At 44.6% G+C, this 72,089-nt stretch overlaps 1 protein-coding gene and 1 pseudogene across 1 annotated transcript; both read left to right on the top strand.

The window, feature by feature from the left end:
* The first annotated feature begins 30,256 nt into the window (after positions 1-30,256).
* Positions 30,257-33,744, top strand: LOC111824223 (zinc finger protein OZF-like). The gene is made up of 2 exons (XM_023747838.1): positions 30,257-30,377; positions 32,114-33,744. The coding sequence occupies exons 1-2, from the start codon at positions 30,257-30,259 to the stop codon at positions 33,679-33,681; spliced, it is 1,689 nt and encodes a 562-aa protein (XP_023603606.1). The 3' UTR covers positions 33,682-33,744.
* A 2,539-nt stretch (positions 33,745-36,283) lies between these two features.
* LOC102423463 lies at positions 36,284-37,914 on the top strand (annotated as a pseudogene).
* The last annotated feature ends 34,175 nt before the right edge of the window (positions 37,915-72,089 follow it).

Genomic DNA, 72,089 nt, shown 5'->3' on the forward strand with positions numbered 1-72,089 from the left:
AAGGTATTGCCTATGTCTACAGTGTGGGTCTATGTGAGCCTGGACCTAAGTCCGGCACCTGAGTGCCCAGAAGAGGCTGGGGGTGTTCTCTACCTGCATGTTTCTGTGCTCGTGTTATCTGTATATTTCTCTGAGTCTGTGCACCCCAACCACTAACAAGTCATAGTGAATCTCCGGAGAGGTGATGTAGAGGACTACCTGGTATTCTTCCCCACCACCAGTTGAGCCCTTATTTTCCTGCTCATCCAGGCATCTGGTGTCCCTCTGGAGGTCCCATCTCAGGTATGAATTAAGCACAGGGCCAGTTCATAGAACCTCAGGCTGTAGCAAGGTGGGGAATTGGGGCAGACTGTGATGACAGACAGGAGGTATGGAGCGTGGATTGGAAATGTTTGTGGAAGACTTTGCCTTCTTGCAGCAGCTGGGTGATCCAGGATCCTTGGAAAGGAATGTGAAGATGGGTGCATGTGGGGGAAAGCTGAGGGGAAGACTTCTAGGCTCCTAAGTCCCCACTAATAATGAGGAACTGGACATCCCTGGAGAGGGTGTCCCTTGCCCATGTGAAAGCTAAGCTGAAAACTAATAGAGGACGGTGTCTGGGTCTACTCATAGCATCACTCCTGCACCTCTAGGTTCTAGTTATCTACAGGGAGTGCATGGCCACATGGGACCTGGAGGGAGAACTGGCTCTCCTCACTCCAGTGCCTAAAGTTATGTTGGAATCCCTGAGAAACAGCTACTACTAAGATAAGTTAATTTTTATCACTCAAAGTCTAACCTAAGTTATGGAAATGAAGGGATGACTTTATTCAGAAACCATCATATTTTAGTGGTTAAATGAAAGCAAGGAGGGGATCATGACTATGACACGAATTATGTGGGGTTTTTCTGAGATCAGCGATAGTGATTCTGTTAGCCTCCCAGGTAAAAGAAGACACATTGACTGCATTCAAATGATTCTCTGATAACTGTTCTAGAGAGATTGCTCTGGATTTAATGCTATGTTCTTGAAATTCAATACCTTAATTATTACATTTTTCTTTTTTAATCCTCAGCTGAGGATATGTTTATTGATTTTAGATAAATAATAAAGAGAAACAGGGAGAGAAATAAATAAACATTAATGGAAGAGGAACATGGATCAATTGCCTTTCATGCCCCAACCAAGGATCAAATCCACAATCTATTGTGTGTGTGGTGGGGGGGGAGGTGCATTATGAGATGATTCTCCAACCCACTGTACTACCTCATCAAGACAGCACCTCAGTTCTTAATGTTTCCTTTAAAACAGTGTATTAGTTTGTGTCAGCATTAAGGGGAGTGTTGCTTTGCTTATCAGTGTTGGTTATATGTGTGACTTGCTGCCCCTTTGAGTGTTCCTGATTGTATCTGTGTTTTTTATTTTCTTTGTGTCTGTCTACTGTGTCCACATATGTCCCTTCAGGTGTGTGCCTGTGTGTGTCCATTGTGTTTGTGAGTGTGCATCGTGATGCTGTCTTGTTCCCATGTGTTCTTATCTGTGTGTATTTGTGTATTCCCCTCAAAGTGATGTCCGAGTCTGTAGTCTGGATCTGTGTGAGCCTGGCCACAAGCCCTGAACCTGCGAGCCCATCTTTGCCTGGGGGTGTTCTGTACCCGGGCATTTGTGTGCTTATGATGTCTGCATGTTCCCCGTGAGATTGTATGTGTGCACCCCAGCAACAGACAAATGCATAGGCAATCTCCACAGGGGTGATTTAGAGGACAATATGTTCTTCTCTGCTCCCCAGGCTGAGCCCCTTCTCTTCCAAGCCACTGTTATACCCCTTTGGGTCCCATCTCAGGTTCATGGATGGATGAAGTGAAGGGTCATAGAACTGCAGGACTGCAGGCTGAGAGAAGTTGGAGAATTGGGAAAGACTGGTGGCAGAATTGAAGAATAGAGTGTGGAGGCACTGTTTTTGGTGGACTCTAAGCCTTTGAGGAGGATCTGGAAGATACTGAATCCCTGAAAAGGAACCACTGGATGGGTGCATATGGGGGAAAGCTGAGGGTGAAGAATCCTAGGACCCTAATTCCCCCTTAGGAATGAGGAACTGGATAACCCTGGAGAAGGCTGGCATACCCGGGTGGTCCTCCTGGTCCCTGAAGAGAAGGTCAATCCCTTGCCCATTTGTAAGCTATGCTGACACCTAATAAGGAATGTGCCTGGGGTTGCTTGGAGCATCACTTTATGACCTCTGGACTCTCATCATTTACTGGGTGAGCTTGGACACTCAGGAACGTTGAGACAAGGACGGAAAATTAGGCCCAGTGCTCCCTCCAATGGAGATGAAGAGAACAATGGAGGGACCACATTTAGCACAGGTTCAGGCACAAATGAATGGGAACCTAGGACCAACATTGATGTTAATGTCAGCATTTTTACATTCAGCCCCACCTGATGGAGCCCTCACCTGAGATATGCAAATGATAAAGACTCGGAGACAGAGTAGTGACTGATATTAATTTCAAAGAACATGGATGCTGGAATGCTTGCAGTCCTGTACCTTCCAATAAACATTCTTAACATGTGGATCTTCACCACGAACATAGTGGGGGAACCGAGGCAGCCGGGGATTTATTAAAGGTCACACTCAGAAGTGGGCTCTGAGTTCATGGCCAATGACTTCTGACCAAATTCCTCTTATTGAAGTTCACTCCTTTGAATCTAGACAGTGGTGGTTGTGGGCAGCTCTGGGACAAAATGCACCTGGATGAGGGGAAAGTGAACCATCTGAACTAATTTCCACTGTCACTTCCTACCAATCTTCACTGCTCTTCTTCGACCATACACAGCCCCAATAGAGGCTGGCCCCATGTAGTCTTATGAATGTGGCCATCAAGTATGTCAGACTTCCCTCCTGACCACCTGAATTTGCTGCAGCCCTGTTAAGTGCTTTGACCAATGAAATGTGCTGAGTGTGAAGCCTGTCACTGCTAACAGAAAAGTCTGGAAGCAATGAGACTTGCCACCATCTCTGTACATCTCTGATATATCCAGGAGGTATGTATATGGTGGCTTCTCTTTATACAAGTCCCAGGAGAATCAGGGAGATTGTGTGGCATGAACAAGAAAGATACCTTCTTTAATATAAAAACCAATAAATCTTTGGGTCTGTTTGTAATTTATAATAACATCTAGCGAATCCTAATAGTTACACAGCCTAACAGTAGAAGCCAGAACTCTGTTGTTAGAGACACATGGGTTTGTCTTCCAGCCCTGCCTTTTATTAAATCTATAATCATGCAATTTATGTTGAAATAGTTCATGTAAAGCATTGAATCCAGGGCTTGGCACGTGTAGTGAACATTCAGTAACTCTTAGCTCCATAGTTTCACAATGTGTAATGACTGAAAACATGCAGACAATGTAGGAAATGTCAACTTGTTGGCATGAACCCTTTAAAATTTTGTTTTTAAACAACTAGGAGAGGATTATGTACATTTTCTCCTATCTTGATTTTTCTATTATTAATAGGATGTTTTGATAAAAATAAAATATCTGATGGCCACAGTGGGTCTATTGGTTGAGTGTAGTCCCATGCACAGAAAGGTTACCAGTTAGATTCCTTGTGAGGCACAAGCCAAGTTTTCTGGGTGTAAGCCTAGTGGGTGGGGGTCATGCAGGAGGCACCAATCAGTGCTTTTCTCTTTTCCTTTCCTTCATTCTCTCTATAAAAATCAAATAAAAAAACTTAAAAACAATATATCCATTTAGATTTGTGGTCTTTGGGAATATTGAAATAATATTTTTCACCTCAGGGAGCATGCTGAACTTCATGAAATCTAAAATTACATCTCAAAACAAGAGATCAGTTGCAGACAACACTTCCATGCAACCTGTGACCAGCCCCAAAATCCTAAATTTGTCATTTTCCAGCACCACCGGGGGTCCCCAACACCAGTATTTGCAATGATCAGTCAGTGATTGAGATCTTAATTCCACCCATTGGGCCTGAAAAAGTAAGTTACCCAAAGTGCACTGCACCGAATTATGGCTGCATTTAGCCAATGAAAGCCCAGGCCAGGGGTCTTATCCAGTGCTGATGGGTTTGGGTGTTGCTTCCAGGTGCTCACTTTGACCTTTTCGTTCTGTTAACCTATAGGCTCCAGCGCTGGGTCACAACTAGGACCAGGCTTCAGAGGCACTGTCCCCATGGTGCAGTGGTTTGTCTGAAGCTCGTTGAGCAGCAACAGTCAGCATTGAGACCTATGTGCCTCCCAGACACCGTTTTGCTTGAAGACTTCTACTCAGCCTCACTCCATTTACCCTCCATCCTTGGGTGCTGGTACCTGTCAGATCCTGAAACCCAGGTCACTGGTCCAGAACAGTGAGTCACTTGTGGGTGATACATGGTGTGATGTGTGAAAGAGGGTGACAGGCTGCAATGCCACCCTGTAAGATTTTGGTTGGTGGGGCTGAGCTGGAAGAACTCGGGAATCCTGGGCTTGTTTTGTATCTAAAGGCAACAGAGAAGAGGAGGCAAAGTATTTGGTGAGAAGTTTCAGTTTAATTTTCAGGATCCTAGGGCCATCGATGGTGGAGAATAAAAGAGGGACGTTGTCTGAAATAGGGTTTTAAACTCTTCCCAACTGCTGGGAATGAAACTAGAAGGGAGAGGATCCCAGGTGGGGACAGGAAGCAGAAGTCCCTTGAAAGATAGCCAACTAGGCAAGATTGTGCCCTTAGGACTGAGGCCCTGACATAATGCGGTCATCTCCAGGGGCTGGGGAAAGATACTAATAGGCAGAGCCCATGAATCCTGGTGGTGGTTGCCAAGTTCTCAACAGAACTTTAGTTTCCACAGATTGCTGCAAATGAAGAATCGCTTAGGGGTACTGATTTAGGAGCTTAATCAGGGCCTCACACTCTTATGGCCTCTGAGATAGTGGAGTTTAGGACTGTCCTGCCACTCTTCCAGCCCCTGGGCCTGGGAACCTTTAAAAGACACTAAGCTCAGAATCCAAAGTTCAGGTCTACAGTTGTATGATGTGCTCCCTGATTTTGGCAATGTGGGAGTACCTCCCAGAACCTGTAAACCACGGGTCCTCAAACTTTTTATTTTTATTTATTTATTTTTATTCCTTAAAGTATTACAAAGAGTATTACATATGTCTCCTTTTTCCCCCGCCCTTGACAATCCCCTGGCCTCCTCTACCCCCAGTGTCTTATGTACATTGGTTATGAGTATATGCATGCATATAAGTCCTTCAGTTGATCTCTTACCCACCCCCCTTCTGCCTCCCTAACCTCCCCGGCCTTTCCGCTGCAGTTTGACAGTCTGTTTGAGGCAGCTCTGCCTCTGTATCTATTTTTGTTCATAAGTTTATAAAGGTCTTTATTATCCATGAATGAGTGAGATCATGTGGTATTTTTCCTTCATTGACTGGCTATTTCACTTAGCATAATGCTCTCCAGTTCCATCCATGCTGTTGCAAATGGTAAGAGTTCCTTCTTTTTACAGCAGCATAGTATTCCATCGTGTAGATGTACCACGGTTTTCTAATCCATTCATCTACTGATGGGCACTTAGGCTGTTTCCAGATCTTAGCTATGGTGAATTGTGCTGCTATGAACCTATGGGTGCATATATCCTTTCTGATTCGTGTTTCTGGTTTCTTGGGATATATTCCTAGAAGTGGGGTCACAGGGACAAATGGGATTTCCATTTCCAGCTTTTTGAGGAAACTCCATACTGTCTTCCATAGTGGCTGCACCAGTCTGCAATCCCACCAGCAGTGCACAAGTGTTCCTTTTTCTCTACATCCTCTCCAGCACTTGTCGTTTGTTGATTTGATGATGATAGCCAGTCTGACAGGTGTGAGATGGTACCTCATTGTTGTTTTGATTTGCATCTCTCAGATGATTAGTGACATTGAGCATGTTTTCATATGTCTCTTGGCTTTCTGAATGTCCTCTTTTGAAAGGTGTCTATTTAGATCCTTTGCCCATTTTTTGATTGGATTGTTTATCTTCCTTTTGTAAATTTTTATGTGTTCCCTATAAATGTTGGAGATTAGGCCCTTATAAGATATAATGTTGGCAAATATGTTTTCCCTCGCAGTGGGTTTTCTTGTTGTTTTATTGATGGTTTCTTTTGCTGTGCATAAGCTTTTTATTTTTATGTAGTCCCATTTGTTCATTTTCTCTTTAGTTTCAAGTGCCCTAGGAGCTGTATCAGTGAAGAAATTGCTTCGGCATATGTCTGAGTTTTTGTTGCCTTTGGATTCTTTTAGAATTTTTATGGTTTCCCGTGTTACATTTAAGTCCTTTATCCATTTTGAGTTTATTTTGGTGTATGGTATAAGTTGGTGGTCTAGTTTCATTTTCTTGCATATATCTGTCCAATTTTCCCAACACCATTTATTGAAGAGATTATCTTGGCTCCATTGTATGTTCTTGCCTCTTTTGTCAAATATTAATTGAACATATTGGTTCAGGCCAATTTCTGGGCGCTCTATTCTATTCCGTTGATGTATATGTCTGTTCTTGTGCCAGTACCAGGCAGTTTTGAGAACAGTGGCTTTGTAATACATATTGATATCTGGTATTGAGATCCCACCTACTTTGTTCTTTCTCAGGATTGCTGCAGCTATTCGGGGTCTTTTTTTATTCCAGATGAATTTTTGGAGAGATTGTTCTAGGTCTGTGAAGTATGCCTTGGTATTTTAATGGGAAGTGCATTGAATTTATAGATTGCTTTGGGTAGTATGGACATTTTAATAATGTTGATTCTACCAATCCATGAACACGGTATGTTCTTCCATCTCTTTATGTCTTTCTCTATCTCTTTTTTCAACGTCCTGTAGTTTTCTGAGCAGAGGTCTTTTACCTCTTTAGTTAAGCTTATTCCTAGGTAGCTTAATTTTTTTTGGAGGGATGGTAAATGGGATTGTTTTTATAATCTCTCTTTCTGAAAGTTCACTATTGGCGTATAGAAATGCCATAGATTTCTTGGCATTAATTCGGTATCCTGCTACATTGCCAAATTCATGTATTAAGTCTAGTAGTTTTTTTATGGAGTTTCTAGGGTTTTGTATGTATAATATCATGTCGTTTGCAAATAAGGACAGTTTTACTTCCTCTTTTCCAATTTGGATGCCTTTTATTTCTTCTTCTTGTCTTATTGCAATGGCTAATACTTCCAGTACTTTGTTGAACAGGAGTGGTGAGAGTGGGCATCCCTGTCTTGTTCCTGTTCTTAGGGGAAATGGTGTTAGTTTTTGTGCATTGAGTATGATGTTGGCTTTGGGCCTGTCATATATGGCTTTTATTATGTTGAGGTATGATCCTTCTATTCCCACCTTGCTGAGAGTTTTTATCAAAAATGGATTTTGTCAAATGCTTTTTCTGCATCAATTGATATGACTATGTGGTTTTTTCTTTCAATTTGTTTATGTGATGTATCACATTTATTGATTTGCGGATATTGTACCATCCTTGCATCCCTGGGATAAATCCTACTTGGTCATGGTGTATGATCTTCCTGATGTACTGCTGGATCCGATTTGCTAAGATTTTGTTGAGGATTTTGGCATCTATGTTCATGAGGGATATTGTCCTGTAATTCTCTTTCATTGTGTGTCTTTACCTGGTTTTGGTATTAGGGTGGTCCTGGCTTCATAGAATGAGCTTGGAAGTGTTCCTTCCTCTTGAATTTTTTCTAGTAGTCTGAGGAGGGTAGGTTTTAGTTCTTCCTTGAATGTTTGGTAAAACTCCCCTGAGAAGCCGTCTGGTCCTGGGCTTTTGTTTGCTGGAAGCTTTTTGACGACTGCTTCAATTTCCTCCATAGTTATTGGCCTATTGAGATTTTTAGATTCTTCCTGATTGAGTTTTGTAATGTTGTATTTTTCTAGGAATTTGTCCATTTCCTCAAAGTTGTCTAGTTTGTTGGAGTAGAGCTGTCTATAGTATTTTTTAACAATCATTTGTATTTCTGTGGGGTCTGTTGTTATTTCGCCTCTATCATTTCTGATTTTGTTTATTTGGGTCCTCTCTCTTTGCTTCTTGGTGAACTTGGCTAGGGGTTTGTCAATCTTGTTTATCCTTTCAAAGAACCAGCTCTTGGTTTCATTGATTTTCTGTATTGTCTTTTTGGTCTCTATGTCATTTATTTCTGCTCTAATCTTTATTATCTCCTTCCTTCTGCTCACTCTGGGCTTTTCTTGTTGCTCTCTTTCTAATTCTTTGAGTTGTAGAGTCAGATGATTTACTACCATTTTTTCTTGTTTTTTGAGATAGGCTTGTAGAGCTATAACCTTCCCTCTCAGAACTGCTTTCTTTGCGTCCCATAGGTTTTGGATTGTTGTGTTTTCATTGTCATTAGTTTCCAGGATGCTTTTAATTTCTTCTTTGATCTCATTGGTAACCCAATCAATATTTAATAACATGCTATTCAGCTTCCAAGTGTTTGAGTATTTTGGGTTGTTTTTATTGTAGTTCGTTTCTAATATTATGCCATCGTGGTCTGAGAAGATGCTTGGTATGATTTCAATCTTCTTGAATTTGGGGAGACTTTGGTTGTGACCCAATATGTGGTCTATTTTTGAATGTGTCTTATGAGCACTTGAGTAGAATGTATATTTTGTGGCTTTGGGGGAAGTGTTCTGAATATGTCAATTAAGTCCATCTGATCTAGTGAGTCATTTAGGGTTGCTGTTTCTTTGCTGATTGTTTTCTAGAGGATTTATCCAGTGATGTCAGTGGTGTATTAAAGTCCCCTACTATGAATCTTATTATTGTCGATCTATGCCTTGATATCTTCCAGGAGATTTTTTATATATTTGGGTGCTCCTGCATTGGGTGCATATATGTTTACCAGAGTTATACCTTCTTGTTGTATTGATCCCTTTAGTATTATGAAATGGCCTTCCTTATCTCTTGTTATGGCCTTCACTTTGATGTCTATTTTGTCCGATATAAGTATTGCTACCCTAGGTTTCTTTTCCTTTCCGTTTGCCTGAATGATATTTTTCCATCCCTTCACTTTCAGTCTGTGTGAGTCCTTTCTAATGAGGTGGGTCTCTTGTAGACAGAAAATGTATGGGTCATGTTTTTTTATCCATTCAGCCACTCGATGTCTTTTGGTTGGAGCATTTAGTCCATTTACGTTTAAAGTTATCATTGAAAGGTACTTGTTAGTAGCAATTTCTTTTTTGTGTGTTGCTGTTTTCTTTCTGAGCTTTTTATTTCTTCTTTTACACTAGTCCCTTTAGCATTTCTTGCATTGCTGGCTTGGTGGTGATAAACTCCCTTAGCCTTTTTTTGTCTATGAAGTTTCTTATTTCCCCTTTAATTTTGAATGATAGCCTTGCTGGATAGAGTATTCTTGGATTCAGTCCTTAGCTTTGCATCACTTTGTAAATTTCCTTCCACTCTTTTCTGGCCTGATGTGTTTCTGTTGAGAAATCGTTTGATAATCTAATGGGAGATCCCTTGTATGTAACTTTCTGTCTCTCTCTTGCAGCCTGTAAGATTCTCCCTTTTCCTGAACATTTGCCATTGTAATTATGATGTGTCTTGGTGTGGGTCTTTTCAGATTCACCTTTTTTGGGACTCTCTGTGCTTGTGTGACTTTTTTCTTCCCCACCTCAGGGATGTTTTCTGATATTATTCTTTCAAATAAGTTTTCTAATCCTTGTTCCTCTTTCTGTTGTCCTGGCACCCCTATAATTTGTATGTTGTTTAGTTTCATGTTGTCCCAAAGCTCCCTTAGGCTCTCCTCCTGTCTTTTAATTTTTTTCTCCAATTGCAGTACAGTTTGGGTGTGTTTTGCTTCCTTGTCTTCTAATTCACTAATTCAGTCCTCTGCTTGTCCTAGTCTACTGTTGATACTTTCAATGGTGTTTTTTATTGCAGCTATATCGCTCTTCATTTCTTCTTGGGTCTTACATAAGTTATCGATTTTTTTCATCTGTTTCTTCTTGCTTCTTGCATGTTGTTGATTTTTTCCTCCATCTGGCTTATGCATCCTAGGACCGTTAATCTGAATTCTTTTTCTGTCATGTTGCATGCCTCTGTCTCACTTAGCTGCTTTTCTGGCGAGTCCTCCTTTTCTTTCATTGGGGGTTTCTTTGTCTACCCATGTTTGATCTCACACATATATCTAGATGTTGAGTAGTTCAGTGGCTGCTCCCTAGGTGTCAGTGGCTCCTGGGGCTGTGGTTGCTCCTCGGGCAGTTGTGGTAGTAGCTGCTCCTCAGTTGGCAGTAGCTCCTGTGGCAGGTGCTGTTCACCACTGTGGTGGCTCCTCTGGCTGGTGGGGGGAGGCTTCATACACAGCTGCTGTTTCTCAGAGTGTGTGGTTATTGGGAGGCTGCTGTTACTTGAATGGGGGTGGGCTAAACAAGCAGCTGTTACTCCTTCGAATTGTTACTTTTAATCTTCTTATGTGGCCTCAGGGCAAGGTGTTTTCCAAAACGGTGTGTCAACTGTCTTCCCCCCAGGCAAGGCAGATGTCTCCCCCCCCACCCCAGGCAAGGCAGATGTCTATGAGGCTGTGTGAGGGAATGACCGAGCCAAGGAAACTTGAGGTTTCTGCCTTCTGCGCTCTATCCTCCGAGTCTCCAGTGCTGGCCTCTGCTCTCACAGCTCCAGTCCTCTTCGCCCTTCCTCTGCCAGAGCTCAAGGCCTGTGGCTCCACAGGGAATGTTTGTGCCTTGGTCCTTTAAGAGGGTGCCTGAACTTTCAGCTGCCACACCCTGGCAGACAGCACCCCACTGCTTTCCACAGCTTGATGCTACGTGGATACCCTCCTCAGCTTGGTGCTCTCTGCTGGGGAGCCCACCTCTGGGACTAGATCCCAGAATTCTCAGTGGCACCTCTCCCCACTCCTCCACCACCAGCTGAGACAACTCTCTGGGACTTCACTTGCCCTCTGAGGGTCACGTCTCTGCCCCTCCTACCAATCTCTATGCCAGCTCCACCTTCAGTCCTTGGGTTCAGGGTTCTCTCCTGTGAGTTTTCCGTTGATTATTCAGGAAGCCTTCTTGTATTTCAGTTGTAATTCCAGCTTGTTCCTGGGAGCATGGCCATGCAGCATCCTCCTACTCTGCTGCCATTTCTAATCCTCCTGCCCTACTTTTTAGAAGCGGAAACTGGTCAAATGGCTGCCCAGTGGCTGAGCCAGAATTACATGGCCTTCCTCAGGAAACATTTTTTGAAAAGATGAGTGTTAATTAAGTCAATTCTTTTTTTTTTTGTAGTTGGAAATTTGGTCTTTATTTTTTTTAATATATTTTATTGATTTTTTACAGAGAGGAAGGGAGAGGGATAGAGAGCCAGAAACATCGATGAGAGAGAAACATCGGATCAGCTGCCTCCTGCACGCCCCCCACTGGGGATGTGCCCGCAACCAAGTACATGCCCCTGACCGGAATCGAACCTGGGACCCTTTAGTCCACGGGCCGACGCTCTATCCACTGAGCCAAACCGGTTCTGGCTAAGTCAATTCTTAAACTCACAGAAATGCTACCTCTTAGTAATGAAACAAAGCTTGTTCACATCCTATATAATAAAAGCCCAGGGACCAAACAGCAGAACAACCAGAATGACAACCAGTTGACCAGTCATTATAATGCACACTGAATACCAGGGGCAGACGCTTAATGTAGGAGCTGCCCCCTGGTGGTCAGTGTGCTCCCACAGTGGGAGTGCTGCCAGGCTGAGCACACTTCCACAGAAGGCTGATCTCTGCAGGCCACACCCCCCACCAGTACACAAATCCCGTGCTCCTGGCCTCTAGTCTATATATATAAAAGCCTAATATGCTAATTGTCCCTCCAACCATTCGATCATTTGACCAGTCGCTATGATGTGCACTGACCACCAGGGGGTAGATGCTCTGACTGGTAGGTTAGCTTGCTGCTGGGGTCCAGCTGATCAGGACTGGGTGAGATGGGCCAGACATGCCCTGGAGCCCTCCCACGATCCCTCACTGGCCCTGATTGTGCACCAGTGGGGTCCCTCGGCTGGCCTGAGAACCTCTCTTAATATGGGACCCCTAGGGGGATGTTGAAGAGCTGAATCTGTGCACCTGGTCTCTAGTTTTAAAGATTAAAAAATCAAATCATAGAAGCAGAAGGTAACAGATTACTAGGAAATGAAACATAACATTTACCACACTTATTTATATGTTCTGGTCGACTTCTAAGGATTTAGGCACTTAGGAGGCAGGTCGTGTGACCCATCATACCTGGTGTTGTCCTGAAACTTGCTGCCTGCACCGCTGGCTTTGGCCTGGGTCTCTGTGATCACTTCCAGTGACAAAACATCATCTTTTCTCATTGAAAAGCCCACATTTATCAGCATTAATAGGATCAGTTCCATATCCTTCTCTGTGAAATTTCCAGTAAGTTTTTCCAAAATGTTGAATATGAGAGATGGTACCATGTAGAAGAAATACAAATGGGCAATGATGGCGAACAGGTTGTCACACTCTTTGCATTTACTTCCCTTTTTACAGACATCATCAAACTTCCTCACTGCAGCCTCCAGAAAGGCAGGTCTGACCTGCATAAATGAAACAGATAAAATGTTATTGCAAACACCTGACAATCATGGCAGCAAGTTACTCTCAGGGATCCTTCTATTCAAATAGCTGTAGTGTTTATGCTGAAAGAGTCAGTACTTTTAAAATCAATGCATCAATATACACATGGTAGTGGGTGGGGCCACTGGCCAACCTCCTGCAGCCCCTCCTCCTGACCGACCCTACCCCCAATGGGCCCCCACTACCCTGATCGGCCTGTAGCCCCACCCCCACCCAGGCCCACCCCAGATTGGCCCTTCACCCCAATAAGGCGCAGGGCCTGCTAGCCAACAACCCCTGGCCTCTCCCCTAGGCCACTGGTCCTCAATCAGCATCCCCCTACCCAATCGAAAGCGGGGCCAGCTGGCCCACCAATCACAGCCCCTCCTCATGGCTGACCCCACCCCAATAGGCACCCCCATTCCCAATTGGGGCGGGGCCTGCCACCCAATCACCTGTGGCCACTCTCCCCAGGTGGCTCGGCCCTGATTGGCCCCAATTGGGGCTGAGCTGGCTGGACCCCACCCATGCACAAATTTGTCCACTGGGCCTCTAGTTATCCTATCTAATAATAGACAAACATGGTAATTGACCATACCTTCACTATGCTTCCTATTGGCTAATCAGGGAAACTGCTACCAAAGATGGCGGTTAATTTGCATACCTAGGCGCAATGCTGGGAGGCGAAAGGGGAAGGATGGAAGAAGCCACCTGCTGCTGACAGTGATCAGAAACCCAGGCGGCAGGCAAGAGCCGGGTAGCATGGCAAAGGTGTCCCTGAGGGCCGCCTTTGCCCACCCTCCAGCCGGTGATCATAGAAGCCGGGCAGTGATTGGAGAAGTACATATATTTTTTTTACAAAGTACCTATATTTTTAATAATTTCTTGACATGGTAAAAGAATTTTACATTAGATCCAAGGGTGGTGGGGTGAGGAGAAGGAGCAGCAGAACAATCCATCAAACAAAAAGGGAAAGAGAAATGCATGCTGGCAGGAATTTGAAGGGTGGGTGGGGGCATTGCCCAACTAAAATGCAATTGGTTTTTTACTGAGTACTATTCATGGGAAGACAGCATCCTGACTCCTTCTCTACACAGCATATTGGGAGTAAAAATGATGCATCCAGGTGGAAATATGAATAGGGGTTGGAAGACAGACAGGGAAAGAAGAAGTCAGAAATAGACACTGAGAGAGTCACTGGCTGGCTGGCTGCAAATAATGACTCTCCAGTAGTGATAGAATACAAAAGTGGGGGATATCTCGGGAATATTCAAGAGATAGGTGGCAACTCTTCTATGGTTTTGACTTGCCCAGCAGATTTCCACATACACACGTGTACACGCCTATGTTTGCATGCACACACATATACACATAACTGACTGCTCCCACCTGGAAGCATAGAAGAAGAAGCCGCCAGAGGAAGAAGCCACCCACCTTTGGTCCAGGCGCCAGCGCCTGCGGCTGGCCGCAGCCAGGAGATGGACAAGCCAGCCGCCTGAGGTCCAAGGCTGCAGCCACCCAGAGAAGCTGCCAGCCCTGTGGTCCAGGGCGCCAGCGCCTGTGGCCAGGGAAATAGGTTCCCTCTTCTCCTACTACAGTCATTACTTCAATATTCCCCTTCTGAATTTCTCTCCTGTGCTGCAACCCAACTCCACTTTTTATCGGAAGGATAAAGAACAGAGAGAGCAGTGTTAAAAGCTTACATTTTTAAGCCGGTAGGTTGGTACTTAAACATATAAATGGAAAGCTAGAGTCCTTAAGGTAACAAAGGCTACAAAGGACAGGGACAGCGCATGACCTATTATATCCAACAATCCATATGGGGACTGCAAACTTTGCAATGATGACAGTTAGTGAAGATATGAATCAACTAAAATAGTTGACAGGGACAATTCTTCCATCTTTGAAAATATCTACATCAAATCTGTTTAAATAGATTTTCATCTGCATAATATAACACATTCTGATAAGACCACCGCCACCACCAGTGTGGTCAGTGTTTTGCCAATAAATGTTTAATAGCTGAGGGACAGCCCCCCGCCACCGCGAGTGCACAAAATTTTGTGCACTAGGCTACTAGTTGATTATAAATTGCATTCAGATCCAGAGATAGAGAAGCATTGATCAGACTGTCCAAACTCAGAGGTAAGGTAGGAGAGGGTCAGGGTAAGGGGGAGAGATTAACCAAAGGACTTGTATGCATGCATATATTACTAACCAATGGACACAGAAGACAGGGAGTAGAGGTATCTGGGAGGGTAATGGCGGGATGAGGACATATATGTAATACCTTAATCAATAAAGAAATTAAAAATGTTTTAATTTATTTCAGACAGGTTAGAGAGCGGGAGAGATATAGAAATATCAATGATGAGAGATCATTAGCGATAGGCTGCCTCCTACAGGCCCCCTATTGGGGTGGAACCCACAATTTAGCAAGTTCTTTGACCAGGAAACTGAAGATAGTCATTGTGGTTGGTTTGAACAACCAGGATCAGAAAGCATGGTTATGGCTGAACTGTGGGCCCTGTGGACAGAGTTGACCTTCGCTGCAGGAGGCCTCACAGTTTGCCTTGAGCCCCAGGATGCCTTCTAATGGGTACTTTGTACACAGAGGGGAATTATCAGAACTGAATGCAAATAAAAAGACCAGTGGCTTACACTTTTGCTTAAAAGTGTATCTGTAAGGTACTTTAGTATACTCACCACAATGATAGTACCCCAGAGGAAAATGACATACACAGAGGCAGAATTGATGATAAGCATCCACAGAATTTCAGAGGATCTGGCCAAAATTCACAACAACGGGACAGGATATGGAATAAAAGAAATAAAATTTGAGATAATGAGGGTTCTCCGACATTTACAATAAATCTATCTCAAGAAATCATCTTTAGAAAGCCAAAATCAGCTTCCAAGATGCCCCTATTGCATTCCTGTGTTTTAAGAAAGACTGCAAGACCTGGCCAGTTAATCAGTGGTTAGAGTTTTGGCTCCAGGAGGGAATGGTCCCTGGTTCCATTATGGTCAAGGGCAAAGACCTCAGTTGTGGGTTTAATCCTAAGGCCATGTCAGGGCACATAAGGGAGGCAACCCATTGATGTGTCTCTCTCTTGAGGATCTCTCTCTCTCTCTTTCTCTCTCTCTCTCTCTCTCTCTCTCTCTCTCTCTCTCTCTCCCCCTCTCTCTCCACTTCCAATCTATATAGAAGTCAAAGAGAAAAAAACAAACAAACCTTACGTGAGGATAAAATAAGTATTCTATAAATTTAAAATAAATTTAAAAATACATCCATTGACTTTTTAAAAAGAGATGAAGAGATAGAGAGAGAGAGAAAGAGAGAGAAAGAGAGAGATGAGAAACATCAAGTAGCTGCATCCTGTATGCCACCGAAAGGGAATCCAGGAAGGTATATTCCCTGACCTGGAATGGAACCAGTGACCTTTCAGGGCAAGGGATGGTGCCCAACCTACTGAAGTGCAATGACCAGGAAAGAGTTTATACTTGCATTATTATTTATGAACTAGAGGTCTGGTGTATGAAATCCATGCACTCAGGGGTGCCTCAGGCCGGCTTGTGCCCTCTTGCAGTCCGGGAGCCCTCTGGGGATGTCTGATTGCCCTGGATGTGGGAGAAGCCCCCGCCACCACTACTGTACTCGCTAGTTATAAGCCCAGCTTCTGGCTGAGCGGTGCTACCCCTGTGGGAGTGGACTAACCACCAAAGGGCAGCTCTTGCATTGAGCATATGCCCCCTGGTGGTCAGTTCGTGTCATAGTGACTCCTTGGTCGATTTGCATATTAGCCTTCTATTATATAGGATTATTGAATTAATTTCCATACAACAACTCTAAAGCTACTTTACCACACCCTATATTTACCTCCTGTCTTTCATCATCTGTCTTCTACCTGCCCCATCTAAATGCATTTATTCGTTTTCTTCCCTTACAAGATTAGTTCATATTTTTCATAATATTGTAAGCACTATAAGGAGCGTATTCCTTAACAAATATTGGTCTCCTTCATGATACACAGTTATTTTACATTCAACACTAATATTTATGTTAAATGTTAATTATTTTTTATTGCTGAGTAGTATTGTGTTCTGTATATGAACACTTTAAATATTTATCTGTTTATGGTTTTTGTTATTTCCAGATTTGGGGTATTATAAATAAATTTTCTGGAAATGTTGCATTCAGTTATTTATATAAATGTATGCTTCACTTATCTAAATGTTACAGTGTAGGTGCGTGGTATGCTTTTGAAGACATGTTAAACTGTGATCTAAAATGGTCATTCCCTTTGTTTTCCCAGACACACACAGTAATGAAAATTCTAGTTTTTCTTTATCCTTGTAAACACATGCAATGTTTAATATTTTTAAATTGTAGGCCCCAAAATCAGTATAGTGTTAACTTGTTTTGTTTTAAATCCATTTCCATAAGAAATTTTCATGGTGAGCATTTCTTTATACATTTATTTCTGCTGTCTTTATCTCTTTTGTTGAAAATTTTGGTCAGAAACTTTTGTGATTTTTAAAATGAAATTAGGATTTAATCGATAGGAGGACAGTTCAGCATCTAAGACATCTGTATTCACTCCACTCATTCCTTAAAGACCCAATTGGTTTATTTGCCATTGGGAACTATATGTTTTGAATATTGAAAGCAAAACAGTTTTTCTCAAACTTTATCTTATGCACAATTTAATGTCCACTTGCAAGATACACTTTTAAGTTTAATCTATGTTGCTAACATTCTCCACCATTCATTTTAAGTTAAAGCATTCAATAGTACATCAGTGAAGTTAAGTTTTGTGCTATTTGTCAATTTTCTTGGTGTAAAATACTCTCATCATGATCAGTTTCAAACTGGCAAAATGATGGCACTGAACATGGGCCTGATAAGATATTTCAGTAGCAAATCATTACATATTATTTCCAACATGCTGATGCAGTAGGTACAAATATACTCATGAACATTCATGATAATATAGTAAAATAATAGAAAGTGGCAAGTTTTAAACATTTTAAACTTTGATGTAAGTATAAGTGATTTAAAGCATACATTCAAAATATTTTTATGGATTTCAGAGAGGAAGGGAGAGGGGGAGAAAGAGAGAGAAACATCATGATAAGAAAGAATCGCTATTAGATTGCTTCCTGCATGCACCACAATATGAATCCAGCCCACCACCTGAACATGTGTCCTGACCAAGAATTGATCAGTGATCTCCAGGGTCATGGTTTAACAGTCAACCACTGAACCACACCAGCTGGGCTCTTCTAAGACTTTCAGGGATCCCACTCAAGCTGTAACCAGGCTAGCAATGAGCAGTGGCAGCTCATCTAGGCTAACCCCCTGAATCTGCTGTTAAGACCTCCTTTACTTTGAATGCCCAGTGAGCTAACAGCAGCCTCACTTTGGCTCATTTATTTCCCACAATGTTTCTAGAGAGGCAAAGGAGCCACACCTGGTCTCTGTGCTGTTGCTTGTTCTATCAGAAGGCCTACATTTTTTCATTATTCCCAGCTTCATTTATCGTACCCTCAAAATCTTCTGAACTCGTGTTGTGAAATCTTTTCTAACATGAAGTAATGAACTCAAACTCTACAGACCAAGCTGAGGCAGACCGGCTCTAGGCTCCTTCCTGTTGGTGGAAACAGCTATGCCTGGGACATACTCTATAAAGAGAGACCAAGTCATGATTTTTCTTTGAGAACTTGAAAGAAATGTGATAGCCCTCATTCACTTCAGTGTTGTTGACTCAAATCAATCTTAACACTATTCCTTTTTTTAATTGATTTTTTAGAGAGAGAGGGAGATGTAGAAAAATCAATGATGAGAGAGAATCATTGATCAGTTGTCTCCTGCATGCCCCCTACAGGGATGGAGCTCCCGAATCTAGGCGTGTGCCCTGACCTAGAATCCTGCCAGAGATAACTTGATTCATGGGTCCACGCCCAACCACTGAGCCATGCCATATGTGCAAACTATCTTTTTTATTTTAGACTCTATTAAAAATAGTCCCAGTTTCCTCCATCCTCAATCCCCTTTGCTTCCCTCTCTCCTGACCACACCATTCTAGGCCCTCACCCCATTATTGTCTATGTCCATGGACTATGCATATATGTATATACATTCCAAAATATATTTTTATTGATTTTGGAGAGAGGAAGAGAGGGGGAGAGATAAATACATCAATCATGAGAGAGAATTACTGATTCGCTGCCTCCTGCACATTCTCACCCCCACCCAATTGAGAATTGAACCTACAACCCATGTATGTTCCCTGACCAGGAATAGCACCAGGACCTCATGGATCATAGGTCAATGCTCAACCATTGAGTCATACCAGCTGGGCTATATTATTTAAAATAAAAAAACGTATTTTTTTTAGCGTTGATAGTATTACAGATGTCTCCCATTTTCCCCTGTGCATATATATTCCTTGGGGGATCTCTCCCAGTCCTCCCCACAGCCCTCTCCTGGGAGATCTGCCAGTCTGTTCCAGTTAACCAGGCCTCTGGTCCCATCTTATCTTTCCCCAGGTCCTCTTGCTGAACACATCACCTTTATTCACCAATGTCATTGGCTGGGAACCTAGCCATCCTGTCGGCGTTTGAGAAAACTATATTACCCAGAAAGGAACGCCTGACGTGGGCGGAGCTAAAGGGAACTTTTGTTGTCAGGGCATCCGGTTAGGGCGGGACTTCCGCCGTCCTCCTCCTGGCGGGCATTTTGACCTCTTCACTTTCTTCAAAGCTTCACAGGCCTCAGCCCACTGGTCATGAGTAGGAGGAGGCCTAGGAGGCAGCGTCCTTGCTGTGTGGGGTGTGTCTGACGCTGGTTGGGCACCAACAGGCCGGTATCGGGGCCTCCGTGCCTCCCGGACTCCTCTCTGCTCACAGCGTTCCCGCAGCCTGACCCCGTTTAACCCCCCAGCCTTGGGGACCCGCCTCTCAGGTCCCACCGCCCAGGAAGCCGCATCCAGAACAGTGAGTCTCTCCTGGATGACCCAGGGTGTGATGGGGGATGAGGGCCACAGGCTGCAGTGCCACCTTCTAAGGACACGGTGGTGGGGCTGAGGCAGGAGGATTAGGAAAACCCGGGTCTGTTGTGGATCTAAAGGCAACAGAGAGATGAGGTGAGGTTTTGCACGAGCAGTTTTACTTTCATTTTCAGAACGCTGGGGCCATAGATGGTTGTGAAAAAAAGAGGGAATTTTCTGAGGCCGGTTTCTAACTTTTCCTAACATTGCTCAGAGGAAGGACAGACTAGAAGACAGAGGACAGCAGCTGTGGACAGGAAGGGGAAGTCCTGTAAATGATAAGGGAACTGGCAGAGTGAGCCCTGAGGACTGAGCCCGGAGATAACACAGGCATCTGGAGGGCACCTGGCCTCTGGGTTGGGCAAGGGCACTGAGCAGGTGAGCCCATAGAACAGTGATTTTCAACCTTCCTGATGCCGCGACCCTTTAATACATTCCTCATTTTGTGGTGACTGAAAGGGCGAGGGCTACACCCTTCATCTTGCCCCAGATCCTCCATTTTTGGTGCAGCAGCCATTAGCCATGTGCTCAGCAAGGAGCTTTTTCCTGGAAGCCCAAGCCTCTGCTAGCCACACCTAGGATTTCTTTAAACTAACCAATGATAATCAAGGGAAGTGGGCCCAATAGACACAACCCACATCCTGTATAACAAGACACCGACTTGCACCTGGCCAATCGCCAGGGACAGACTCAAACTACTCCTTTAAGTATTATGATTGATCATTTCAAAGAGATTAGGGGAGGCTATAGAGCTCCCCCAGGAATTGGGAAATTGTTAGAAATTGGATGGATTGTTTAAACTCTGAGTGAATGTCTGGTGAAAATGTGTGAGTGTGGAGGGAGGGGGTCTGTCCTCTCCTCTCCTTTGTGTGGCTCCACAAATTTGGTCAGGGGGGCATCTGAGTGAGGATCTGTGAATACAGGTCACCCCCTCCCTTGTCTGTCTCTCATCACCGATCATCATGGGGTCGGGACAAAGTTCGTATAAAAACTTATGTCTAGGTATTTTGAAGTGAAATAATGCTGAAATATTGCTAGAGGACAGAATTGAATCTGTTGGTTGATTAAAAATGTTACTGATTAAGAAATGCTAAGTATTTGACTTGCCAGCTAAAAGTTTAAGGTTCAGATTGAATTGGGAAAAATTGTGTAGTTGTGGTAACTAAATGCCTTTGCTTATTGGTCTGATTAAAAAGGATTAATTTTATGACCTCAACTGAAAATTTTTAATACAGAAACCAGTTTAAATTTAATTGATATTCTTTAAGATAATTATAAAAGGTATAAACAGCTGATGAGATTTCAGTTTGTCTACAATATAATGTTGGCCATCTATCTTTTAGGGATTTTGATTTGCTCTGTCAAAAAAAAACAACAAAAAAACAGTGTAGACAGCCACCATTTTGAGCTGCATGACTTGGCTGCCACCGTGTCAGCCACATGGCTTGCTGCTCCCCTGTTGGCCGCCATCTTGAAACAGCAAAGGCCCCTCCCTCTGATTTAGCCAAAAAGGAATGTCTGCTCACTGAGGCAGGATGGAATTTCAGGGGTGGAGCTTTAAGGCGGAGTTTTACTACAGAAATGTGGATGGTGGAGGAAGTGTGCTTGCCTTGCAGATTTATTTAATACTATTTTTAAGAAGACATTTTTAATGCTTCTAAGTCATTTTTCCAATCTCTTAAATCTTGAAAACCCTGCTTTCCTTAAACTAAGGACAAATAAAGGTTATATGTTCCCTCCCTAAACAAAAGTTAAATAGCTTATGTCAAAGTCTTTAAAAGGGACTGATAGCAGTAATCCAATTTCTAAAGTGAAGTATGGTGACGATTATTTCAGGTAGAAACTGTGGTTTCATACTGGTCTTAAAGGGCACATTTTTCCTTTGCCTGGGAGGGACAGCACAGCTGTCCCAGGGTTGGAAGGCTCCAGTTAACTTGTCAACTCAGTGTTCTGGAGACCCAGGACTGTGGTTTAGATAACATGCCTAAGTTTAACCTAGGTTACCCAAGGACTCTAGATAATGTGTTTACCCAAAACAGTGGTTTGGATTGCATGCTGTCTCTGCTTCTGTAAATTGCTTTTTTTGAAAACTAGGTTCCTCATTCCAAACCTTGGAATGTAGTCAATACATTTGTGATTTTTTGACTGCCTCTGTTATTTTCTCTTTAGTTTCCAATGCCCTAGGTCTAGGAGCTGTATCAGTGAAGAAATTGCTTCGGCATATGTCTGAGATTTTGTTGCCTTTGGATTCCTCTTGTATTTTTATGATTTCCCATCTTACATTTAAGTCCTTTATCCATTTTCAGTTTATTTTTGTGTATGGTGTAAGTTGGTGGTCTGGTTTCATTTTCTTGCATGTATCTTTCCAATTTTCCCAACACCATTTATTGAAGAGACTATCTTGACTCCATTGTAAGTCCTTCCCTCCTTTGTCAAATATTAATTGAGCATATTGGTTCGGGTGAATTTCTGGGCTCTATATTCTATTCCATTGATCTATATGTCTGTTCTTGTGCCAGTACCAGGCAGTTTTGAGAGCAGTGGCTTTGTAATACAGCTTGATATCAGGTATTGAAATCCCACCTACTTTGTTCTTCTTTCTCAGGATCGCTGCAGCTATTCGGGGTCTTTTTTTATTCCAGATCAATTTTTGGAGAGTTCCTTCTAGGTCTGTGAAATATGTTGTTGGTATATTAATGGGAAGTGCATTGAATTTTTAGGTTGCTTTGGGTAGTATGGACATTTTAATGATGTTGATTCTATTGTATGTTCTTCCATCTGTTTATGTCTTCCTCTATCTCTTTAGAGGAATATATGTTGATATGTCCTGTAGTTTTCTGAGTAGAGGTCTTTTACCTCTTTAGTTAGGTTTTTTCCTAGGTATCTTAATTTTTTTGGTGTGATGGTAAATGTGATTGCTTTTTTAGTCTCTCTTTCTGTAAATTCACTATTGATGTATAGAAATGCCATAGATTTCTTGGTGTTGATTTTGTATCCTGCTACATTGCTGAATTCATTTATTAAGTCTAGTAGTTTTTTGATGGAGTCCTTAGGGTTTTTTATGTACCATATCATGTCATGTGCGAATAAGAACAGTTTTCCTTCCTCTTTTCCAATTTGGATGCCTTTTATTTCTTCTTATCTAGTCGCAATGGCTAATACTACATTTCTACTTTTTTTTTTTTTGCCATACTTGACACTGTGCTAACTTGACACTGTGCTAACTTATCATCTCACCTGTGACTTCCTGGCCATTGACTACCTTCACCTGTTCCTCTGCATTGCTCCGTCTTCAGTATTCTCTAACATTGACCTGTACATGTGTTATGAGGTGCACCTACAAGCTTAAATAGTTCTTGAACATCAGGTACTAATTTATTGAATAGTAGAGGCCCGGTGCATGAAATTTGTCCATGAGTAGGGTCCCTAGGCCAGGCCAGCGATCATGGCCGATCAGATTTTCTGCCTGCCCACCTCCTCCATCCCTTGCCACACGCGTGCCACCACCGCATGGTTTCCCCTTCCACGCTGCCACCGCATGGTTCCCCCACCTCCTCCTTCCCTCGTTTCCCCTGCTGCTGCCATTGGTCACCCACCATGTTCCGCACTGCCTCCTGGTGGTCAGCACATGTCATAGCGAGCGATCGTTCTCCAGGACTAACTCCGAAGGGGTCACTTTGCATATTACCCTTTTATATATATAGATTACTTGGAATGAGACATAACCATATTTCAGCACAGCTTTCCACGTCACCAGCAGACAAACCATGCTCAACTCTGTTAGCAGAAGAATGAGCTGAAGATCCTGCTTCTCTTCCACGTGGTGCTTACTGCATGTGTCATATTTTGTTTGAGATCTTCCTTGTTTTGTGATCTTCAGTAGCCCAGACCTTCATGGGAGTAACTTATAATCCTTCCTATAGATCTTTTGTTGTGAGTCAATTGCACGGAACCGTGTTATGTGCAACACACTTTTGTAAAGGGACTTCCACTGTCACCACAGTCAGCATTCAGTTCCTCACCATTTTTCTATTTTCACGTTGTTGGCATAAAAGGGATGATGAGGAGACCAATTCTGAGCAGAGTGTATATGTACCAGGAGAGTCATGTCAGGGCTTTTAAGACAGCCCCAGCAACTCAGAAGACACATATTTTTCTCAGTCTTAAAAGATATTTTGGACCTGACTGAGTTCCAAGTAGTATATTTTGAGCAGAAAGCCTTCATCCATAACATATATGTGCGAGAGACTTCTGTTTCATTGCAAACCCTCACCAGCAACAGAGAGATGCCAGTGGACAGAAGCCCTGGAAAGAAGATATGGACAGGGCCTCACTTGTGTCCCAGTGCAGCTTTTACTTAATATGGGTGCCTTCAACCATTAGGGAGGTTGGGAAAGACTTGCCAGCCATCTCAGACAATCTCCAGCACCAGGCCACTTTTAACACTGGATAGTGAGATTTCACAAGAATTTCTCAGTGGAAGAAGTCATGACGAGTGGGCTGAATGTGAAAAAGCTGCCAGCCACAACCAGAAAGTTGTTCAACATCAGGTTATCTACTCCAGAGTAGTGATTTATAAGTGTAAAAAATGTAGAAAAGCTTTTAGAAATATCTTTTTCCTCATTCATCATAGAAAAGTTTACACTGTAGAGATGCAATACGAGTGTAGTGATCATGGGAAGTCCATCATCCTGAGGTCCAAACTCATTCAACATCACAGCACTCACAGTAGAGAAAAGCTATACGAGTGTAGTGATTGTGGGGAGTCCTTTAGGCAACACAGTAACTTCACTCAATACTAGAGAGTTCACAGTGCTGCAAAACCTTATGAATGTAGTGAATATGGGAAATCTTTTTCCTGCAACAATCACCTCCTATCCACAGGAGAGTTCACACTAGAGAAAAGCTATATGTCTGTATTGATTGTGGGAAGTCCTGTGTGCTCAGAAAAAAATGAATTCTGTATTCTTACTTATGTTTGAGGAAATGATGAGTACTCCGAGCTCTTAGGATCTTCACTCCTTTGTCTCTGAGTAAGGAATGGACCTAACCATTGTTTCCCCCAGACCACAGTCCTAAAATATGCTACACCTTTCAGGGACATTGTGCTTCTCACATGGTGCTGTGATGAATTTTTTCAGGTAGTTATTCACCAACATGCAAACCACTTGCTGTATATGTCTCTGGTTTATGATCTTTTTATAAAGGTGCTTTTTGCATTTGTACCTTTAAATTATTGGTTCTATTCTCTTCCTGGGATGACTTGAAAGCACAATTGTGATCTGTCAGCAGGTAGAGGTGAAGAGATATTGTGGGGATCCCAAACTTTCAGTGCTTCTGAAGGGACATCATGATGGCAGAAAACCACTCTTTGGCCATTATTTGCTTATTTTGCATTTCTGCCAAAAGCCTTAAAGCAAGACTGCAGGACTTTATGGTTCTAATTTGCAGCCTGGTACCTCTATTATTGGTGAAGTCAAAGGTCACCCTGAAGAGGAGGTCTTTGTTGTGCTTCTGTGAAGCACTTTGTTCATAGTGTGTATGACATAAGTCTCAGCAAATGATCCATGTGTCATGATGGACTAAATTTCATAGGCTGGTGTCATTTGTGGTAAGAATCTGGGGGTTGTGTGCAACCACAATTAGGGCAGAAGCACTGTTTCAATCGTGAGTGGGAGAGACTGCAGTAAATTAGTTGAAAAATGCTTCTTCTGAATGTTTTCCACAAATGTAGCAGGGCCTGTGGCTTGCGTGATGTTTGTGTACAGATGTTCTCAGGACCTCCGTACCTGTTTACTATGACTGAAGTCATTGGCAGAGAAAATAGTCTTATAATTTTGCTATTCTCCTGCCCCCCCTAGGGTGTTCACCTCAAAGTTGATGCTCAACATACAAGAATTCAAAGGTAGAGGAAGAATAATCCTATAATCAACCCCAGGATGTTTCTTGCAACCAGTCAACATTCTTATGGATTCTGATGATAATAGTCTAGATTGCTTACCAATATTTGCTGGGACTATGGCAAGGCTGTTCCTTCCAGGATATGAGAAATGACATGCAACAAACTGCACATTTTTAATATGTACTATTTGGTGAGGTTTAATGTACATATAAAGCTGTACATGAAATAAACTTAGCTATCACAAATGTACACAGTGGAGCAAAAATAGGTTTACAATAGTGAGCACCCAAAACACATAGTTTATTGTTTTTACAAAAGTATTTTAAACATTAGTTTATTGATTCTTTTAGGGAGAATGGGAAGGAGGGGGGGGAGAGAAACATCTATATGAGAGACATATGTTAATCTGATGCCTCTTGCATGCCCCCTACTGGGGTTTGAGGAAGGCATGTTCTAGTGCCCTGACCTGTTCTAGTGACCTTTAAGTGTAGGGGATGATGCCTAACTGAGTGAGTAACACTAACCAGGGAAGAGTAAATTCTTATATTATTATTGGTTAATTATTGTATTACTTCCCATACCAACAACTCTAACCCTACTTTTGGCATACCCTATATTTACCTTCTGCCCTTTTACAAACTCTCTCTCTACCTTCCCCAGTCCTACAAGTAGGCATTGATTTTCCTTCCATTACAACGCAGTAGTGCATATTTTTCATAATTTTATAGGCACTAGAAGGTGTGTGCTCTTTAACAAATATTGGTTTCCTTCACCCTATAGTTATTTTGAGATTCAACACAAATTGTGTACTGTGAATTACTACTTTAATTATGTGTCTATGACTTTGGTTATTTCCAGGTTTGGGGTATTACAGAGAAATCTGCTGGGCATATTGTGTTCAGTTCATTATCTAGATGTATGTTTTACTGATCAAACTGTTGTTGTGTAGGTGAAAGTTTTACATTGTAAGATATGTGGAACTGTGATCTAAAATGCTTATTTCCTTTGCATTCCCACCCACCCACAGTAATGAAAATTCCTGTTTTTCTGAAACTCTGCCAGCACATATGATGGTAAATTTTTTTAAATACTAGCCCAATCAATGAATATAGGATTACCTCACCTTTGTTTTACTTTCATTTACCTAACAATTTTTGATGGTGAGCATTTGTTTCATACATATATTCACATTGTCTTTATCATATTTGTTAAAATGTCTGCTCAGAATCTTTTAACAATTTTTAAAATGAATTTATTACCTGGAGAGCATTATGCTAAGCAAAATAAGCCAGTCAGAGAAAGATCAGTATCACATGATATCATCATTTGTGGAATATAATGAACAGCATAAACCAGCGGTTCTCAACCTGTGGGTCACGGCCCCTTTGGGGATTAAACAACCCTTTCACAGGGGTCACCTAAGACCATTGGAAAACACATATATAATTATATATTGTTTTTGTGATTAAACACTATGCTTTAATTATGTTCAATTTGTAACAATGAAATTGGGGTTCACCACAACATGAGGAACTTTATTAAAGGGTCGCAGCATTAGGAAGGTTGAAGACCACTGGCATAAAGTGATGAACAAAAATAGATTCAGAGACAAAAGCATCAAAGAGACCTTCAAACCTCAGAAAAAAGGTGTGAGAGGGTAGCGGGGTTTGGAGGATAAGAGATCAGCCAAAGAACTTGTATGCGTAGAAGCATAATCAATGGGCACAGACAATCGGGAGTGGAATCCAGGGTGGGAGAGGAGGGGTTCGGCTGGAGAGGTCAAAGGGTTGAAAATGGGACATAAATAATTCTTTCAACAATAAGAATTTAAAAATATAAAATGAGGCCTAGCTTGTTTGCCTCAGTGGATAGAACATCAGCCTATGGACTGAAGGGTCCCAGGTTCAGTTCCAGTCAAGGGCACATGCCCAGTTGTGGGCTCCATTCCTAGTGGGGTGTGCACAGGAGGCAGACAATCAATTATTCTCTCTCATCATCGATGTTTCTCTCTCTCTCTCTCTCTCTCTCTCTCTCTCTCTCTGTCTCTCTCTCTTTCTCTCCCTCTCTGAAATCCATAAAAGCATGCATACCAGTTGTTCTGCTGTTCGGTCTCTTTGCATATTAGCCTTTAAATACGCAAAGAGACCAAACAGCAGAACAACTGGTCACTATGATGCGCACTGACAACTAGGGTACAGACGCTCAATGCAGGAGCTGCATCCTGGTTGTCAGTGCACTGCCACAGGAGAGCGCTGCTCAGCCAGAAGCTGGGCTCAAAGCTGCCAAGTGCAGTGGAGGTGGCAGAAGCCTCTCCCACCTCCATGGCTCTCCTTGGGGAGCGGGCCTAAGCTGTCAGTCGGACATCTCCCAAGGGATCCCAGACTGTGAGAGGGCTCAGGCCAAGCTGAGGGACCACCCTCTCCCTAGTGCTAGAATTTCGTGCACCAGGCCTCTAATATGTGTGTGTGTGAATTTATTATTTAACCAATAGGAGGATGGTGCACAATTTAAGAGATATTTGAAGTTCACTCGTACCTCAAAGACTCAAGTAACTTTTTTGCTATGTATATGGAACCATAGGTTTTGAATATTGGAATGGAAAATTTTCCCCCATATTTTTCCTAAGTATAATTTAAACCCACTTATATCATACTCTCACAGGTTTAATCTGTATTGGTAACATTCTCCAGCATTCTTATTTAAGTCTAAGCATTCAAAATTCAAGTGAAGTCTAGGATTGTAATCTTTATTAATATCCCTTGTGTAAATACTTTCATCATTGTGAGGTTCAAACGGCCAAAATGATGGCTCTGAACATGGACATGATAAGATATTTCAGTAGTACATCATTATATTTTTATTTCCAATATGCTGATACAGTAGCACCAATTGTGTTCAAAAATTTTCGTAATAAAACAGTAAATTTATTGGGAAACATCAAGTTTAAATCTTTTTTTAAAAACTGATTTAAGTAGAATTGATTTAAAATGGACATTAAAAAAATATATATCCTTTTGGTTTTCCCTGCATGCCTGCATCGTTGATACCAAGTTCCTCTTGCCCTTATCAGTGCTTCATTGTCGCCTATGAAATAGTTGATGCAATAATACAGTCTGACATTGAAATAGCTTACTTTAAATATTTTCTTGTAAAAAAGACACTTATGAAATCCCATGAATCCTATTCTAGCTTTCCACCACTATCTGTCATCATGATGGGTTTTGTATCTATCTATTCTCAGGTACATTATTGGGTTGTTTTACTTAAAATGTCACATATGTCTGACTGAGGTCAAACGGCTAAGTGGGTCAGAGAACAATTTCAATAATGGAATGTTGCAAATTCCACCCCTGGTGAGATAAATTACAAGAGTTAATCAAAGAATATATAAAATTAATGGAAAAAATTTCTCTCTCTCTCTCTCTCTCTCTCTCTCTCTCTCTCTCTATCTATATATATATATATATATATACTGACTGACCAGATTATTATTTTCACCCCATCAGTACTTCATTGACACTTCCAAAAATACTAAATATTGAAAACTTTCTAAGAAAATACTCTCAAGGTATTATTATTATTATTATTTGCATAACTAATTCACTTCATTGTACTCATGGGATGGTCATAATAATTAGGCTGGTCATAATAATCTGAATATATATATATCTCCCTATTTTTCTGTCTCAAATCAATATATGTGTTTTAATCAACTAGCCAGTCCACACACATGTGAACACCAGCACAGCCCAGGGACCTGTGGTGACTAGCAGCCATGGTTCTCTTGAGGGCAGAGCATGCCATGAATGATCCAAAGAATAATATGGGAGGTGTACCCATCAGCCCCTCGCCCAGGCTAGCCAAACCTCCATTGGGTGAGGGTTCCTACTGGGGGGGTGGGGGCTTCAACAGCCTGCAAACACCCATCAACCCCTCACCCAGGCTGGCCAGGCACCCCAGTGGGGAACCCCCACCCTGAAGGGGATGTGACCAGCCTGCAAACACCCATCAGCCCCTCACCAAGGCTGGCCAGGCACCCCAGTGGGACCCCCACCCTGATCCAGGTCACCCTTCAGGGCAAACCAGCCGGCCCCCACCCATGCACCAGGCCTCTATCTTATATAATAAAAGGGTAATATGCAAACTGACCCTAACAGCAGAACGACTGGGAATGACTGGTCACTATGACACACACTGACCACCAGGGGGCAGACGCTCAGTGCAGGAGCTGCCCCCTGGAGGTCAGTGCACTCCCACAGGGGGAGCTCTCCTCAGCCACAAGCCAGGCTTATGGCTGCCAGTACAGCGGTGGTGGTGGGAGCTTCTTCAACTTCCTCAGCAGCGCTAAGGATGTCTGACTGCAGCTTAGGCCTGCTCCCTGCTGGCAAGTGGACATTTCCCCAGGGCTGCCGGGCTGCCAGAGGAATGTGTGACTACCAGCTTGGGCCCGATCCACCAGGGAGTGGGACTAAGCCAGCAGGTGGACATCTTCCTAGGGGTCCCAGACTGCAAGAGGGCATAGGCTGGGCTGAGGGCCCCCCCCCCCCGCCCCGAAGTGCACAAATTTTTGTGCACCAGGCCTCTAGTAGGAATATAAGGAGAGATTGACTTTGATGGGACTAAGGCCTGCTGTCTTCCCTGATGTGGGGAGTAGAGGAAGCAGATGGATGTGCAGGGTGGGGAGTGTGACAAATTTGGCATCTCAAGAGAGAATCTTATCATGGGATGTACTGTCCTCATTATGACAGGATATGAATTTTGAGGACGTGGCCATTGCATTCGCTCAGGAGGAGTGGGAGATCCTTGATGAGGCTCAGAGACGTCTATACTGTGATGTGATGCTGGAAGTGTTTTCACTTGTATCATTCGTAGGTAAGACCTTCATCTCTCCTAGTGTCCTGAAGTGATGCCCACTCTTTATTTATTCTCCAGACATAGCACTGTCTCTCTCAAAGCAAGACCATGGGCTCTGCTCATTTCCCCCACTGTCTTGTGAAATGGGCTGTGGCTGCCAGTGCTGAGCTCTCAGAGAGCCCTGAGCAATAGACTCCACAAACTTCCCTAACACCAGTTGCCTTCGGAACTGCAGGAAGTGTCTGGGTGTCAGCAGCCTTACAGACAGCTTAATAGGTCCCTCCTGCTCTTCCGCACCCAGGAAGGGTGACTATATCAAGATCCATGGCCTCCACTTCTCCACCTTTCCTGTAGATAAGGACCTTGGTGAATGCCTGTGCCAGGTATCTTCTTTATATACATGAACCAGTTGCTGTTATTGTAAGACCCTCCTTCCATTGTTGTTTGTAATATTACCTTCTGTGAATACTATTGCAAGCCAAATGCTATGGGCAAGTGATGGCTGCTCACCTCTGTTGTCTTTCATTGAAACTTGGAATATTTAGTTTGTAGATATTTCTAGAGAAGGAGGTGCAGAGAGAACCCTGGGTTTCTGCAGGGTGAACGTACAGGATGTTCCTAGGGGAAGCCTGGCCTGGCTGAGTGGCAGCTCGGGGGAGGTATGACATAAGGATGGTGTTCAGATTGTACCAGGAACCTGCTCCTGTCTAATGATGTTTGGTGCAAGTTCCAATGGCCACCCCTCATTTATACATTTCCTTTTCCATATTTGACACTTTGCTGGCTTCTCATTTCATCAGTGACTTTCTACCTTTGGATATCTTTGCCTTTGTGTCCTTTTTACATCACCTATTCCTTTGCACATCTCTTTCTGCAGTATTCTACAACATGGACCTATGCAAGTGTTATAAGGAGCACATACACTGAGTGGCCAGATTATAATGACCACCCCATCAGTACTTCATTGACACTTCCAAAATACTCAATATTGAAAACTTCCTAAGCAAATACTCTCAAGGTTTTATTATCATCATTATTATTATTATTCTTTGCATAACTAATTCATTTCATTGTACTGGTGAGTTGGTCATAATAATCTGGCCAGTCATAATAATCTGGCCACTCAGTGTACATGCTTAAATACTCCTAAAATACCAGCTAATTGTTTATTGGATTTTACTTGGAATGAGATGTAACCAAACTTCTGCACAGCTTGCCCGTGTCACCAGCATAGAAGATCTGCTGCAGTGATGGCAAACCTTTTGAGCTCGGCGTGTCAGCATTTTGAAAAACCCTAACTTAACTCTGGTGCCGTGTCACAAATAGAAATTTTTTGATATTTGCAACCATAGTAAAACAAAGATTTATACTTGTGATATTTATTTTATGTATTTAAATGCCATTTAACAAAGGAAAATCAACCAGAAAAATGAGTTTGTGTGTCAACTCTGACAAGCGTGCCATAGGTTCACCATCACTGATCTACTGAATGCTGTTAGCAGCAGAATGAACTGGACAGTCCACTTCTCCTCCATGTGGTACTTGTCTTATTTTTGCTCTATTTCTGCTGAAGTCTCCCTTGTTTTGTGATCTTCAGTGCTCAAGAACTTCAGAGTGACCTCTTACTAATCCATCTTTCAGGTCTTTTATTTTCAGCCAGTTGCAGGAAACCAATGTGCAACCCACTTTTATAATGGGACTTCCCCCTGTCACCAGAGTCAACATTCATTTCCTCATCATTCCTCTGTTTTCAGGTCCTTGGCGTAAGATGGATGATGTGGAGGCCTATTCTCAGCACAGTGTATCTATAGGAGATTCTCAGGTCAGGGCTTCCAGGACAGCTGCAACCACCCAGAGGACCCATCTGTGTAAGCCGTGCTTCTCAGTGTTAAAAGATATTTTGCACCTGAGTGAGTTACAAGTGGTTTACTTTGAGAAGAATGTGTTCTTAAGTGATGCATGTTTGAGAGACTTGTGTTTCAGTGCAATCCCTCACCAGCAACAGAAGGATGCCAGTGGAGAGAAGCCCTGGAAAGAAGATATGGAGAGTACCTTGCTTGTGACCAGTTGCTGCTTCTACTTATCTGGGATGCCTGCAGCTAGGACAGACGTTGGGGAAGACTCCCCAGCCATCTTAGGGCTTCTCCAGCACAAGGCCACTCTTAACACTATGGAGCCACACAATAACAATGAGATTTCACAGGAATTTCTAAGTGGAAAAAGACATCACCAGTGGGTTGAATGTGAAAGAGCTGACAGCCAGAAACAGAAAGTTGCTTATCAGAAAGGTCTCTGCTCTGGAGATATGCTTTATGAGTATAATAAGTGTGGGGAAGTGTGTAGACAAATGTTTAACCACCCTCCACATGGGAGAGTTCACACTGGAGAAAAGCCTTATGAGTGCAGTGAATGTGGGATATCCTTTCGTCAAAAGTGTCACCTCATTGTACACCAAAGAGTTCACACTGGAGAAAAGCCATATGAGTGTAGCGAATGTGGGAAGCATTTCAGATTAAAGGCTGCCCTCACTAAACACCACAGAGTTCACACTGGAGAAAAACCATATGAGTGTAGTGAATGTGGGAAGCATTTCCCTAAAAGGGCTGAACTCACTAAACACTACAGAGTTCACACTGGAGAAAAGCCATATGAGTGTAGCGTATGTGGGAAGCATTTCAGAGAAAAGGGTGCCCTCACTAAACACCACAGAGTTCACACTGGCGAAAAGCCATATGAGTGTAGTGAATGTGGGAAGTCCTTCAGTCAAAGGTCTATCTTCACTAGACACCACAGAGTTCATACTGGAGAAAAGCCATATGAGTGTAGTGAATGTGGGAAGCCCTTCAGTCGAAGATCTTACCTTACTAAACACCACAGAGTTCACACTGGAGAAAAGCCATATGAGTGTAGTGATTGTGGCAAGTCCTTCAGTCAAAGGTGTCACCTCACTATACACCAAAGAGTTCACACTGGAGAGAAGCCATATGAGTGTAGTGAATGTGGGAACCATTTCACTAAAAGGGCTGAACTCACTAAACACTACAGAGTTCACACTGCAGAAAAGCCATATGAGTGTAGTGAATGTGGGAAGCATTTCAGAGAAAAGGCTGCCCTCACTAAACACCACAGAGTTCACACTGACGAAAAGCCATATGAGTGTAGTGAATGTGGGAAACATTTCAGGGAAAGATCTGCCCTCACTAAACACCACAGAGTTCACACTGGAGAAAAGCCATATGAGTGTAGTGACTGTGGCAAGTCCTTCAGTCAAAGGTGTCACCTCACTAAACACCACACAGTTCACACTGGAGAAAATCCATGAGTGTACTGAATGTGGGAAGCATTTCAGAGAAAAAGCTGCCCTCACTATACACCAAAGATTCCACACTGGAGAAAAGCCATATGAGTGTAGTGAATGTGGGAAATCCTTTAGTGAAAGCTCTATCCCCAGTGAATAGAAGAGAGTTCACACGGTGAGTGTAGTGAGTGTGGGATTTCTTTTTGCTACAATCATAACCTGGTTAGACACCTGAAATTTCACACTGGAGAAAAGATGTAAATGTGCAGGGAATGTTTTATTTTTCTCACTAAAAATAAGAACACTTAAGGGCCTCCATGGGACCCATTTACATGAATGTAAACCCCTTTAATGAGAACATACACTCTGCTAGATTTGTCATAAATTTGAGGTACAAGTGAGACTTGAAGGAGCTGCGTTGTATTTGCTAACATGTCCAGACCTACAACCCAAATGTTGTCACTGTGAGTGTTTATTGCTATAGAGATTTCACCTCTAACACCTGGCTCACCTGAGGTGTGTGCATCGGTCACATTCCCTGGGTGCTCAGGGGAATATATTCTGTGTTCTCACTTCTGCTTGAGGTAATTATGATTCCTCCAAGCTCTTGGCAGTATCTTCATTCATTTCTCTATGACTAGAAAATGGACCTGACCAGGATTCATCCTGAGCGCCCGTTCTCAGCTAAGAAGTGCTACCTCTTTCTGGGACATAGTGGTACTCACATTATGCTTTGATGAATTTTGAGGTTTTCTTATTCACCAACCTGCAAACTCTGTGCTCTCCTCTGCTCTGGTTTATGATCTTTTTTTTAAAGGTGTTTTTATATTTGTGTTGTTATTTATTAGTGCATTATTTTCAACACCAACTACTCTAAACCTAAATTTGCCACACTTTGTATTTACCTCCAGTCATTTTGTAATATTTCTGCTTCCCCAACCCTCCATGCAGACATTGATTTACCTTCCTTTACAATAGAGTAGTTCATATTTTTCATAATTTTATTGGCACTATAAGGTGAATTCTCTTTAACAAACACTGGCTTCCTTCATGCTATACAGATGTTTGAGATTTAACACTAACGTTTATATAAATAATTTTTTATTTCTAGAAAATATTGTATTCTATGGATAACCACTTTTACTATTGAGCTGCCTATAATTTCAGTTATTTCTATGTTTGGGGTTTTATAAATAAAAAAGCTCAGAATATTGTATTCCATTCTTTCTACAGATGTATGTTTTATCAAATTGTTCCAGTGTCATTGAATGTGGTACATTTCAACATATATGGAACTGTGACCTAAAACGGTCAATCAGTTTGCCTTCCCACCCACCCAGAAAATTCTATGCAACTCTGCCAGCACATGCAAAGGTTAATCTTTTTAAGCACTAGCCCCATCAATGAGTGTACTGTTAACTCGCTTTTGCTTTAACTTCATTTCCATAAAAATGTTTGATGGTGACCATTTTTCCGTGTATTTCTTTCACTGTCTATCTTCTTTGTTAAAATGCTCAGGATTTTTTGTTTACTTTTAAAGTTAGTTTATTATTCTATTCTAACCAATAGGAGGGCGGTGCAGCCTCTACGACATATGTTTGAATTTCACTCAGTCCTCAGTGACTCGACTGATTTTTTGGCCATATGGAATTCTTGGTTTTTGAATTCTATAAACAAAATGGTTTTTCTCAATTTTTACCCTATGTGCCATTTATAGCCCACTTGTACCATACACTTACACATTTAATCTGCATTGTTAATTCTCCACCAGTGTTAAGTTTAAGCATTTAATGATACATTGAAGTCTAGGTTTGTAGTAGTTGAAAACTTCCCTGGTGTAAATATCACCATCACATTCAAACTGCCAAAATGATGGCATTGAAGATGGACATAAGATATTTCAGTAGTACATCATTATATTTTACTAGTGACTGGGTGTATGGACTTGTGCACATTGAAAGGAAATTAATTAGAAAATGACAAGTGGGGTGGGACTGGCTGAGACGGGTCCCTCACACCCTAGTGCCAACCTCCCCCCGGTCCCTCCCCATTAGGCTCCACCTGGGGCAGCGCCTTGGCTTCAAGGGTGTCTGTGGAATGAGTGGGATCTCTCTGGCAGGTGAGGTCCTGCGGCCTGGCCTGCAGGGAATCGGGCGAAACCAGCTCTCCGATATCTGCTGAGGGGTCCTGGATTATGAGAGGGCAGTGGTCAGGTGACACAACCCAGAATCAGGCTCCCTCCTCTCTGGTTCCAGGATGTGTGACCCGAGAATCGCCATTGCCTTCCATCACTATCTTTCATCCCAGTGGTTCTGGTATCTATCTATTCTCAGATACATCAGTGACTTATTTTACTAAAAACCCCTGATAAGTTTCTCCCTGGCCAGAGAGCTCAGTTGATTAAAGCATCATTGCAATAGAGCCAAGGTTGTGGGTTCCATCCTCAGTCAGGCTCCATGCAAGAATCAAACAATGTGCTGCCACGGAGACGTAGCCGCTGGTTCCGGAGCCTGAGGCCCCACCAGCGATTATTGGACCCAGCAGATCGTCCCTGGATCCAGGCTGAACAATCTGCATTTTCATCTGAACCGCGGGAAGAAAGGGTAGCTGGGTGGAGGAATTCCTGCTCCACGGACACGATGCTTTCCAAGCTAGCTCGTCTGCAGTCTGTGGCGGGGCTTTGCCGGGGCGCCCACAAGCCAGTGGCTTCTGCTACATCCGTGGCAACTAAGAAGACGGTCCAAGGCCCTCTATCGTCTGATGACGATTTTGAACGGGAAGCCAAGTAATTCACGCAAGAAGTAATTTTGATAGAAAACACAGGTTTATAATTAAAAATTGTAAATTTTTTATTGATTCATAAAGTATATAGTATAGGGTTATGTATGGAATAGCACATCGGGTAAATGGCCTCCACGGCTTTGCTGGCACATACGAAAGCCGTGGTCTTCATTGGTCTTCATTGTCCCTACTCCTGGGCCATAATTGGTACTTGGTAATGCTTATCAAATTGAAGGGATTGAAATTACAGGGTAACATATTAGAATCTGATTCAATAAACCAAGTAAAATTAGGCTTTTATTTTTTGCTGTTAATGCTCACGCGATATTCAAAACTTGCTTGAATTTTGGGACAATCTTTACCACCCCTTACCCTTCACCCTGGAGAGAGGGATGTGGAAGGCAGGAAATGCTTTGATTTCCTGAGTGCGCACAGCACCGTCATCCAAGGGCATTGCCTCCCCAAGATCATGGACGCCCTGAAGAGCCAGGCAGAGAAGCTGACGTCGACCTCGCGGGCCTCCTACAACAACGTGCCAGGTGAGGACGAGGAGAACGTCACGAAGCTCTTCAACTACCACCAGGTTCTCCCCATGAGCACAGGGTGGAGGCCAGGTAGACTGCTTGCAAGCTAGCGCAGCAGTGGGGCTGCACCGTGAAGGGCATCCCCAAGGACAAAGCCAAGATCGTCTTCGCAGCTGGAAACTTGGGGCAGGAGTGTGTGTGCCATCTCCAGCTCCACGGACCCCAGCAGCGACGACGGCTTTGGCCCCCTCATGCCGGGGTTTGAGATCATTCCCTACAACGACTTGCCTGCTCTCGAGCTTGCTCTTCAGGATCCAAACGATGCTGCGTTCATGGTCGAACCCATTCAGGGCGAGGCGGGCGTCATTGTCCCGACCCAGGCTGCCTGATGGCTGTGCGCGAGCTCTGCGCCCGGCACCAGATCCTGCTTATTGGATGAGACCCAGACGGGACTGGCCAGGACTGGTCGATGGCTGGCGGTCGGCCATGCAAACGTCAGGCCTGACCTCGTCCTCCTGGGCAAGGCCCTTTCCGGTGGCCTGTAACCCGTGTGGGCGGTGCTGTGTGAAGACGAGATCATGCTGACCATCCAGCCCGGGAGCGCGGCTCCAAGTATAGGGGCAACCCTCTGGGCAGCCGCGGGGCCATTGCCCATTGCCGCCTGCGAGGTTTTGGAAGAAGAGAACGAGCTCAGGAAACTGCCCTCGGACATCGCGACCACCGTGCGTGGGAGGGGGCTGCTGAACGCCATTGTCACCCGGGAAACCAAAGATTCAGATGCTTGGAAGGTGCGCCTGCGCCTTCGAGATAATGGACTTCTGGCCAAGCCCACCCACGGCGACATCATCAGGTTCCACCTCCGCTGGTCATCAAGGAGGACGAGGTCCAGGAGGCCTTGGAGATCATCAACAAGACCATCAGTCTTTCTGGGCTCGCCCCCACCGCTTTCTGAGGGCGGGGCCTGTTCCCACAGGGTGGGGCCTGTTCCCACGGGGCGGGGCCTGCTTCCCCAGGGGCGGAGCCAGCTGGGCTGGCAGCTCGGCCACAGCCTCATAACAGCCTGTGTGGTGCTGCTCTCAGCGCGGGCTCATTCCACTCCCCTGTGTCTTCAAGGACCTTTTAAAACATGTTATTTTCAGTTCATACATGCTAGAGCGGCATTTATAACCACGCAGGTGGCTGTGTAAGAGAACGTGAGGGAGTCTGTTGGATCACGCGTGTGTGCTGAGGCGAAATGCTCCCTCTGTATGTAGGCAGCCTTTTCGGCAAGTCCCATGTGGTTTTTACAGGTTTTTATCATTTCCTCGCTGGTGTAAATATATTGTATTTCAAAAAGGTATATGGGGTTTTACATAGAAGACTGCTTTAACCTTCTAAAGTTGAATCATAATCACTGAATTTTAGGAAGGATGAAATGGTTAAACTTATATAAAGTACTAGGTTTAAAGAAACTTTACATTAGCCAACACCAAGACATGTCATTATTTTGAATTGAGAACTAATGTTCAACATTCCCAAATTACGTTTTCAATATTGGTATAATTTGTAAAGAAATACTCATTTTCAGTTTTTCTTTAAATTTAAAATAAAGCTTATATTTAAAAAAGAATCAAACAATGTATAAAATTAGTGGGACACAAAATGGGTGTTTCCCTCTCCCTATTCTTCTCTCTCTTGCTCTCTGATCAATATATTTGTGTGTTTTTTCACCAAACGAGTCAACACATGCGAACACCATCACAGACTAGGCTGGAACCCTGTGGCGAACCCTCTGCCCTCATAAGGATTCTCAGAGGGCAGAGCACACAGTGAGGGAGAGGACAGGAGGGGAGGGGCCCTGCTGTCAGTGTGGAGGGTGGGGAACTGGGGCTGAGCTGAAGAGTCACCCTCAGGTAATTATGGCATCTGTGCTCCCTGAGACTAAACCCTAAGGAGCTGGGAAAAACTCCTGGACATGGGTTTTGTGGTCTCAGCACCTTCTAGCCAGGGGTTGAGACTGAGCTATTTTGGATTCAGGTGGTTGAGGATCCCAGATCCCTCCCAGGCATTCTGGAGCAGCTCCTAATACTTGAGGCCCTCAAATGAGTTCACGTACCTCTGAGCAGCCCATGCACTCTCCTAAGCTCCATGGGCATTGTTTGAATCTCTATTTTTGCATTTCTGGGTAATTTTCCATTTTCATTTCATTAAAAATACTGCCCAACCAGTCCTGGAGGTAGCATGGATTCTCCAGGAAATGGTGCTGTGTGTTTTTAATGGTGATACCATTCTGCCATACAAGCATTTCCTGAAAGAGAGGCTTGGTCTCAACATGATACCACATTGGAGGGATGCATTCCAGGTGGTCTCCCCTCCATAAATTTGGCCTGTGCCGAGCAGACCCTTGCACCTGGAATGAGGTGATGGAGCCTGGACTCTGAGGGACAATATACTGTGGGATGTGAGGTTGAGGGGGCAGAGAGGTTGGGCCCTTGGACAGGTTTGGTTTTAGAGGTTCCTGCCAGCATATGGGGGTGTGTCCATTGTGTGTGTGTCCTGTGGCACTGTCTGGGTGGCCCCAATTATTTGTTTCTGTGTATGTGTGTTCCCCTCAAGGTATTGCCTATGTCTACAGTGTGGGTCTATGTGAGCCTGGACCTAAGTCCAGCACCTGAGTGCCCAGAAGAGGCTGGGGGTGTTCTCTACCTGCATGTTTCTGTGCTCATGTTATCTGTATATTTCTCTCTGAGTCTGTGCACCCCAACCACTGACAAGTCATAGTGAATCTCCGGAGAGGTGATGTAGAGGACTACCTGTTGTTCTTCCCCACCACCAGTTGAGCCCTTATTCTCCTGCTCGTCCAGGCATCTGGTGTCCCTCTGGAGGTCCCATCTTAGGTATGAATTAAGCACAGGGCCAAGAACCTCAGGCTGTAGCAAGGTGGGAAATTGGGGCAGACTGTGATGACAGACAGGAGGTATAGAGCGTGGATTGGAAATGTTTGTGGAAGACTGTGCCTTCTTGGAGTAGCTGGATGATCCAGGATCCTTGGAAAGGAATGTGAAGATGGGTGCATGTGGGGGAAAGCTGAGGGGAAGACTTCTAGGCTCCTAAGTCCCCACTAATAATGAGGAACTGGACATCCCTGGAGAGGGTGTCCCTTACCCATGTGAAAGCTAAGCTGAAAACTAATAGAGGAAGGTGTCTGGGTCTACTCAGAGCATCACTCCTGGACCTCTAGGTTCTAGTTATCTACAGGGAGTGCATGGCCACATGGGACCTGGAGGGAGAACTGGCTCTACTCACTCCAGTGCCTAAAGTTATGTTGGAATCCCTCAGAAACAGCTTCTACTAAGATAAGTTCATTTTTATCACTCAAAGTCTAACCTAAGTTATGGAAATGAAGGGATGACTTTATTCAGAAACCATCATTTAGTGGTTAAATGAAAGCCAGGAGGGGATCATGACTATGACACTAATTATGTGGGGTTTTTCTGAGATCAGCGATAGGGATTCTGTTAGCCTCCCAGGTAAAAGAAGACACATTGACTGCATTCAAATGATTCTCTGATAACTGTTCTAGAGAGATTGCTCTGGATTTAATGCTATGTTCTTGAAAATTCAATACCTTAATTATTACATTTTTCTTTTTTAATCCTCAGCTGAGGATATGTTTATTGATTTTAGATAAAGAATAAAGAGAAACAGGGAGAGAAATAAGTAAACATTAATGGAAGAGGAACATGGATCAATTGCCTTTCATACATGCCCCAACCAGGGATCAAATCCACAATCTATTGTGTGTGTGGTGGGGCGGGGGGTGCATTATGAGATGATTCTCCAACCCACTGTACTACCTCGTGAAGACAGCACCTCAGTTCTTAATGTTTCCTTCAAAACAGTGTATTAGTATGACTCAGCATTAAGGGGAGTGTTGCTTTGCTTGTCAGTGTTGGTTGTATGTGTGAATTGCTGCCCCTTTGAGTGTTCCTGATTGTATTTGTGTTTTTTATTTTCTTTGTGTCTGTCTACTGTGTCCACGTATGTCCCTTCAGGTGTGTGCCTGTGTGTGTCCATTGTGTGTGTAAGTGTGCATCGTGATGCTGTCTTGTTCCCATGTGTTCTTATCTGTGTGTATTTGTGTATTCCCCTCAAAGTGATGTCCGAGTCTGTAGTCTGGGTCTGTGTGAGCCTGGCCACAAGCCCTGCACCTGAGAGCCCATCTTTGCCTGGGGGTGTTCTGTACCCGTGCATTTGTGTGCTTATGATGTCTGCATGTTCCCTGTTAGATTGTATGTGTGCACCCCATCAACAGACAATTGCATATCAATCTCCACAGGGGTGATTTAGAAGACGGTATGTTCTTCTCTGCTCCCCAGGCTGAGCCCTTTCTCTTCCAAGCCACTGTTATACCCCTTTGGGTCCCATCTCAGGTTCATGGATGGATGAAGTGAAGGGTCATAGAACTGCAGGACTGCAGGCTGAGAGAAGTTGGAGAATTGGGAAAGACTGGTGGCAGAATTGAAGAATAGAGTGTGGAGGCACTGTTTTTGGCGGACTCTAAGCCTTTGAGGAGGATCTGGAAGATCCTGAATCCCTGAAAAGGAATCACTGCATGGGTGCATATGGGGGAAAGCTGAGGGTGAATAATCTTAGGACCCTAATTCCCCCTTAGGAATGAGGAACTGGATAACCCTGGAGAAGGCTGGCATACCCAGGTGGTCCTCCTGGTCCCTGAAGAGAAGGTCAATCCCTTGCCCATTTGTAAGCTATGCTGACACCTAATAAGGAATGTGCCTGGGGTTGCTTGGAGCATCACTTTATGACCTCTGGACTCTCATCATTTACTGGGTGAGCTTGGACACTCAGGAACATTGAGACAAGGACGGAAAATTAGGCCCAGTGCTTCCTCCAATGGGGATGAAGAGAACAATGGAGGGACCACATTTAGCACAGGTTCAGGCACAAATGAATGGGAACCTAGGACCAACATTGATGTTAATGTCAGCATTTTTACATTCAGCCCCACCTGATGGAGCCCTCACCTGAGCTATGCAAATGATAGAGACTAGGAGACAGAGTAGTGACCGATATTAATTTCAAAGAACATGGATGCTGGAATGCTTGCAGTCCTATACCTTCCAATAAACATTCTTAATATGTGGATCTTCACCTCGAACATAGTGGGGGAACCGAGGCAGCCAGGGATTTATTAAAGGTCACACTCAGAAGTGGGCTCTAAGTTCATAGCCAACTACTTCTGACCAAATTCCTCTTATTGAAGTTCACTCCTTTGAATCTAGGCAGTGGTGGTTGTGGGCAGCTCTGGGACAAAATGCACCTGGATGAGGGGAAAGTGAACCATCTGAACTAATTTCCACTGTCACTTCCTACCAATCTTCACTGCTCTTCTTCGCCCATACACAGCCCCCAAAGAGGCTGGCCCCATGTAGTCACATGAGTGTGGCCATCAAGTATGTCAGACTTCCCTCCTGACCACCTGAATTTGCTGCAGGCCTGTGAAGTACTTTTACCAATGAAATGTGCTGAGCGTGAAGCCTGTCACTGCTAACAGAAAAGTCTGGAAGCACTGAGACTTGCCACCATCTCTGTACATTTCTGATATATCCAGGAGGTATGTATATGGTGGCTTCTCTTTACACAAGTCCCAGGAGAATCAGGGAGATTATGTGGCATGAACAAGAAAGATACCTTCTTTAATATAAAAACCAATAAATCTTTGGGTCTGTTTGTAATTTATAATAACATCTAGCCAATCCTAATAGTTACAGAGCCTAACAGTAGAAGCCAAAACTCTGTTGTTAGAGACACATGGGTTTGTCTTCCAGCCCTGCCTTTTATTAACTCTATAATCATGCAATTTATGTTGAAATAGTTCATGTAAAGCATTGAATCCAGGGCTTGGCACATGTAGTGAACATTCAGTAACTCTTAGCTCCATAGTTTCACAATGTGTAATGACTGCAAACATGCAGACAATGTAGGAAATGTCAACTTGTTGGCCATGTACCCTTTAAAATTTTGTTTTTAAACAACTAGGAGAGGATTATGTACATTTTCTCCTATCCTAATTTTTCTATTAATAATAAAATGTTTTGATAAAAATAAAATATCTGATGGCTGGAGTGGGTCTATTGGTTGAGTGTAGTCCCATGCACAGAAATGTTACCAGTTAGATTCCTTGTGAGGCACAAGCCAAGTTTTCTGGGTGTAAGCCTAGTGGGTGGGGGCCATGCAGGAGGCACCAATCAGTGATTTTCTCTTTTCCTTTCCTTCATTCTCTCTTTAAAAATCAAAGAAAAAAACTTAAAAACAATATATCCATTTAGATTTGTGGTCTTCGGGAATATTGAAATAATATTTTCACCTCAGGGAGCATTCTGAACTTCATGAAATCTAAAATTACATCTCAAAACAAGAGATCAGTTGCAGACAACACGTCCATGCAACCTGTGACCAGCCCCCAGATCCTAAATTTGTCATTTTCCAGCACCACCAGGGGTCCCCAACACCAGTATTTGCAATGATCAGTCAGTGACTGAGATCTTAATTCCACCTGTTGGGCCTGAAAAAGTAAGTTACCCAAAGTGCACTGTGCCAAATTATAGCTGCATTTAGCCAATGAAAGCCCAGGCCAGGGGTCTTATCCAGTGCTGATGGGTTTGGGTGTTGCTTCCAGGTGCTCACTTTGACCTTTCTGTTCTGTTAACCTATAGGCTCCAGCGCTGGGTCACAACTAGGACCAGGCTTCAGAGGCACTGTCCCCTGGTGCAGTGGTTTGTCTGAAGCTTGTTGAGCAGCAACAGTCAGCATTGAGGCCTATGTGCCTCCCAGACTCCGTTTTGCTTGAAGACTTCTACTCAGCCTCACTCCATTTACCCTCCATCCTTACATGCCGGTATCTGTCAGATCCTGAAACCCAGGTCACTGAGTCCAGAACAGTGAGTCACTTGTGGGTGATACATGACAGGCTGCAATGCCACCCTGTCAGATTTTGGTTGGTGTGGCTGAGCTGGGAGGACTCGGGAATCCTGGGCTGGTTTTGTATCTAAAGGCAACAGAGAAAATGAGGCAAAGTATTTGGTGAGAAGTTTCAGTTTAATTTTCAGGATCCTAGGGCCATCGATGGTGGAGAACAAAAGAGGGACATTGTCTGAAATAGGGTTTTAAACTCTTCCCAACTGCTGGGAATGAAACTTGAAGGGAGAGGATCCCAGTTGGGGGACAGGAAGCAGAAGTCCCTTGAAAGATAGCCAACTAGGCAAAATTGTGCCCTTAGGACTGAGGCCCTGACATAATGCGGTCATCCCCAGGGGCTGGGGAAAGATACTAATAGGCAGAGCCCATGAATCCTGGTGGTGGTTGCCAAGTTCTCAACAGAACTTTAGTTTCCACAGATTGCTGCAAATGAAGAATCGCTTAGGGGTACTGATTTGTGGAGCTTATTTCTGGGCCTCCCACTCTTGTGGCTTCTGAGATAGTGGAGTCCTGGGACTGTCCTGCCACTCTTCCAGCCCCTGGGTTTGGGAACCTTTAAAGGACACTAAGCTCAGAATGCAAAGTTCAGGTCTACAGTTGTATGATGTGCTCACTGATTTTGGCAATGTGGGAGTTCCTCCCAGAACCTGTAAACCAGGGGTCCTCAAACTTTTTATTTTTATTTATTTTTGTTATTGCTTAAAGTATTACAAAGAGTATTACATATGTCTCCTTTTTTTCCCTGCCCTTGACAATCCTCTGGCCTCCCCTACCACCCAGTGTCTTATGTACATTGGTTATGCATATATGCATGCATATAAGTCCTTTGGTTGATCTCTTAACCCCCCCCCACTTCCATCCCCCTAACCTCCCCGGCCTTCCCGCTGCAGTTTGACAGTCTGTTGGAGGCAGCTCTGCCTCTGTATCTATTTTTGTTCATAAGTTTATAAAGGTCTTTATTATCCATGAATGAGTGAGATCATGTGGTATTTTTCCTTCATTGACTGGCTATTTCACTTAGCATAATACTCTCCAGTTCCAGCCATGCCATTGCAAATGGTAAGAGTTCCTTCTTTTTTATAGCAGCATAGTATTCCATCGTGTAGATGTACCACAGTTTTCTAATCCATTCATCTACTGATGGGCACTTAGGCTGTTTCCAGATCTTAGCTATGGTGAATTGTGCTGCTATGAACATAGGGGTGCATATATTCTTTCTGATTGGTGTTTCTGGTTTCTTGGGATATATTCCTAGAAGTGGGATCACAGGGTCAAATGGAAACTCCATACTGTCTTCCATAGTGGCTGCACCAGTCTGCATTCCCACCAGCAGTGAGTGTTCCTTTTTCTCCACATCCTCTCCAGCACTTGTCGTTTGTTGATTTGTTGATGATATCCAATCTGACAGGTGTGAGATGGTACCTCATTCTTGTTTTGATTTGCATCTCTTGGATGATTAGTGACTTTGAGCACGTTTTCATATGTCTCTTGGCTTTCTGAATGTCCTCTTTTGAAAGGTGTCTATTTAGATCCTTTGCCCATTTTTTGATTGGATTGTTTATATTCCTTTTGTTAAGTTGTATGGGTTCCTTATAAATTTTGGAGATTAGGCCCTTATCAGATATGACATTGGCAAATACGTTTTCCCATGCAGTGGGCTTTCTTGTTGTTTTGTTGATGGTTTCTTTTGCTGTGCAGAAGCTTTTTATTTTGATGAAGTCCCATTTGTTCATTTTCTCTTTAGTTTCCAATGCCCTAGGTCTAGGAGCTGTATCAGTGAAGAAATTGCTTCGGCATATGTCTGAGATTTTGTTGCCTTTGGATTCTTCCAGATTTTTTATGGTTTCCCGTCGTACATTTAAGACCTTTATCCATTTTGAGTTTATTTTTGTGTATGGTGTAAGTTGGTGGTCTAGTTTCATTTTCTTGCATATATCTGTCCAATTTTCCCAACACCATTTATTGAAGACTATCTTGACTCCATTGTAAGTTCTTCCCTCCTTTGTCAAATATTAATTGAGCATATTGGTTCGGGCCGATTTCTGGAGTCTCTATTCTATTCCATTGATCTATTATGTCTTTTTTTTTTTTTTTGCCAGTACCAGGTAGTTTTGAGAACAGTGGCTTTGTGAACAGTGGCTTTGTAATACAGCTTGATATCTGGTATTGAGATCCCACCTATTTTGTTCTTTCTCAGGATTGCTGTAGCTAGATGAATTTTTGGAGAGTTCGTTCTAGATCTGTGAAATATGCCATTGGTATTTTAATGGGAAGTGTGTTGAATTTATAGATTGTTGAATTTATAGATTGCTTTGGGTAGTATGGACATTTTGATGATGTTGATTCTACCAATCCATGAACACGGTATGTTCTTCCATCTCTTTATGTCTTCCTCTATCTCTTTTTTCAACGTCCTGTAGTTTTCTCAGTAGAGATCTTTTAGCTCATTAGTTAAGTTTATTCCTAGGTAGCTTAATTTTTTTGGTGCGATGGTAAATGGGATTGTTTTTATAACCTCTCTTTCTGGAAGTTCACTATTGGTGTATAGAAATGCCTCAGATTTCTTGGGGTTAATTTTGTATCCTGCTACATTGCCAAATTCATGTATTAAGTCTAGTAGTTTTTTGATGGAGTCTCTAGGGTTTTGTATGTATAATGTCATCTGCAAATAAGGACAGTTTTACTTCCTCTTTTCCAATTTGGATGCCTTTTACTTCTTCTTCTTGTCTAATTGCAATGGCTAATACTTCCAGGACTATGTTGAACAGGAGTGGTGAGAGTGGGCATCCCTGTCTTGTTCCTGTTCTTAGGGGAAATGGTGTTAGTTTTTGTCCATTGAGTATGATGTTGGCTGTGGGCCTGTCATATATGGCTTTTATTATGTTGAGGTATGATCCTTCTATTCCCACCTTGCTGAGAGTTTTTATCAAAAATGGGTGTTGGATTTTGTCGAATGCTTTTTCTGCATCAATTGATATGACCATGTGGTTTTTTTCTTTCAATTTGTTTATGTGATGTATTACGTTTATTGATTTACAGATGTTGTACCATCCTTGCATTCCTCGGATAAATCCTACTTGGTCATGGTGTATGATCCTTCTGATGTACTGTTGGATCCGATTTGCTAAGATTTTGTTGAGGATTTTGGCATCTATGTTCATGAGGGATATAGGCCTGTAATTCTCTTTCATTGTGTTGTGTTTACCTGGTTTTGTTATTAGGGTGATGCTGGCTTCATAGAATGAGCTTGAAAGTGTTCCTTCCTCTTGAATTTTTTGTAGTAGTCTGAGGAGGATAGGTTTTAGTTCTTCCTTGAAAGTTTGGTAAAACTCCCCTGAGAAGCCATCTGGTCCTGGGCTTTTGTTTGCTGGGAGCTTTTTGATGACTGCTTCAATTTCTTCCATAGTTATTGGCCTATTGAGATTTTTAGATTCTTCCTGATTGAGTTTTGGAATGTTGTATTTTTCTAGGAATTTGTCCATTTCCTCCAGGTTGTCTAGTTTGTTGGAGTAGAGTTGTCCGTAGTATTGTTTAACAATCATTTGTATTTCTGTGGGGTCTGTTGTTATTTTGCCTCTATCATTTCTGATTTGGTTTATTTGGGATCTCTCTCTTTGCTTCTTTGTGAGCCTGGCTAGAGGTTTGTCAATCTTGTTTATCCTTTCAATGAACCAGCTCTTGGTTTCATTGATTTTCTGTATTGTTTTTTTGGTCTCTATGTCATTTATTTCTGCTCTAATCTTTATTATCTCCTTCCTTCTGCTCACTCTGGGGTTTTCTTGTTGCTCTCTTCCTAATTCTTTGAGTTGAAGAGTTAGATGATTTACTACCATTTTTTCTTGTTTTTTGAGATAGGCCTGCAGAGCTATAAACTTCCCTGTCAGGACTGCATTCATTGTGTCCCATAGGTTTTGGATTGTTGTGTTTTCATTGTCATTAGGGTCCAGGATGTTTTTAATTTCTTCTTTGATGTCATTGGTAACCCAATCAATACTTAATAACATGCTATTCAAATTGATGGCTTTCTCTTTCATGTGTTTATATTTTTAGGATTCGCTTTATGCTGGAAAAGATGTTGGTACTGAAGGACAATGACATGGAGAGGGTTCTGGGCTATGACCCTGAGCCTGTAGAGAAATTGAGGAAATTGCAAAGAGCTTTGGTGAGTCACTTTTACTCATAAGTGCTTTGAGTTCCCTGTGGACGTGAACCCATCCTGGAAGTCTGGGAGGTAGTTGGAGCTATGAGTCAGGTGATCGGCCTGGTCAGCAAGAGTTCCGAGAGATTGAGTGGCAACTGTGTTTCTGTTTGGTGCGATGGTAAATGGGATTGTTTTTATAACCTCTCTTTCTGAAAGTTCACTATTGGTGTATAGAAATGCCTCAGATTTCTTGGGGTTAATTTTGTATCCTGCTACATTGCCAAATTCATGTATTAAGTCTAGTAGTTTTTTGGTGAGACTCTGTGATTGGCCTGTGTGCAGTGAGTCCCTGTTAGTTAAGCATCCTCCATCCTTACCTTGTGGTGCTGGACTGGGCTGTCCAACAGAATCATCCTATAACTTTCTGATCACTTTGGAAGAGGCCCCACAGGTGTTAGCCAGAGGTGTTTAGGACCAGAGGTGTTAGCCTAGGAGGAGAGGGGGCTTGTCTGTTTATCCTTCCCAGGTTTTTTTATGTGGGGTCATAGCTGAGACCCACTGCCCTCTCTAATCAGGGTGAGTTCTCTATCCTTCCTTTATTATTTTTATTTTTTTAAAAAAGAATTTCATTATATATATATATATATATATATATATATATATATATATATATATATATAATTGGTTTCAGGAAGAGAGAGAGAGAAAAATCAATGATGAGAATTATTGATTGACTGCCTCCTGCACACCCATCCTGGGGATTGAGCCCACAACTGGGGCATGTACCTTGACCTGGAATCAAACCATGACCATCTGGCTCATAGATAGATGCTCAACTACTGAGCCAGGTGGACCAGGCTTAGGTGCAGTAAAACTGCTTATATAAATAAAGAAATGTTATTGCTGGTTTAGTTTACTCCAAGGTATTCTTTGAAACTATTGGGAAATTTGGCAAGAATTTAAACTAAAATTTGAAAATTAACTTCTTAGACCTAGTGGAACTCACTTTGTCTTTCAATACTCTCCTGAGGATATGCTTACTCATTAGAGAGAGAGAGGGAGTGGGGGAGGAGAGAGAAATGTTGATGTTAGAGAAAAGTATCAATTGGTTGCCTCTCATAGGCACTTCCATTGGGAACTAAACACCCAACCTAGGTATGAAAACTGACTGGGAATTGAACCCAGAGCCTTTCAGTGTGTAGAGCGGTGCTCCAACCAACTGAGTGACACTGGCCAGGTCATGGAACCAAGTTTTAGGAAAGAACACCTTGGATTACTCCTTAAATTTCTGCATATCTGAGATCCAAAATACAGCTAAGTCAATGGGAGTTCATGGAACACCTTGATGACTTTGAGTGGATTAAATGAGATACAATGTCTGCAACATGCTCATCACTGTGCTAAGCTGGCACTCACTCTATTGTGGTTTCAGTCGGCCTCATCCTGTTTTCTGTGTCATTGTTATGAATTTTCCTTAAAACATCTCTAAGTTCATCAATTTTGCATCATTTCTCTGAAACCTTGACCCTGAATATTGGGAGCAGAGAGTGGAAAATCTTAGCATCCAGTTACTATCTCAATAACACAAATTCAACAGTTATTGAAATCTTGATTTGCATAATGATAAAAGAAGTAATTTTCAATATATCAAGATTCTTTCAATTATAAGTAATTTGCTGTGTTCTCAGGTCAGCTCACAACATCTATAAATTTGTTTCCAGTTTAGATCACAGTTCGTTTGACATCATTTTAAATCTCATCATGCCTCCCACAAATGAAGCATGTTAAGTTTATGGGCTAGATTTTACAAGAGGAATTGATTGAGGTAGTTATGAAAAAAAAAACAGATTTAGGTGTGATTTCTTTTCATTTTTGTACTTTTGTTAGGGGCAGGAATAGAATATGGGGACTAGCTATAATAATAAGAAATATTAATCTGGCTCTGTTAACTGTGATTGTTACGTTCTGATTGAGAGTTGTACGCCCTGGGGCATGGGAGCTAACATGGGAATATAGCCATCCTCCTTTCCCCAGAACAGCCTAGATTAACAACCTGGTTGCCTTTAAGCTGGTCCCTGAGGCACCAGCCCCTTACGAACCCCCAACCCACATTGCCTGTAACCTGTAACCACTGTACCTTGCCTACTTCCCTATGCGTGTAATTTCTACTTTCCCATGGAGTCTGTATCATTCTACCCAAGAGAAGCAGCTGACTTATGGGGTGAGTAGAGCAGATGTTTGTGGATGACCTGCTGCTCTCCCATTCTGCCCACATTAATGGAATAAACACCATATATGAGTCAACCCAGTCTCTGCTACATTCGTTCAAGTATTAACCAGCAGCCTGGGCCCATTAGGTTGTCTGGTTTCACTTTAAGTATTTTTATAGCAGTTAGTGAAGCTAGGTAATTAACAGAAATGATAATCAATACTCCCCCATCATAAGTCCAAATATTTCATCTACTTAAAACAATTTACATTTATTTTAAATTAAGAATTAATTTTTAATTAACAAGTAAAATCATTACTAGTTTAGAAATAATTAAAACGCTATTAGCTCATTTATTTACGGCCTAAATGTTTTTTTACTATTAAATCTTTATTATTCAGATTATCACAGTTGTTCCTCATTTTTCCCCCCATAGCTCCCCTCCACCCATTCCCACCCCACCCTCTGCCCTTATCCCTGCCACCCACTGTCCTCACCCATAGGTGTACAATTTTTTCCAGTTTCTTCCGACACCCCCAAACCCCTTTCCCCCCTGAGAATAGTCAGTCCACTCCCTTTCTATGCCCCTGATTCTATTATATTCACCAGTTTATTCTGTTCATCAGATTGTTTACTTGCTTGATATTTAGATTCACTTGTTGATAGATATGTATTTGTTGTTCATAATTTGTATCTTTACCTTTTTCTTCTTCTTTCTCTTCTTAAAGGATACCTTTCAGCATTTCATATAATACTGGTTTGGTGGTGATGACCTCCTTTAGCTTTTTCTTACCTGTGAAGCTCTTTATCTGACCTTCAATTCTGAATGATAGCTTTGAGGGTTAAAGTAATCCAAGTTGTAGGTTCTTGCTATTCATCACTTTGAATTTCTTGCCACTCCCTTATGCCCTGCATAGTTTCTGTTGAGAAATCAGCTGACAGTCATATGGGTACTCACTTGTAGGTAACTGATTGTTTTTCTCTAGCTGCTTTTAAGATTTTCTCTTTGTATTTTGCTCTTGGCCTTTTAATTATGATGTGTCTTGGTGTGGTCCTCTTTGGATCCCTTTTGTTTTGGGTTCTGTGTGCTTCCTGGACTTGTAAGTCTATTTCTTTCACCAGGTAGGGGAAGTTTTCTGTCATGATTTCTTCAGATATGTTTTCAATATCTTTCTCTGTCTCTTCTTCTGGCACCTCCATAATTCGGATGTTGGTACACTTGAAGTTGTCCTAGAGGCTCCTTACACTATCTTCATATTTTTGGATTCTTTTCTTCTTTTTGTGTTTCTGGTTGGGTGATTTTTGCTTCTTCGTATTTCAAATCTTTGACTTGATTCTTGTGATCCTCTAGTCTGCAGTTGGAACTCTGCATAATATCCCTTATTTCAGTCAGTGTATGCTTAATTTCTAGTTGGTCCTTTTTCATAACCTTGAGGGTCTCACTAAATTTATCAGCGGTCTCACTAGATTTCTTGAGGGTCTCACTAAATTTATCGGTGGTTTCTAGAAAGTTCTTGAAAAACATTGAAAGTGTGATTTTTGAACTATATATCCAGTAGTTTGCTTTCCTTCATTTCTGTAATTTGTTACTTGTTTCTTTGTCTCTGCATTTTTTATGCTTCCCTGTGTTGATAGAGTAACTTTCTGTGTTAGGTGTCCTATAGGGACCAGTGGCTCAGCCTCCCCAATTACCTGAGGTGGACACTTTTGGTGCACCCCTTTGTGGGCTTTGTGCACAGTCCTGTTGTAGTTAAGTCTTGATTGTTGTAGGTATCACTGGGAGGAATTGACCTCCAGGCCAATTGGCTGTGAGAATCAGCTGTGTCAACTTCTGAGCTGGAGACACTCTTCTGGGGAAAGACTTGCTTCAGTGGGACTTTGGTGCTCACTGAGTCTGCCCCCTGAGTGTGTCCCTTATGGATCTGAGGAGTTGTAATCTGGATGTTCCCACTCTGACCCCTGGGGACACTGGCTGTTGGATCTCTAAGGTGCTGCTAATTTAGCCTCTGCCTGAGGCTGTACGGCAGGAGCTAAGGAGAGATTCCTCTTCTTTGTTTGTGGTTTGGAGGTGCCCAGATGAGGCCCAGCTGTGAAGCAATGCAAGCTGCTGTGGGGCCTTGGACCTTCTTTTTGAAGTTCTGGGTCTCTCTGATTCAGCTGCAGTTTGTTGGGTAATTTTCAGATTTCAAAGCGCCAGGCCTTTCATATGCAAAGCCTCTGTGCACAGCTTGGGTATGGTGGGGTCTCAGGGGATCAACAGGGCAGAGCAAGCAGCTATGGCTTCTCCCCAGTCCCACCCTAAGAGGCCCGCATCCCATGGTCCCTTTAATCACAGCAAACACCTCTAAGAGAAAGCCACCCTCGAGTTCTGCCTCATTCCAGACAGTCCAGTTTTTCCCCGTATGAGTCTGGGTCCCCAAAGATTCACCTGGAACTGGAGCTCAGAGCAGTCCAGAGCTTGAGACTCCCTCCCGATTGAAAAAGACAACCAAATCCTCAGCTGCCAGCCCTCTCCATGTGCACCACTCCTCAGTTGCCAGCCCTTTTGACTTGCACCTCCGTACCTCTGCACTTTACTTCCACACCTCCGCTGAGTCTCAGTGCTTGTCTCTTTCCTTCTAGTTGTAGAATTTCCACTCAGCCAGCCTTCCTGTAGTTCTGGATGATGTCCATTTTGTCTTTTAGTTGTATTTTTAAAGTGGTTGTGTGAGGAAGCAATTTCCAGTGTTTACCTATGCCACCATTTTGGTTTCCCCAGCCAGCCTAAATGTTTAAATTCTGTTCAGAGGATACCTGCATATTTGCTCTCTAAATGTCTTTCTTGCAGGTGCTAATTTAAGACTCCTTTCACATAAATCTATGTACAATATCTTTTTGTTAAAATAATTTCCAATCAGGCTGTTGTGGCTCAGTGATGGAGCATCAAACTATGAACCAGGAAATCACTGTTCCATACCCGATCAGGCACATGTCCAGGTTGGGGGCTTGATCCCCATTATGGGGCATGCAGGAGGCAGCCTATCAATGATTGTCTCTCATCATTGATGTTTCTATACCTCCCTCCTTCTTCTTTTCCCTCTGAACTTAATAAAAATATATATTTTAAAATTAAGTAAATAAAGTATTTTCCAAACACACAGCTTTACTTTGTTCATTTTTCTTATAAACTACACATTAGTGAATCATTTGTGAAATTGTTTCTTAGGCAGTTGGCTGGGAGCTGAGCTCTCTAGATAAGACTCCACAAAATAAAATGATGTGTTGTTACCTAAAAGGAACAGATTGATTTCAATAATTCAGCTGATGGGAAAACAATAATTATTAGAAATGTGGTAGACAAAGTTAGAATGAAGTAGTTAATTTCCATTTATTATCTACTTTTTGTTTCTTTATATTTTCTTTACCCAGATAGGTTTTAAGTTTCATAGGAAGAGTGTCCTAATATTTGTGTATTTCAAAGCAGTTAACATTGGGCATGAGCTGCTTGCAGAGCAGTTTAGAATGCGGCCCATAGGGCAGTTTGAAATGGGTGGCATGGAAACAGTGGAATGTGAGGTGCAGAGTCGTTGGACGTGGAGTTGGTGGTGTGGAGTCGGTTGAGTGCAGAGTCAGTGTGTGAAGAGTTGGTGTGTGAAGAGTTGGTGGACATAGATTCGGTGGACATAGAGTCGGTGAACTTAGAGTCGGTGAACTTAGAGTAGGTGAGAGCAGAATCGGTGAGTGCAGAGCCTCTTCATGTGTAAGAAGTGACTGTCCCTGCCTCCTGCTCAGGGCTGTTGAGGAGAGTGAATGTTTCAAGGACAGAGGGCGCCTAGTGCAGGGCTCTGGATGGGCAGAGAGACAGTGCCCAGGTGAATCCATAGTCTGTGAGCAAACCCTTCCGGCTGCCAGGCTTTGATCAAAACTATGTCCACTGATGGGAGGTCCATGGCTTCCCTTCTACCAAGAATCTTGGGTTCTGGCTCCTTAGGGGAAAATGGACAGGAGATGGAAAGGCAGCAGTTACCGCCTCCTCCCAGTCATTAGAAACCCTGAATGGAGAAAACTGCCACCGAGAGAAATGGTCACATCCCTTGGATGCGTGTTCCCACACTGTGAAGGCATTCAGGGGAGACTCAGACCCCTAAGACACCCCGTGGTTCTGGGAGGGCTCTGGGGAGGGAGCAGAGATGAGGGGAAAGAGCCAAATGGCTCCCCCATGTGTACTGGGCACTGGGACAGGAGTAAGTCCAGCAGACTCCTCCCGTGAGGGGACCTGCGAGGGACCAGCCATGGCGTCCCACACCCAACATGTGCCTGACACCCAGAGGCCCATAGTATTATTTGTTGTGTCTGAGCCCTCATTTCCAGGAAACTGCCGAGAGCTGTTGGTTTTCCAAGAGGACACGTGGAAACTGTTCAGATAGGAACTGTGTTGAATAAAAGCTTGCCCGAATAGCTATTTATTTCCAGCCCCAGATCAGTGGAGTGACAGTGGAATTGAGAGGCCTAGACTCAGCACTTAAACCCTGGACAGACTCTTAGCCCACCCCTTCCTTGTTATGGAAATGGGCTCAGCGAAATCTCATGCCTATCAGTAGCTGTATATTTCAGACCCTCTTGTACCACATGTACAACATATTGGGGCACTGTTAGGTTTATGTGGTGCCCTTCTCTGACTTTCTGCTACTGGTTTGTTGCTTTTGCCGACATAGTGACCTGCTGATGGTGAAGAGTTTCTTATTAAGCTCAGTGGCTTGACTGGACTGGGCAACATTTAAGGTCTTCAAAACAGACCAGGCCTTCCTGGCCAGGGCTGATGCCCAGGTTGGAGGAACCTTACCCAGGGGTTGCCTGTGAGAGACAGCCGATCAATGATTCTCTCTCATCATTCATGTTTCTATCTCTCCCTCTCCCTTCCTCTCTGTGATATATATATATGTAAAATACATTTTATTTATTTAAAATATGTGTGTGTGTGTGTGTGTGAGTGAATGTTTAAAAAAACCTCAAAACCAGATAGGGCCTGACTGCTGTGTTGCTTTTCTGTAAGGATGGATGTAGGTGGGTGACTATTGCAAAAAGGGTCTCTACTAGTGTTTAACACGTGGGTTGCGCTGTGATTTGGAAGTCCCTAAAACCTTTCCAAGACATGTTAAACCTGCTAAGGAGCCGCAGAACTGCCCATCATCATATTCCTTGCTTTAAAGCCCAGTGCTGTACGCCCCTTTGTTCAGACACCACTGAGAGACATTGGGTGTCTTCATCACCTAGGCCACTGGGTCAGCTTGTCTGTTAGTGGCTGTAGGTCTCCCAGCTGAGCTCTGTGTTGGAGTCACTTCTGTGCAGCTGTGTTTTTGGAATTGAGAAGGTGTATGGAGGCCCTTCATTCTGGGGGAATGAGGATAGATGCATGGGGGTGGGGCCTGTCCAGAGGGTGCCCCGGGGTACATCCTCACCCCACCCCTCTTCCTGCACTAGGATCGTGGACACATTCCCCAGCGGTTTCTTGAGGAGCTGTTGGGGAACAGCATGGCCCTCGAGGCTGAACAGGTCCAGAGGATGAACCAGCCTGCCCACCTGAGCTGGGAGATGGAGCAGCTGTCAGAAGGTAGGTAGCAGCCCCTGGTGCCTGGGAGCCAGCCTGGATGTGGCTTCCTCATCCAGGGAGCTGAGCCCTTGGATCTGAATCTCATGTGTCAGCTCATCCTCACCCCAAGGGAATAAGATTTTATTTAAAAGCCATTTGGAACTGTGTCATTGCAATTCTCCCCAAGGAGAACATGAAGGGTCTGGCAGCCTTGACGTGAGGACATGAATTACAAAGTAACAGATTTCTCAGCTCCCATGTGGACAGTTTCAGGAGCTTCCAGATGACAGCACGCTGGCACCCTTAGGATGTCTTCGATCTGTCTGTGGGGGATTAAAAGCTCTGGATGGCAGGAGACTTCCCCAGTGGTTACTAACCTCCAGTATACCTGATCCTGGGCATGATTTCCTCCATTCATTTCATAATTGGACAGATGGGTGCAATCTGTACTCTGTCCCCCCTGGGCAGGGGCTGCTACATGTTGGCTTCTCAGGGGAGCCAGGCCTCTTCCCATCCCTCTTGTGTTTGCCCCCTCACAGCCCCAGAGGAGGTGTGGCGTTGGCCAGGGGAAAGTGGTCTGGGGGCAGGCAGTGCACCCAGCAAACAAGTAGCCAATTCCTGTGCTGAAGAACATCACATGTGCACCTGAGGTTTCAGGTGAAGGTGTGCTTAGATCTCTGCAGAGCTCAGGAGGGCCTTGGGCGTGTTGGGGCGGGGGAAAGGTGCTGCTTTTCCAATATTGAGCAACATTCCTAAGCATCATGGAGAGACTGTTGAAAGAACCTGGATATTCCTTCTCTTCAAGGGTTCCCATCAGTTCCAAACCTAAAATCAGTTCATTGAACTGTGAATCTGTGTGAGAAGCCAGTTTTTTTTTTTCTGGGGTTTGTTATCTCGGCACTCCTGGGACCAAGTGTGGGCCAAACGGGGATCCCTGTTCTAGGACTTCAGGTTCCTGGGGAGGACCACTGCCAAGTGCTCAGGTTCATGGGGAGGACCACTGCCCCCTGGTGGAAGGCAGGAGTGGGGCCGGCTGGCAGGGATCTCTCAGACCTCATGTTTCTCTTAGAGACCAGGGAGGTTGGTGGGTTGGGAAGTCTCCCTGATTCAGGCCCTCTGTGTAGTTTGTGAACCCTTTGAGGTCAGTGCCCTTGAATACTTCTTGGTGTTCACACTTCAGCTACTTAGCTAGCAGGAGCCTTACCAGTGGGGACTAACTCCAGTACAACTGACATTCATAAACAAAGCGTGAATGTACTTTTGCGAAGATGGTGTGGTGGCATCTTGAGTCAGAAAGGCCTGGCTTCAAGTTCTGGCTCCTCCAACTGTTAGCCAGGTGACCTCTTTTGAACCTCAGTTTTCTTATCTGCAAAGTGGGGTAATGAAGCTGCCTCACAGGATTGCTATGTGTACCTCCTGAGAGGAGACAGTGAAGCCTTACACTGTGCCTGGCCCCCAGGGCACCAACAAAGATGGCTGTCCTCAACACCCTTGTTGAATTAAAAGACCCCCTTTGATCTGCTTCTTGGGGTGTATGTGAACACAGTACGCAGTAGACAACCATTGTTTTTTCCCCATAAAATGCTGTGTCAACATAAGAGCCTCTGAGGGGCTGGCCTTTAGGGGAGAAGAAATGAGGCTGGTCATCAGCTCCACTGCAGCACTTGGCGATTCTTCACAATCATTTTCCAGGAGCACAGAACCACAGGGTGAGGCACTGAGTGAGTCAGGAGGTGGGCTGGGTGAGTTGCAGGACAGTGGAGATGCATCTAATGGCTCAAAACTATACACTGAAAAATAGTTAAAATGGTAAACCCAGTGTTGTACATTTATTTCACCCCAATCTTCATAACATGCAGTTTTATAGATTTCAGAGAGGAAGGCAGAAGGAGAGAGAGAGAGAAATATCAAAGATGAAAGAGAATTATTGATTGGCTGCCTCCTGCCTGCCCCATGCAAGGCATGGAGCATACAAACTGGGTATATACCCTGACCTGAAATCGAACCATTACCTCATGGTTCATAGGTTGGCACTCTATCGCTAATCCACACTGACTGGGCTCATCCCGATTCATAAAACTGTTATTTTTAAAGCGAATGCTGCAAAGGTGCCATTGAATGAGCACAGGTTGTGACTTAGTGGAGTATTCCGCTGTTAGTGTCATTGGTAGCCTTGTAAGGATGAAGCCCTGGCGTGCTTCCATGTGTTGACAGCATGTGTGTTTGTCTGTGGGGTGCGCTGAGCTGGAGTTGGGCCACGAATGTTCATCTGCACCACTGCTGAGTTGACTGCTGCTTGGGGTCTTAAGTCTGTTCTGGCTTCTTGGGTCTGTGCTGCTCTCCTTGGTGGGAGCTGATCACATCCACCTTCACGTGCTGGGGTGAAAGCCGGCGTCCACTCTAGGTCCTTCCAGCCCCGAGGGGGTGAATAGGAAGCAGATGGGGTGCAGCCATAGGAGCAGAGCAGTGTCAGTAGGGTCCCGGGTTTGAGGATGTGGCCCTGGAGGGACAGGTGAGGGAGCACCCTGACCCCTCACACATTCATTTACCTAAAATCACGAACCTGTGTGTGGCAGAAAGGGGCTGAGAACTCCCGTTCTTCCCAGGTCTGTGCTCCTCTTTCTGTTCTGTGTTCAAGCTGTGTAAAAGGAAAGGAGGAAATCTGCATTCTTCTGTCCTTACCTTATGTTTTGATCTCGCTTAGACTTTTTCAAGCCATTTAGATGTACTGTATAATTATTTTTTCAATGCTATTGTAAAAGTACAAAATGAAATCTCCATCTGAAGGCCCTGCCCAGGGATGGTAAGTACTGGGCATACTTGCCTCAGAGCCTGTACCACCTGCAGACATACTGGTCAATTATCACAGCACCCACACCCTGAGCTGAGCCACCCAGACCCCCATCACTCTGAGAGCTGGCCCAGAAAACTCCATATCTTTGCCATCTCTGTTACTCTCTGAAATCCATGACTTGATGGCCAGGTTAGAACTTGGTAAATAGCGGTTCCAGCAGTTGTACCAAGTTGAGGTTTGCATTGGCCTCTCCACCATCACATTCTTTCTTTTTAAGCTCTGGGTTGCTTCCTTACCAGGCCCCAGCTGAGCCAGCAGAGGGGCCATAATAGCCTGAGGAACACTCAGGTGCCTACAGCAACAGCAGCCTGTGAAAAATTGAGGGGACCCAGCCAACCGTCCCAGGTCCCTCCAATCTACGGCCCAGGGTGGTGGTTGTCTTGGGGCCGGGGGCAGAGAGTGGAAGCCCAGGCCATGCAATGTGGGCTCTGACTCAACTTTACTCTTTAGCCTCCAACGGTATCCTAGAAAACCAGACCCTCCAGGGCGTGGTCCAGGAGATGCGGGGTGCCTCCGTGGCCCGGCAGGACAGCAGCCTGAGGTGCACGGAGCTTCAGGAGGAGAACCAGCAGCTCCAGAAGCAGGTATCGGTGGGTGGTGTACAGAACATACGTGCAAGCAGGTGGTTAGGTGGTGCACCCAGGTGTTGGTGTGGATGTGAAACTGGGAGAAATGCAGAATGCAGGGCAGCACCAGTTATGGTAGCGGGACACGAGTCCTCATGGAACAGAGTCCGAGGCAGCATGACATGTCGGTGCAGCAGAGTGAGTGGAAACTATGGACGTGTCTGTGCCCCATTGCCTTCATCTTTATCTGTGAAATTGGGTTAATGATGTGCCCCCTGTAGGTGTTCTGAGGATCATATGAGTTAGCGAAGGTAAATGGTCTGAGCACATAGTGTTTCCTGAAAGGAAAGCAGCGCCCTGTTAGAAAGCACAGGGCGGGCCTGAGAGGGAAGCAGTCATGGAAGCCACGCACATGTGTATAGGACCACGGATGGACCGCTTCATGGCTGGGTCTTTGTCTGTGCAGAAGGAGCAGTTGGAGATGGAACTCCTGAAGGAGAAGAACAGCAGCCAGGAGTGGGAGACACTCACTGAGGAGCTCGTTAAAGCCCTAGAGCAGCTGCTCAATGAAGTTGACACCCTGAAGGTGGACAGAGCCATTCAGGTAGGCACCCCCAGAGCTTGTGCCTCCCCTGGTGCCCCTGCCTACAATGGGGAGTGTCCAGGATCACAGCCCTGTCCTGGTCATTGGTAAGTGATTCCTGGGTGACCAGTTTCCTCACTCAGCTGCAGCTCAGAGAAGCAATCCTCAGCACAGCAGCAGGATGAGGACAGGTATCTCTGCCCAGGAACACTGGCCATCTTGTTTTTTATTGACAGGACTTGGGGGAGGAGAGGGGTTGTGCTTCTGGCTTTGGTGCCTGGAGGCCAGGGATGCTGCTCCATGTCCTGCAGCCCCCAGGACAGCCCCGCAGGACAAAGAATGATCCTGCTCCATTGTCCAAGGTCACCCTGAGAACCCTGGCAAACCTCCAGGGTGGATTTGCCTGGCACTACCACAAGTCCCAGGGAAGGCATCCCAGCACTGGGGCAGCGGCTCATTGATTTTACCCAGGGACGAGGCTTCCCCCTCTGCCAGCCTTGGCAGTGGCTGTTGTACCTCCCCAAGAAGTGGGCAGGAAGGTTCATCCTTGAGAAAAAGCCTGTTAAAGTGTTCCATGAGGTAAGAGGTTTAGGGCTTGCTTTAGAGTAAAGTTCACTCTGTGAAACAGACTTTCACAGGGGCTGGGTCTTTGGCTCTGCAGATGGAAAAGTGGGAGATGCTACTCCACAAAGAAAAAGAAAAGACCCAGAAGATGGAGACCATCAATAAAGTACAGTACCAGGCCCTCCTGGATGAACACAGCCACTACAAGACCCTGCTGCATCGTTCCCTAGAAATGGAGAGCAAGGCGTTCAGGCGTAGGTGGGTGCCGTCAACTGTCAGGGTGACTAGCGAGCTCTCCAGGCTCCTGTCCCCCTTTGCTCTGGTCCCTCATAGTTCCTCTGGATCTGCTGCTTCACAGGGAAGAGAAGTGAATGGAACTCCCCCCTATGCGATGTGGGGTGGGTGCAGCTGGAGGCTGAGGGGCAGGGGGATCCCCCAGGGGAGGATGGTGTGCCCACCTGATCCCGGCTCAGGGAAACGATGTGTCAGCATTGGGGTCACTGCTCCCCTGGGGTTCCTGCCCCCTCTTCCTCTTCTCTCCCAACCAAGAACAAGGAGGGGGCGCTCTCCACAGCCTCCGATGTACAGGGATGTGCCTCACCAGCTTCCAGGCCTCTTCTCTTTCAAATCTCAAAGTCTGGGCTTCTGTGTGTGTGTTTTTAACTTTTAAATTTGGAAACTTTTGAATATATGGGAATGTGCAGAATTGTATAGTGTGATTCCCAGGTACTCATCCACGACATCAGTACTTCGATACTGTGCCCATCTCATGTCACCTTTACCTCTGACTCTCCACCTCCATACTCCTTTTTTTAAGGTAAAATTGATGTCCATTGACATGCACAAATCTCAACTTTGAGCTTCTGCCAGATCAGGGCTTTGTGTGCGTGCAGTCAAGCAACGTCGCAGAGCTCCTGCTCCAGCAGATCCCAGATTGCTCCGGGTCCTGGGGCAGGTGCAGTGGCATACAGAGCTTGGGGGAGGTCTGATGTACACAGGATACCAAATGAGGAGAGAGGGGGAGAGATGTGGCTAAAGAGAGGCTCTCCCACACTTGGGGCAGCACAGGAGAGAGCTGTTGTCCACTTCCTATGCTTGTGAGACACCCCTGCTCACAGCATTTCCTTTGCTCAAAGACACTGAGCAAACGTGGGGTCTTCAGTAGTGTAAGCAGCTGAGGTGCAGGGAGTTTCTATCACAGGGAGCCTGCTGAGGGTGCCTGCTGCTGCCGTGAGTGTGGGGGCCATGACATTCATTTATTCACTAACCCAGTGCTTCCTGTAGACTCCACAGGGCTTTCCACCCCCTTTATCCTCCAAGTGCTCCATCCTCTGGGGGGTGCCAAGACGTCTGCTCCTACCAGACTCTGTTCCTTCCAGCCAGAATGAGCATCTTCTGCTTTTTGGCATCCCCCTCTCTGCCTCCTCCTGCACCCATCCCAAAGTCCCGTGATGCTTAGTGAGCTTCTGTGGGGCATGTGGTGCTAGCCCTGTGGGAATGCTCCCAGCTGACTAATGAGGGGAGACTTGTGTGGTGCCCACCCCTCACCAGTTGCCTTCAAGCCCGATGATGTGGTTATAACAGTGTCATTATATTCTTTTTTCCCTCTTTTTTTATTATTAAATCTTTATTGTTCAGATTATTGCATTTCTTCGTCCTCCCCCATAACTGCCCTCCACCTAGTATCCACCCCACCCTCCACCCTCACTCCCCACCCACTGTCCTCATTCATAGATGCGCAATTTTTGTCTAGTTTTTTCCCTCATCCCCCACACCATTTCCCCCCAAGAATAGTCAGTCCATTCCCTTTCTATGCCCCTGATTCTATTATAATCACCCGTTCATTCTGTTCATCAGGTGATTTATTCACTTGATTTTTAGATTCACTTGTTGATATATGTGTATTTGTTGTTCATAATTTATATGTTTACCTTTTTCTTCTTCTTCCTCTTCTTAAAGGATACCTTCCAGCATTTCATATAATACTGGTTTGGTGGTGATGAACTCCTTTAGCTTTTTCTTGTCTGTGAAGCTCTTTATCTGACTTTCAATTCTGAATGATAGCTTTGCTGGATAAAGTAATCTTGGTTGTAGGTTCTTGGCATTCATCACTTTGAATATTTCTTGCCACTCCCTCTGGCCTGCAAAGTTTCTGTTGAGAAATCAGCTGACAGTTGTATGGGTACTCCCTTGTAGGTAACTGACTTTCTTTCTCTTTCTGCTTTTAAGAGTCTCTCTTGGTCTTTTGCTCTTGGCATTTTAATTATGATGTGTCTTGGAGTGGTCCTCTTTGGATTCCTTTTGTTTAGGGTTCTATGCACTTCCTGGACTTGTAAGTCTATTTCTTTCACCAGGTAGGGGAAGTTTTCTGTCATAATTTCTTCAAATAGGTTTTCAATATCTTGCTCTCTCTCTTCTTCTGGCACCCCTATAATTCGGATGTTGGTATGCTTGAAGCTGTCCTAGAGGCTCCTTACACCACCTTCTTATTTTTGGATTCTTTTTTCATTTTGCTTTTCCAGTTGGGTGTTTTTTACTTCTTCATATTTCAAATCTTTGACTTGATTCTTGTGATCCTGTGGTCTGCTGTTGGGAGTCGGTACAATATTCTTTATTTCAGTCACTGTGTGCTTATTTTCTAGTTGGTCCTTTATCACAACATCGAAGGTCTTGCTAGATTTCTTGAGGATCTCACTACATTTATAGGCGTTCTCACCAGTATTTTCGAGGGTCTTACTAAATTTATCGGCGGCTTCTAGACAGTTCTTGAAAAACCTTAAAAGTGTGGTTTTGAACTCTAAAGCCGGCAGTTTGCTTTCCTCCATTTCTGCCATTTGTATCCTGTTTCTTTGTCTCCGCATTTTTTATGCTTCCTTGTGTTGATAAAGTGGTTTCCTGTGCTAAGTGTCCTCTAGGGCCCAGTGCAGCCATGGGCAAACTACGGTCTGAGGGCTGGATATGGCCCGTTTGAAATGAATAAAACTAAAAAAAAAAAAAGACCATACCATTTTATGTAATGATATTTACGTTGAATTTATATTAGTTCACACGAACACTCCATCCATGCTTTTGTTCCAGCCCTCCGGTCCAGTTTAAGAACCCATTGTGGCCCTGGAGTCAAAAAGTTTGCCCACCCCTGGCCCAGTGGTTCAGCCTCCCAATTACTTGAGGAGGACACTCTTGGTGCACCCCCTTGTGGTCTTTGTGCACAGTCTTGTTGCAGTTAAGCCTTGATTGTTGTAGGTAACACTGGGAGGGATTGGCCTCCAGGCCAATTGGCTGTGAGAATCAGCTGTGTCTGCAGTGGGAGAACTTCTGTCCTGAAGCTCTAGGGAGGTGCTAATCTAGCCTCTGCCTGAGGCTATCCAGCAAATGCCTCTGTGCAAGGCTTGGGCGGGGCAGGTCCCAGGGCATCAACTGGGTGGGCAGTGCGAACAGTTATGGCTGCTCTCAGTCCTGCCTTCAGATTCCCCGATTCTCAGGTTCCAGGAATTGCTGCAAGTACCTCCGAGAGAAAGCTTCCCTTGAGTTCTGACCAATTCCAGACAGTCCCACTTCTCCCGTATGAGTCTTGGTCCCCAGAGACTCCCTAGGAACTGGAGCTCAGAGCCTGAGACTCCCTCTCGATTGAGAAAGACAACTGTGCCCTCAGCTGCCATCCCGCTCCACGTCACCTCTTTACCTTAGTATTTTACTTCCACACCTCCTCTGAGTCTCAGTATGCTTTTCTCTTTCCTCTAGTTGTAGAATTTCCACTCAGCCAGCCTTCCTGTGGTTCTGGGTGATGTCCGTTCTGTCTTTTAGTTGTATTTTTGAGTGGTTGTGTGAGGCAGCAAACTCCAGTGTTTACCTATGCCGCCATCTTGGATATTTCCATGATATTCTTAATGTCTGCTCACATGGGGAAGGTTTGTGCAAGTGGCATCTCACTGGCTCTGAAGGAGTGTTTCATTGTCATTCTACTGGTAGCTCCTTGCTAGATAGACCTCCTGTGTTATTAGGTAGTGCTTGCTGGTGCACAGAGAGCTGGAGCCCTTGGTCTGTCTGCAGCAGGGCTACAGGGTGGGAGGTGGAGGTGCCTGCAGTACAGGCTGGTGGGTCTGTGTTCATTTCACTTGATGCCTGAGTGGGACCCTCACTCCTTCGTTCCCCAGCACATGTTTCCTGGGTATCAAGCCTCATCCCGTTGACTCAGTGGGGAGTGAGACTCTCAGTTTCTGCCCTGCAGTAGGGTGGTCACCAATGGTTGGAATGTACTTAATCCATGACCCTATAAACACTGAGACAGGAAGAAAATAAAAGCGCTGAACTGAGGGGGAGATGAGGGAGACATGAGGGGAAGGTAAGTGCTGGACTGGAGGTGCCTGTAGGAACAGGCTGAGTGGATGTGCATGTGCCTATGTGCCAATGGACCCTGGCAGCTGCTTGGTCCCCAATGGGCAGGCCTCTGGCCCCCACGCTGCCTGACTCAGCATAGGGAGGCTGTTCTGGACCTGGGCAGAGTGCGCACCAGGCCCTGGTGTGGTGGGAGGTCAGCTGTCATGTGGGTGGAATTCCTTGAATATGTGCTGGTTTCTGTGAGAAGGGTGTGAAGTTCAGAAAACAGTGTTGGTGTTCCCAGCGGGCTCATGGAGAGAGGCTGCTGAGACAGGGACGGGAAGGGACCCTGCAGACGTGTTGGGTGGGAAGAGAGAGACTCAGCTCTGGGGCTGGAGGAGACTCCTGCCCATTACCGCAGCCCTAAGCTCTGCAGAGAGAAGCCGCTCACAGAGGCTGTGCATTCTCCTGTGTGTGGGTGCCTAGCGGGTTTGTTTCCCTCTTCAGGGAGCAGGACCAGCTCCAACATGAGGCAGCATTACAGGAGCTGAGGGACCTCGTGAGCACCCAAAGAGAGGCTCTGAAGCAGGCTGCCCAGGAAGAGAGGCTGCCACAGGAGGAGAGGTAACCGCCTTCACCCCCTGCAGTGGCATCTGCCAGGTTACATTCAGAACAACTCACTCAGCACCCACTGAGCTAAGCTCAAGCGAGTCTCCTGGTAATGGTATATTTTTACCAACCCTGTCATGGTCACAGCTGGTGGGTCACAAGGTAAAGGCAAGCCAGATAGTGGCTGGGATGGAAGGATAGCAACACTGGGATGCTGCATTGTCTACATGTGGATGACCTCCCCTCTCACCTTGATGATGGTGATGATTGTATTGGGCGTGGACTCCTCCATCCTCTAATACCAGCCATCCCATGAGGGAGAGACTCTTGGTCTTTGGCATTCACGCATTGTCTACTGGTGAACTCACCTCCTCACTGAAAAGCACTTAAACCAACAAATTATAACCATGGCTTTTCATGGGACTGTCCAGATTGCAAGAGACAGGAGTCGCCTGATGGGCACATTTGCAGATGAGGTTGAAAAAGACCTTTGGCCGAAGCCGGTTTGACTCTCACACTGCAAACCAGTGACCCTTTTATGGTCCATTGAGTGCCAAGGAGTTCTATTTTCGTGCTTTTTGGTGGTGATCCCCAGTGGGAGATGTGCAGGAGGCGGCTGATCGATGTTTCTCTCTCATCGATGTTTCTGACTCTCTATCTCTCTCCCTTCCTCTCTGTAAAAAATCAATAAAATATATTAAAAAAAAAAAAAAAAAAGAAAACGTCCTTTGGCTCCTGCCTTTTTCAACTCTCACACTGCAAACCAGTGACCCTTTTATGGTCCATTGAGTGCCAAGGAGTTCTATTTTCGTGCTTTTTGGTGGTGATGTCATTGTTTGAAATGCCCCCCAAATGGATTGCTGAAGTGCTATCTAGTGTCCCCAAGTTCAAGGCTGCACTGGGCCTTATGGGGAATAAGAGGGGTAGCACGTGAGGTTCCTTTTGGTCCAGGGTATGGTGCACTTGGCTGTGAGTATATTACAGGAGGTGTCTTGATGGCTTGGTCGGTTGACAAAAATGTGGCCAAAGACTCACACGAACTGGCGGGTACATTTCCAGTATCCATTAACTTAGTGTTCGCAGTGGCTTGATAGAACTTTATACCGAAAATCATGAGAATTGACTGCACTACAGTTATCTCTTTATCTCTTAAAACAAAACAAAACAAAACAAAACAAAACAAAACACCACAGATGAGGGAAGAAGCTCAGAGAGATTAAATAACTTGTTCAAGTTCATTCTTCTAGTTAGCGAGCCTGTCAGGAATCAATTCCAGGTCTTCTCTCAACCCAGAGGCATGTCCATATGAAGCCTTCCTTCCCACAGCCTTGTTCTAACATGTATTGGGGGTTATAAACTCAGGTGCCCCCAGTGGCCAGGCAGGTCCAGCAGGTGGGGGAAGGAGTGTCAGTGTTAGATCAGACCCTCGTGGAGAATACACACCCCCTGAGGGCTGCCTGTGGAGAGGCAGGCCCGGGCTGCCAGGTCATTCTTTTTATAATCTTTTTTTTAAATCCTTACAACATGATAATTTTTCCATTGACTTTTACAGAGAGTGAAAGGGAGGGAAGGAGAAGGGGAGAGGGAGAGAAACATCCATGTGAGACCATCACATCTATTGGATATCTGTAGCACACACTCAAGCTACAAGGGGGAGCAAACCGGCAACCCAGGTCTGTTCCCTTGAATGAGACTTGAACCCATGACCCTTCTGTACATGGGTCATGCTGTAACTACTGATTCATGCCTGCCAGCACCTTTTGTTTATGCTTTCTCCCCACCATCTGAGTAGATACCTGAATGTTGACCTGACACTTAAAAATTTTTAAATATGGTTGAACTAATTAATTTAAATGGAAAAATACAGATGATGTGCACCAAACAGGGCACATCTGTGTTCAAAGTGAGTCCATGAGCTTCTGGTCATGTGAGCTTTCTGGTATAAATCTGCCCCCTGATACTCAATTGAGCAGTTAAGATGACGATGATGATGATTTCTGTGGATTTACATAATACTCTCCAATCTCATATGTTATTTGTCTCAGGAGAGGAAATAAGAAAGGGCTTGGAATTGGGGAGAAGAGATGGACAAAGACATATAAATTTACAGCAATCTGATTCCATGTATTTCAAAAGTATTTCGTCAAAGAATCCTTTGTCTGCCAAAGCCTTCCATGGGAAGGATTCTCATAGGGTGCTCTGTTGAAGTGGTGTCCGAGCCTGCCTGTCCTGTCTCCCCCAGCCCACAGTGGGCAGCTGCACTAGCCTTCTAGAACCCCAATGGACACAGTTTGAAATCCACTAAGTTTGTTCCACCCTCATTTACACACGGGAAAAACGGAGGCACAGAGAGGTTGTGGTTTTGATTAAGGTGCACACCTGGGTCAGAAGCTGGGAGTGCTCCTCAGCCCTTGGCCCTGTGGCTCTCCACCCCCAGAGTCAACTTCTGGAACCAGCTGATGATGGCAGAGCCGAAGGAGCTGCACACCCAGAGCAAAGTGATGCAAAGCTCCCCAGAGGTCCTGCAGCAGGAAGTGATGCTCTGGCAGGCCCAGTACAAAGGGGCCAAGGAGGACCTGCAGAGGATGGAAATCTCGCTGAAGAAGCTGAGCAGCCAGTGTGAGGTGAGGCCTGGGCTAATGGGCTCAGGACCCCCTGCGTGTGCCCTGAGCGACAGCCTTGGCTCAGCTAGTTCGCAATGGGTCCTCATTGGCTTCTTTGCTCAAAGACCGTGTGTGAATGTCACACAGAGGCCGAGAGGAAGCCAGAGGCATTTGAAGGGGACAAACCCCATGACTGGTGCGATTGAGTTAGAAAACACCTTACACCTGAGCTTTGTTTTTGAAAGGTCGGGGCGGTGCATGGAAACAGCCAAGTACTGTTTCATTTCCGAACCCTCGGCTGAGCACTTTGCTCTTTGCTCACCCATGTCCTCTCATTTAATTCTCGCAATGATTTTGTGAGCTGGGGTTCCCATTCTCATTGCTCTTAAGTTGTGGGTTGCAACCCAGTTTGTCTGATGCCAAAAGTTGAGACTTTTCTGCTACAGCAACAGGGATGATATTCTAGAGCAGAAGCAGTCCAACTTCAGTCATACATATTCATATCCAACCCCTGCTCCTGTGTGTTTTTATGTCTGTGAAACAAGAATACATTTATAAATATGTTTTATTTCATTTTATGGATATCAGTGAGAGGAAGGGAGAGGGAGAGAGTGATGGAATCATCCATGAAGAGAGAAAATCCTTGATGGGTTGCCTCCTGCAGGCTCCCTACTGGGCATCAACGCCACAACTGGTCATGGTCCTTGACCAAGAATCGCTCCAGAGACCTCTTGGTGCTGGGAGGACGCTCAACCAACTGAACCTCACCAGTGGGGCAGCTTATTAACAAGATGTTCTACATTGTTTTTCAAGATTGTGATTAAGGCCTCAGAATTTGTTGTCTATTTTGCAGTTGCAGCACATTGCAGCTCAGACCGGCTGCGTTTTCAGTGCTCAGTGGCCACAGGAGGGCTGTGGTTCCCTGATTGGACGGGACACTTGGCCATCCACATGTCATTGATTGTGTTGGTCATTCCCATTGTCGTAGATCATACCGAAATGACCACCTTTGAGCATGTGGCCTTTTTCTTCTTTTGGGAACAGATTCCCCTCAGTGGAATCACAGGGGCGCATGGTATGTGAGACATTGTTGACCACTCTGTGACACAGGAGGTCAAAATTACCAGCAGAGGTTAGGCAGGTACCAACTAGAAGAGTCAGGGCCTGGTATCCAGGGGGTATCTGATAATGGTTTTGAATCTTCTCATGTAGGTGCTCTCTCATGAGAAGGAGAACTTCCAAGAAGAAAAAGTTAAGCTGAAGAGGAAGATTCAGACATTGGCCAGGAGGAACAGAAAGCTTCTAAAAGAGAATGAGAAAGACAAGACTTGGCGCATGTAAGGGGTGTGGGCTGACCTGTCAACAAAGGGGTCCTGCTTTCTAGTCCACGCCTAGGCCTCAAGATGCTTGGCAGAGAGCCCCCTGGTGCACTGGTGTCCCAAGGGAAGGGGACACACCACCTTCCCATTGCATCCTCCTCTCATTTTCCCTGGAATGGTCCTAGAGTTCTGCAAGTAGGCATGGTTGGCTTTTGAAAGATACTGCCCACTACCAGATGGTTCTTAATCTGCCTTTGGAATTCAGTTCAGTTTTAAAAATATGATGGCAGTAAAGAGTGGTGCCCAGGGAAGAGATTCAGATTGCAGGCGGAGGCCTTTCTATGTGTTTTCCCTTAATGAGCTGGGGAGATGGTTGTTGCTGCACCATGGTTTTCCTTCCTCTGTTGACAAGACACATTCCTGGCTTTGGGAAGGCCCTGTGAGGTGCACAGAACCAGTTACTGGGTGGCCAGGAAGTAGTTGGAGTGATAGGAAGTGAGCAGAGCTGTGTGCACAGCAGACAGATGTTGAGGAGCTTCATAGAGGCCGAGAAGGAGGCCTGGTGGTGGGAGTTGGGGTTCTGCTGCTGACCCAGATGGGGATAGGACTAGCCAGTGGGGGGACATGAGATGGAGCATGGGTAGTCTGGGTGCAGGGAAGGTGCAGGCAGTGGCAGGAGGGAAGGCTGCATCAGGCAGCGCTCAGCTGTAGAAGGCATCCACACCAGGCTAATGAGTTGGATCCGCTGGGAAGTAAGTGTTGATGGGAAGCTGGTCTACAGGGCCCAGGAAGCTGCCAGAAAGGAGGGCAGGAGGAAGAGCCTTGATGTTGGAAACATTGTGGTTGGAAGTCATGTAACCCGAGATGCCTCTGGTGGGTCCAGGGTAGTCTTCCCCCCTCGGTGCTATGCTGCTGAACTGTCCTTCTTTGTGATCAGGAATGGCTGGCTATGTAGGACAGAGGAACATGGTCCCAGTGACCACGGGGGGCACTGTCCAAGTCCCTGGGGTCGCGGTGCTGCTTTATTGTCCTCTCAGATTCATCTGCGCATCTACAGGTGGTTAGCCACCTACCCAGGATGGTTTACATGGAAAGCCACACTGTAGTTTTGGGGTAGAAATGACTGTGGCCTGAGTTGACTCTCTGTGACACAGGAGGTCAAAATTACCAACAGAGGTTAGGCAGGTACCAACTAGAAGAGTCAGGGCCTGGTATCCAGGGGGTATCTGATAATGGTCTGCATTATCCGGTGTCTGCAGGAGGCTATGGAGTTGGCAGGCTTGCTGAGCCTGTTCTGAGCGGAGTCTTCCCCAGTCCTGGGAGGGTTGTAGATCCTGCCTTCTGTGAGTTTGTGCACCCAGGGGTGCAGGGTTGGTCAGAGCCAGACAGGAAAGCGATCTAGCATAAAGCCAAGCAGCACGGCTGTGGGAAGAGAACAACACAGTGCCAAGGACGCTGGTAGCAGAGCAGGTTCGGTGGTCAGGTGTCCAGCAGTTTGAAAGCCATCACTTCTAACGGGGTGCTTACTTCATGATGAACTGGTGGAAATTTCCTCGTATTAGTGGGACCTCGGCAGCTTCATGACCGACAGAGTCTGAGCAGCTGCCTTGATCCTGAGGACTCATTTTCCAGCAAGGAAACCGGGGTCTGAGCTGTCAAGGCCCACGGATTTCCGAACCTGAGTTTCACATGGTTCAGGGCTTGCTCTCCTGAGATGACATTCAGCCTGATCCTCATTGCTTCAGCAGGTCTCCTCGACGTGTTAGGGTTCCCGGACCCACGTCATGTGCTTCCACCCCCATATTCCCGAGTCAGAAATCAGTAAGGCCATGAGCACCGTGTTGTCTGAATCCTAGGAAAATGCCGGCCCTTCTGGGCCTGGTCCCACGCTGGGCCGATGAGTCGATTTACATGTTTTATTTTAAAAACCAGATTGTTTTTCTTTCTCGTCTATTTACAGGGAAAGTGTAAATTTCTTACCGACAATCATAGAAGAGCAAGAGGAAACATTTGTGGGTTCCTATGAGTCTTGGGGTCCTGTTCCACAGAAGTGAGTTTGATTTAATGGCAATAACTTAAGCACAGAACAGAAAGCTTGCTCTTTCACGAGTGGGGAAAGCTGTAGCCATGTACAGCAGTGGCCAGTTTGTGGGGCCCCCATCTTCCTCTCTATGGCCGGTCCCCTGTGTGCATGTCTCTCCCAGCACTGAAAGAATTTAGAGTTTCTTTTGGTCCCGCCCTCCATACTCAAGGTTATCCTAGGAGGGATGGCGAAGACCAGCTGGTCATGAGCCTGTTTAAGGGGCAGAGAGTCTGTGGTTTAAAGCCACTAAAGCAGGGCTCGCAGTTTGTGTCTCCAGGTTTCAGGACCTAGAAAACCATGTTTCTGTTTTGGGAAGGAATCATGGGCCAGACACCTGCCTAGCACCCAGGGTCTTCAATTACAGGGACCTCTAGGTATTCCCTACATTCCTCTGGAGTCTCTGGACCCCAGGGTGGTTCACAAACACGTTCCCTTCTTGCAGTTTATCAGCCCCGGTGGCGGGCCGTCTTTGTCCCCAAGACTGCTGGTCTGCTCCATACAGCAGGGCTTCCTCTGGTGCGGGTCTGAGCCCCATGAGCTGGGCCTTCAGATTGTCCTGTCCCAGCCCAGCCTAGAGGTCATATCACCATGAATCCTGTAAGACCTCTCTGTTGAAATCTCAGAACCACAGGATCTTTCACCTTCTGCCTGACCCTTTTGTTGACAGGGAAATGAGGCATCTATGAGGGAATTAAGTAATTTGTGAAAGCACTGTGCTGGTCTGTGGCAGAG

Source organism: Myotis lucifugus, unplaced genomic scaffold (assembly GCF_000147115.1).
Source record: "Myotis lucifugus unplaced genomic scaffold, Myoluc2.0 scaffold_1011, whole genome shotgun sequence".
In the NCBI taxonomy this organism is placed as follows: domain Eukaryota; kingdom Metazoa; phylum Chordata; class Mammalia; order Chiroptera; family Vespertilionidae; genus Myotis; species Myotis lucifugus.

Coding starts and splice junctions, on each gene's coding strand:
- LOC111824223 (XM_023747838.1), top strand. CDS start 30,257: ATGAATTTTGAGGACGTGGCCATTGCATTCGCTCAGGAGGAGTGGGAG. Junction 30,378..32,113: donor TTCACTTGTATCATTCGTAG/GTAAGACCTTCA, acceptor CTCTGTTTTCAG/GTCCTTGGCGTAAGATGGAT.